The following is a 72089-nucleotide window of genomic DNA, read 5'->3' as shown; positions in this document are numbered from 1 at the left end:
CAAAGGTGCCGCTGTATTTGTCACCTGGTAGGAATATTTGCGGGTGTATCACAAAGTGTGCCTCAAGGATAAAGGCTCCAGAAAAGAAATAAATGTGTAACATGCTATTTTCTGGTCTTCTCACTGTCCTTCAGACATTTCTTGCCTCATCTTTTAAACCTCAAAGTTCTTTAGAAACTGTAGTCAGTTACTACAGCTTCATTATTCATGTAAAATATCATCACTGGGGTTTGGGATTGGTTTCTAGTGTTTGGGGTTTTTTTATTTCGGCTCCTCTCCTTTTGCTGTCTTGCTCTGGGTGCTGAGCACCATGAGCCCAGTGGTCTATTTTCCAGTGACTTTTCTGTGATCCATCACCTTGTCTGAGAGTCTGGTACAAAATTGCTTCTAATTACTTGACATTTATTCTTCAAACCTTAACTAATGCACTAATCATATAGTGATAAATGAGATTTTAAAATTAATCACTGACATTTTTAAAGATTTATACACAACTGTAAAAACAGGTTCCCAGCTAGTAAATATAATGTTGTGTGAAGGAAAAAAACCCCAACTCACCATAAATTAAAGCTGTCCTGTATTAATGGGAAGCAGTAAAAGTGAAGACGTGGTGAGATGTTACCTGATGAATAGGGGTAGTATCTTATCACAGTTACTGTCTTCCTGCTGCAGATCCCCTTGACAGGAGGAAAACAGCATTGTAGAAGTCTTGCTATGAGCAGAATTTAATTTAGCTTTTAATGTGTAATAGCTGGAAGTTTGTGGGGCAGGCAGGGAAGTGGCCAAGGGCTGCCTTACCAAGCAGATTTGGAGCTCACAGTATTTGCAAGGGAACATGTGCTCCTTGGAAAACAGCAAGGCAGATTTCTAACTCTTGTTCAGTAAGATAAATTCAAGTATTTTAGCTAATTTAAAAGTCATCAATAAAAAGTTTGAAGGCTGACCAGCCAGCTTGCTAGTTATAATTAACATTTATATAGATGACAGTGATTTGAATATAACATCAGGCCTATTACCAAACCCAGAACAGGCATTGCACATTGCCAAAATTTTGGATAATCTTTCTCCCTTTGAAGAGAAAACTGTTGTTCATTTTTAATGGCAAAATAATTTAAGACCTATATTACCCAACACTGTACAGGCACAGAGGAAAAGAATCCTGCATCAACTGCAGCACCTATGAACAACCTTTGCAAATCAGACATAATCAGTGTTTTACTAGGATCTATGCTAGTCTGTAGATTTTTGAGGTAATTTTTTTCTTTTATTGTCAGTGTACAGACTAGCAAGATAACAGTTATTAGGAAGAACTCGCATCTTGAATTTTTTGATCATTGCTGAAGAAAGGGAGATATGTATAACATCCACCACAGCTCCTGTTTTAAATCACAAAATCACAACTACCATATCACTCATATTTGGCATTCTATCCTGATCCACAAGAGTTGCACACAACAACTTAGAGCAGCTTGGTACACCATGCATAGTGTACATCAGTGAAATGAAAAATGGACTTAACACACCTGCTTTTGGCTCTCTGGGTCATGAAAAAATGTTTGACAGAAATAGGTGACAATAACAACCTTTAGATTTGGATTTTTTTTTTCTGGTTACAGTAGAAGTGAATGCCTTAAGATCTAAGGGGAAGAGCACATGAGCACCATCTTAATTTTAAAACTAAACTAATGCTTTATTTGAAATCTAAAGAATGCGCTGTGTTTAGACGGATGTTAGGAGAAATTATGCCATTTTTGAATGGAAGTGCATCAAAGGAAAAAAGCTCCCTCTTGCCTATGTTTCCTGAACAGTCCTTCATGAAAGAATTCTTAATGAATTTTACACCATGACTGCACTTAATTGGATTTCTGAGATGTGCACAAATGTGTGAGAATTACATCATAAACAGGTACTGTGCATAGGATAGAGTTGATGCTACCTGTGTAGCAGGTAGCAAAATAATTTGATCTTAAGCTTTGATGCTGACATGCACAGCATTTCTCTTGAAGCAGGTTGCAGGTGATGTTTAGACCTAACAGTATCAAAACTATTTATAATTGCAAAAGGCTTGTTTGGTTTGTTCCCCATTTGCAGCTGCTCTGAATGCACTTTAACACCAGACTTTTTATGAGCTTTCTAACTGCTCATGTGCACACTTACTGGCATATCCCATACGCAGAGACTTCCAATGTGAAATCAGTAACAAAATTATTAAAATACTATGAAATCTCAAATTGCTTGCAATTTTGCTCAGATATAATAACTATATACTTTGCATTACATTTTCTAAGAATCCTGAGTAAGAAACACGATATGGTTTTGATTTCTTGTTTTATTAAGTGAAATGAACAGGCTAATTAAAGAAATTCCAGGAAGTTTCTGCTTTCTGTCTCCTAGGGAAAAGCCTCAAGTGTCAAAGGAGATAATACTGGTGGCTATAAAACATCCAAGTGTGTTTATACTGGCTATAAAATGCAGCTTATTCCTTCTATTTAACTTGCACAACTTTTTGTTTTTATACCATGCTTAGAAATTCATATTAAGCATCAGTTGAAGTAGTGCGTCTGTATATTTCAAAAAAAACCCATTGTAATTGCAAGTTAAAAAACAGAAGGCAAGCCACAGGCAAAAGAGTCTTAGGAATAAACTGTTAAGCCTATAATTTCATCCATAAACACTACAAGCTAAGAACAAACTAGCCATGAAAAAACATAAAACCCTGCAAGATGCTTCTAATCCCATCTTTCAAAATGTCTTTGGCCCTGAATGATGGATGATCTCCTACTTGAAGCCTTAAGCTGTGCCACAGAACTGGCAGTGGCTCTGCATGCAATCAGTTGAGCTTTCTAGAACTCCTAGACCCACTTCTAGATCTCCTGGATGGATTTGAGGAATTTTTAAAGAAATTGAACCTTCTCATAACAATTCAGCAATTCTGAAGTGCTGTATAGAACCAAAACACTCTTGGTGCAGTTATTCGATTTTCTAGTATCAGTCCCTCAAAAATTTTCTACATTCCTAGAGAAGCCAATGTATGTGTTACTGAAGCCAGTCAAAAATAATGTTTTTAATGAGGGTATGAGCTATCCCATGCAACTTGCTTCTCCGACAGAGTTGCACCTTCTAGAATATTTAGTGTTCTTTGAGAAAATGTCCATGATTCAGATCACATGAAATATTTCGAGGTATTTTACCCTTCACATGAACAAGGGTGTGTGGGCCCTGGTAAGGCAAACAATATCAGATTTGAAGTTGAATTTTATGTAATAGTTTAGAAAAACACATAAGAAATTAAGTCTAGAAACTGTGAGAATTCCCTGATGTACAGACAGATGCAACCACATTATCAAGGGCCTTTGTAGAATGAAATTTATTGACTTGAAGATGCATCTAAGTCCAAGCCTCAAAATGTTGAGATTGCAGAAGCATAGGATAACTAATCAGAAGTTAAAAAAAAAAAAAGATCTCTGATACATGTGTTTACTTCCACCAGGAAGACTTTTGAAGGAGAATATAAAACCTCCCAAAGTGAGCAGGCAAGCACATGCACTACTGGCACCTTCCTGCTTTACTGCACAGCTAACCCTGTGAGCAGCCAGGTAATGGCAGCAGGGCACAAAAGACAGGAGAGAATAATGTTGGAAATATCTTTCAAGAACATCATTAGCTCTTCAGCATCACAGAGAGATGACATTAACCAAAGCAACTTCAAAGAGCTGAAGGAGATTAAAGTTTTTCCTCTTAATGATTCTAAAGTGTTATTGAAGGGATCAATAGCTCTTCCTGTTAAACAAGCAGCTCAAATCAAGTATTCCTGAAGAGGAGATAAACCATTCCTAGAAGTAATAGTGGGATTTAATTAGGATTTGACGTTTTTCACTATTCATTAATTTATCTGCAAGTATCACAATAGTTTTAGTGAACTGTAAATTTCCAAGAGTAAATTTCTCCTATAAAAAGAGAGAAATACCTGATGCCTTCTGAGCCCTTAATTGTGCCAAAATATCTTATTTACTATGTCATCCACATAGAGAGAAATCTCTCCTTCCTGTACCTGACGTCACTGTTTTTTACTGGGGGAGGAGGAAAGAAGGAAGACAGAAAAAAACCCGCATTATTTCCCCTTTCTTTAACAATAAAATAATTACATCCCAAGGTGGTGCACGTTTTGCTTATTGTAAACCAAGACACATGGAAAGCCCCTTAGCAAATCAAAACTAAATTAGACTATTACTAAGACTTGGCAACTTTTCAGCTGTGCAAGCAGAAGTTTTATTTTAAACAAAATCAGAGATAACTGATCTTGCAACCTGACTTGCACATCACCACACCAAACTTAGATCTGGAATTCAACCTCATGTATTCAATTGTAAAATCATGCAATTCTCAACAAGGACATAGACAGGAAACTAATTCCTGGTTGAGTCCTTCCCACACTCAGTCTCTAGTGGTTTTTGACACAGAGATATGATACCAATGCTTTCAGTGCAAACACAATGACTTCAGAATTCAGAGTTTATCTGCACCAACGAGTCACTGATAAGGGAAGCACTTTCCAAAGCAGTTTGGGTTTGTTTTTTCCTTTTTTCTTAAAGGCCAATAAGTCAAGAAAATACATTTTGAAAAGGACAACCAAGCAAAGCTTTCTGGCAAACCCTGTGCAATATTGCAGGAGCAGAGGGACCCAGGCCCTCACCATTTCTGTGGGATTGCAGCAATGTTTCAGCTGCCACTTTGCTGCTTGTTGTCAGAAAACAGCTTCTTGGGCCCCCACAGGAAAACTGCTCTCCTTTCTGCTCCCACATGGATGCATTTTCATGACAAATGTGTCTTAAACTCTTCAAGGGTAAGAAAGGCCAAAAAAAATCCAAGTAGTTTATTGTCTGAGTGCTCAAATCAAAAGCAATCATCCAGATTATAATGTTATACAATATTAAAATAATTTCCTTCTTGCAGCATATAACCATTAGCCATACAAAGACAAAAAACCTCACTAAAACACTAGAAGTAATATTGCCTGCATTCTGCCCAGTTCTTTGAAGGAATTAATAACATTGTGTAGGCACTATATTTTATTTCACTTGGTTTTGCATGGAGATAAACAGCTTCAAAAGTTCAGGTGGATCATTACTGAACAGTTGTTTTCCCTATTCTTTCTCCTTTGTTTCAAGGTTTGATCACAGGGCTGCTTGCTCTTAAGATTTCTTTACTGTGTGCACAACAGAATGCCTTCCTTCTGATTGTGGAGGATTCATAACCTCCTTAAAGCATCCTGCTGCTCTGAAAACTTGAGAGTGAAGGGCAGATGCAGCTGCAACAGCTGCAAGACTGCAGTTGTTTCTCAGAGAAAGCCACTATTCTAGCTTTAAGAAATTGTCCCAGATCTAGGGATTTCCTCATCTATTTTTAGCAAGCACAAACAAGACATATTTGTTGGTGCTTTTCAGACTGCATTTGCCAATCTCCCCAAACTCTTCTTGTTCTGCCTACTTAAATGTGCTGCCATGACAATTTACTCCCACTAAAACAGGGCTGCTCTGGTCCTGTTTTTCCTCCCTCCTCTTTCTCTGCAGCTGCACTGGCTGTTGGCCAATGCCAGTGTCTAGGAAAATAACCAGCAGCACTCAGAGGGACAGAGGAGTGCTGCATCACAGCAACAGCAGCGAGCACAGAGCAGCCCAAACTCTCAGACAACCCTTTTACTGACCTGTGCTCTCAGTGCCCTTGTTAATCAGGTGCTTTAGTCTGCAGCAGTTTACTGAAATACCATACAAAACAAAAGTCAAGGTTAAGGATTTCCTTACCCATCCACAAACTCCTTCCCAGCCCACCAAACTGATGTCATGCCATCTTCAGAGACTTCTGCAGTGACGTCAGTGGGACAGATTAGATTTCTGCACCAGCCTGCAGAACACGTCTCAGAGCCCCTCAGTCTGACTACAGCCCAGGCAGCTGCTGCTGCCAGCACTGTGCAAGGGAGTAGGGCAGCATGGACCAGCAGATGCAGGAATTCAAACAAAGCATGGAGAAAGCAGATCCATAAACAACACAACCCCTGTCACAATGAAGTGCAAACCCACGGAAAGATGAAACATTGCAGAGCTCTCTTCTGTTGGCTCCAGGTATAAAGCCAGACTACCTCCGTCAGTGAGCTCATATCACATGCAGGCTCCTGTGCCCCACTTACATTTATAAATATATTTAAATAGAACCATAAGGTTTCATTTTTATTATTTATTCTTCCTGTACAAATAAAATCTGTAATTCAACTCTAAAAGCCAGTTTATGGTAGTTACTTTTTCAGAAGTCTATTCCAGAGGCCAAATTTTAGTTTTGTTAATTTTTTTAGAGTTTATATTCTACTCTGAGCAGTCAAGGAGGCAAACTATATCATGGAGAAGCTTAAACCATTCCTTGGTAGTTCCTTGGTAGTTCCTTGGTAGTTCATAAGAAGAGCAGAAGGGATGGCTTCCCCTGAGCTCCTTGGAGAATGACAAGCCAGAGGGAAAAGCCTCCTACCAGGAGAGACAGATGAGCAGTCAGGGAAGCCGAAGTGGCTTTCAGCTCTTTTCATACAATGAAGGCCAAATGGTATTCTAGTATCAAATAACAGTAAGGTGTGGCTACCAACTAGGTATGAAATTTTATCCAGCCCTTGGCAGGGGAAACCTCCCTGACCTGCCTGAGGCCAGCTGCAGAGGCAGAAGGAGCTCCCAAGCAGCTGGGCAGCGTGGTGTCCCTGCCACTGCTGGCCCAGCTTGGAGAGCTGCACCTTCCCTTGAACTCTTTATCTTCTTCTCTCAAAGCCTTAATGTGCTGTAAAGTGTAGAATACCAGGAAAAAAATATGAAAACTTGGTGTCAACGTAAAAAAAGCATTTGCTCAAAATATCCAGTAGTTACCACTAGATGGCATTTTGTTCTTGAGAAACCAGCGAGACACAGATTTGGCATTGTTATGCTCAGCAGGAGACAGTACAAAATGAAATTACTTACTTCATTCAGTTAATAATCTACTATCTATTGTCTTGTATAAGTAAAACATTACTAACAGAAGAAATTTCGTTTGCAGATTGATAAATCCTATTTATTTAACTATAGCTTGTGACTCTTCAACCCTCCACTCAGGTAGGTAGGGGTTTGAGCTATTGCCAGCATTTACCAAAAATCTCTTCCACACTTTAAATGAAAGACAAATGTAGCCCAAGTCACAGACTTTGAGCATGCCATGGAAATCTGCCAGAAATGCCTTGCTCCAGTAACTGTATACAGTATTTCCTGTGTTATTTTTGGATAAACCCTTAAAACAGATTGCTGTATAAAAAGGAGTTTCCATTCAGGAAGAGAGCTGAAATAATAATTTAACAACATTCAGTTATTATATTTTTCAGTGTTTCATTTTAGTTTCAGCTTGTACAAGCTGTGACGATTTACATTTTTAATCTCCACAGGGTACAGTGTATCACACCAGGGTGAGCAATGAAGCTCTGCTGGGTACAACCTGGGGTGACATATAGGTGGTATTGTTTAATATGACATTGTTTGGCATTTGCAAACCTCTGTGTCAGATTAAACCAAGCAGGAGTGTCTCCTTTACTCTGCAGCAGGGGTAAGGATGTAAGGAGACTGTACATGATGATGCACAGCAAATCTGTGCACTGCTCAAATTTTCTTTGACTAAATTGTGTTTACTGACAGAAGCATTGATGGTCATTAGCAGTGGCTAAATCCAATCCTGCTCTTGTACTTGCTTAAAAAAGACTCATTATAGAAGGAACCTTACTTCACTAAGATAAAATTAATCCTCACCTCTTTCTAAAACAGGCACAAGCTTCTTTGAAGTTGGTAATGTAGAAAAGCTGCTTTAAGTCAATTATTTTATGAATTTGTGTGTTGCAAAACTTCAAACAGCTTTATATAGCCTTAATGATTATATACTTGCACTTGCACTTTTTTTTAGTTTAAATTCAGCTTAGTACTATTCTCCATCAACATAAATTGGACTAGAATATATCAGTAGACATGTGAAACCAAAAGTTTTCAATCTGTCAAATTTTGTAACAATTTAACTCTGACAAAGAGATGACATTTTCTTCAACTGACAAGACCTGTGGGACTTATGCACCCTCCAGAACATGTCTGAGTGTCTGGCACGTTATAAAGTGCATTTCCCTGAAGGAGGGGTGTGTGCCATTATCCAATATGTGAAAACAACAACAAAACCTAAACCAGACATGAAATTACAAGAGCGGGTAAACATTGTGAATTTCTTTGTTGAAATAAAAGAACTGTGCCAGACCTGTGTAACAAGGAAATGTACAGAATTTATATAACTAACTGGTACTTACAATATAAGGGAAGCATTCCAGTCAGTATAATGTGTTTCCATCCCAAGAAACCAGTGCTGTGACAAATACAAGCCTGCAGTCAGCTCAGAAGCAGCATTCTGGTTGTATGGTGACTGGGAACAGAGCTCAAGGCTCTGGGGCCAGCAACCTTCCTACACAGCATTCAAGTGAGTGCTGCATAATTTATAAAAGAGTAAAGTCCTATTAGAATCAGGACTCTAAAAAGTTTGGGTAAATAGTTAGATACAGGATAAAGAAATGTTTTGCATATTCACACATGTATTCAAGTAATAAATTGTAAACTTAATCGCTTAAGAGTCATTAAATATGTGAACAAAATGAGCAAGTGATCAAAATGTCATGCAGGGAAATAGATAGCATCTCCTCGGTATTTACAAAGATTATGCATTTTTTCCAGGAAAAATCATTAGCCCTCTCCAGCAATTCTGCTGAAAGAAAGGACAGAAAGCAAGAAGACTGAAATATTAGCCTTTTGCTTGTTTTCTAACCATAGCCAGGCTGACTATAAAGTCTCTTGGCATTTTACAGACAGCCAGAATGACTATGCTTTACATTATATCACCTTTAAGAGTATCTTTCTCAACACAGCATTATGAATAACAGGATGTTTATACTACTTACCTCAAGTGAGATCAAAACATTTCTACCATCACTGTAAACATTTGGAAGAAACAGATCTTCACAGAACGCATCTTTGTGTCAGAGGAAAGGGCTGCTATAATTGAGCAGTGAAATGCAGCACCGTCTTGGTGCAGACGTCTCCCCTCTCAGTTTCATTTTCTCCATTTATTCAGGGCATTTTATTTTGTTTGCTGCTAAGGCAGAGGGCTCGTGCTCTCCTTCCTCATCTCCTTTTTCCCGATTAGAATCCCAGATGTAGGACAGATATATTTTCCCATTTTCTTTTTAAACATAAGCAAATTAGGAGGTTTTTTTCAAATCACTCAGTTAATAAAATGCAGCAGCCCAGTTGTCTCTCAAAGGCAGTATTTTTGCCTCCTGTAATGGTCTAGAACAAGTGATTCAGCTAAAGGGAGGGAAATACTATTCACTGACCATGCTAGTACTAGCTTGCAGCTAAACAAGGGCAGGAACATTTTGGGCAGTAGGAAAAAACAGACCTTAACTTTCATCTTTCAGGTAGCTAAGCAGAGTCATCAGACCAGCTTTCAGCACATTCCATCCACCTGGGCACAGATGGTGTCAAACGGAGCTGTAATAGCTCATGCTTGTACTGTGATGTACTGGGGTAGTCACAGGCAAGAGTGAGGGGAGGGAAACACGGCTGCCTGCAATCCTGTTTGTCTGAAAGCTCCCTGGCAGTGCCTCGTTCCTGAAGCTCATCTCAGCCCAGTCCTCCCTAAGCCAGAGTATTCTCCCTTAAGCTCCTTATTTGCAAACTGAGCATCACCAGGCCCTGCTGCCCAAGGTGCTTACAAACACTGCCCACTCTCTGCCCTGCTCTGTTTCTGCTGTTGGTATTAAAACCAAAGAAGAGTTCCTAGAAGCACGACTCCTGTTCTTGGCTTCAAGCTGTTCTGTACCTTCTGCGCTTGTTAACATTTCTAGTCAGTCTATGCAGCTTAAACTACTGTCTCTTTACCTGTGGACTAAAAATTATAACTGTCCTTGCATAATGATTTTACAGTACTTTTCTGATTAATGATTCATCCCCCATTAAATTAAGTTACAGGTAGTTTATCTAAGAACCTCCTCTCCTGTGCCTCCTCTTCCCCCCAAAAATGAAGAGGATAAAGTGCTTATAAAAATACACATCATTGTAGAAAATGGTAATAGAAGAGGGATAAAGATTTTGAGCAAGGGTTAAAATATACTAATTACAGAAACTGGATCAGGTTTATGCATCTTGTTCTACTGACAGCCATGTGATTAGATGATAACTCATCTCACAGCTACAAAGTTAAAAACTCTTATCTGGAGAAGGTTGCAGTTTGCAGAGTTATGAAGCCCTCAGCATACAACCTGCACTCATTAGTTGTGCACAGCATCTGTAATGAAATCTTTTGTAACACTCCAAAGTCCTTCCATACCATATATAATGCATCTTAGCTAGGAAGATGTAAATATCAAGATAACATAAGCTTCTTGTATCTATTTTAGCTGAAGACAAGGTACAAAGTGTGCAGAAATTCATTTTCTGACTTCTGGAAATGGAAGTTTGCTATTGAGGGTTAAGACAACTGAGGAGGAAGCAATATGAAAAAAGAAAGAATTCCACATTGAATAGTATAAGCACTTTCTGGGGCTCATCACACAAAGAAAAATATTTTGAACAGGAAGAAAGTAAAGAAAAAGAAAGGTCATGATCCTACATTCCATAAAGGAAGGAAAAAATAAGAGAAAAAAAAAGTCACACTAAACCCTAAACTTAAAAGGAATATTACCACTGAAGAATACGAAACTTTGAAAATTTCATGATAAAATCGTCCAAATCAACTCTACACAGCATTACACAACACAAGCTAGATAAATCCTACCTGTGTTACTTTTGATACAATGGTTAAAAACAGATGTAGACTACTGCAAACCAATCTTACACTGACTGCTCTGCAGCGTAAATGAGCACAGTTCCAATTATGTCTCTACTGAGGGAAGCAACAGGCAGCATATAAATGCAAACAGCCTTCATTAGACACATTGTCATGAGTATATTAATCATGTCAAGAAGCGTTGCTCAAGTTTCCTTCAGTGCAATTTAACATACCTTACTTTATTAGGATGCACTTAATTTCACTATGCTTTCTCCTCATTATCATTTATGATGACCAATTAAAATGTTTGTGTCTGTCTCTAAGCAAATTACTCCTGTAATTCAGGTAGCTGAAACCACTGTTCATCCCACACTTCTGTCATCTCCTTCTCTCAGTGCAGTATCTTCCTTTTAGAGGCCCAGCCACTCTTACCATTGCAAACAGAAAAAAATCCCTTACTTAAAATGAATAATTAAGATATAAGCCTGAGTCTTTTTACAGCACAGACATTAAGAAGTGGGCTGGTTCTCCTCCCCTCACCCAGAGTACCCATGTTATAAAGCTTTTTGTTCCCCTGGAGTCACCAGCACAACTCATAGTCAGAAAAAGAACATAGTGAAGCAAGGGAGGCCTCACACATTTTTCTCATTGGGTTACAAGTTGTGTGCAGCTTCACTTCATTTTGTCCATACATGGAACAAATGCAGACACACAGCAACTTTACTCTTTCATTTCCTTCAAAACCTTCATACTGGGGCTCTGGCACAAGCTTTCAAATGATAACAGAATGTGTCATTCCACATATGTTTCCAACATCCATAAATAAGCCCAAACCATTTTTACTATTCTAAACATCAGGTGTGAGGGCATGATTTTTTCTGAACCCTTGAAAACACAACTGTGAGCCATTTATCTGATTACAGCTGTTATTTCTGGCTTCATGTATATTGAAATAAGATTAAAATAACTGGAAGTTAGGTGGAAATTCTAATTACACACAGTGCTTTTGCTGTGGAACTCAGGGCAACCAGGAATGGCTGAGCAACATCTGGGATCACCAAGCTATATTTATGAACTCATTTATCTGTGGATTACCTTGGGCTCCTGGAACTAATGATACAATGCTTGTTCCTCAGCAGCTGCTGGAGCTCAGCTGCAGAGCAATGGTATTTACCTTATTTTCTCAAGAAACATACGTGTTCTCATTTACATAACATTACTTTGACATTACAGTAATGACTTCCAGAAAAACACTGATAATTGCAAGGATGAAGAAAGAAGGCTGAAGACAGAGCGGCCTTTTAGAACAATTATAATTTCATTAAAATAGGAACATAACTTAAAGATAGATTTTATTCTCTTTGATGATTTACTCATGCAAACTGCACATAAAAGAAAACAGTACAGTTTGTGAAACATGTCAAATGTAAAGACCCAAAATGCTAAGTACAGAAGTAGTGTGACAACGTCTCAAAACGGAATCCATGGTAGTACGGCTAATACCTGTTCTCTATTTGCTGAACACAGATTTTAATGGTTCTTTTTCCAGCCCCACTGTTAAATTCATTAACTGTTTACACATCTCCTATACACTTATGTAGACTTATTTTACAAGCGCAACAGTTTTGTTATAAAAAAACTCCACTTATATGATTTAAAAGCCTTTGTGTTTAGGAGGGCAAATTATAGTATGATCAATGAGGCCGCATCTAGTCCACCAAACCTACAATGAAAAGTGACTGTAGAGCTTTCTTGCAGAATTCACACTTTGTGCCTTTGCAATTCGTTTCTTTCTCGTGAGAGGTCCATTGTATTTAACCATCCTGGAAACGTTCAATAACTGTTACAGCTTTTTATCTTGAAACTGGGAAAGTAAGACTTTTAAACACATGAGGTTATCAACACAACTTTCTTAGTTTTAAAATACAAAATATTTAAATTCCCTAATATTTTCATGCTTAAAGCCCTGCAATGATACATATATGACTTAGATAATTTGTCCAGTTTTCAGTACAGTATGGTTGTATATATATTGCAGAAATTATATTTTCCTGTGAATCAATTACATTTTTAGATTAAAAACTGAACCGAATAGAAATCTGATGGCACTGACACTTAAAAAACGCATGGTATAGTGTGGAGAAGGAAGAGCAAATGAACTACACAACCCATTATAAATGCAATAAATCTTTGTTATATACATAATGGAATCCTGCTTTACTGCCAGTTGCTACTATGCATCTGTTTTTGCTATTATACAAAGTTTTCCGACCTGAAAGCACACATCTACTTTTTTTAAAACAACTTAATCTATTGTAAAATATTGTACTGTATTTTGAACATGAGTACAGAATCAAAATAGATAATGGCACATTTAAAAAACTCAGTATCCTACAGATGATTGGATAATGAGAAAAAGTGTACCTACAATCATCTCATCAGAAACAAACTACATCATGGAATGTTAGTTATCCAAGTTCGCACAGTAAATAACATTTTAAAACTGCAATCACCTATCAGCCAGCATCACATTGAAGGCATCTTTAAACATTCAAGCAAAAGACTGCTGGCATTAACTACTGAACCATTCTCACACACACACCACACACACCACATTATAATTACATTGTTTCCAAGATACGGTAGATACTGATTTTTTTTTTTTCCACAAGAAAGGTATCAAAAATTTTGCTACTAAAAGATGACAGTGCTTACACAAGAATTAAGTACAAGTTAGCTTGCAAATACAAGACAATGACAAAAAAAAGTCGAGTTGTCTGAAGAAGGATTTTAGGCTTTTCTGGCATCCAAAACCATGAGTAAACTCCTTAGTCTGCGACTCAAAAATCCACAAAATACAACCTACTTTGGAATAACAAGTATTCCACACTTGATAACCCTGTATTTTACAATATGCTTACTGCTTTCAGCCTAGCAACAAGGGGTGGTTATAGATATCTATTCTGACTGGAGAATTAAAGCTCTCCTCACACCAGAATCAAGTGTTGGAGTGGGAAAAAAAACCCCACCTGACATCAATTAAAAAAAAAAAAAATCAAATCTATTTAGTAATGATCCTCATCTAGGATTGGTATGTGCATAAGTACTGTATCTCATATACTGTACTGGCCCTATTAAACAAATTAAAGACCCCAACAGTTAAAAGCCAACCAAAATGCTATACATAAAAAACCCAAATGTTTTTCTTCCAATGTTCTTCCTCTCATAATGTGCAAAACAACAAAAAGGCAAAAAGACTAAAAGCAAATTTACTGTTACTGTCTTTCTCTTGCCTAGTGCTTTATGACCTTGCTAACTTTACAAAGTCAATAGGGACTATGCAGAACTTTGGTATAAAAATGTCACATAATATTCCTATCACAGTCTTGGGGATGACCTTTAGTAATTCACCCCAATGTTTGTTAAAATAATACCAAATTAAAAATGAAATAAACCACATTGTACTGTACACACACTTTACACATTAAGCACAAAAAATAACTAGTAAAACTAATACTTAAAAAAAAAGTCTTTCGCAAAGAGACCAGAACTGGTGTTCCGTCTTATTTCCACCTGCCAATTGTTAAAGCCAAATTTAAGTTGGATTTTTAAAAACGAATAATTTTAAGCTACAATTTCTCCTAGATGGAGACTGGTCTGTTGTTGGTTTCCCTTTAAAGTCACAGATGTGTATCTAAGGAACTGATGCAAGCAAGTTTGTAATCAACTTCCCGAGGGCTGGGCCTGGGAGGGAGGCGCCAGGACGATCTGGGACAGCACGGGCTCCGTGCTCTGGTCCGCCATCTGCGTGAGCACCGAGGTGGCCACGGCCTCTGCCTTGGACGTGGAGCTGACGCCGTTGGAAGTGCTGACGGAGCTGTGCTGGATCGCCTCCGTGTGCGGGCTGCTGGGCACCGAGATGTCCTCCGAGCTGTCGTCCTTGTCTGCAGCTGAACAACAACAGCAGCTCATTATTCTGTGCTGGAACGCACCCACCGCCTCCCAGCCACAGCAATCACCCCCCCGTAAATAGCTAACACTCGTGCTGTAATGCACCACAAATTGCAAAACGAGCTTATTTCCGTTTTTTAGAAAGAAAACACTATTTTGTAAGCAGAAAAACCAGACTGCGGTATGGACTAGTCAGGAAACCAAAGCATTTTCACATCTTCAAGGCCTAGTAAATCAGCCAGTGGGTACTATACCTAATTCTAATGATGCATGTTCACATCAGTAAACATTATTCACAGACTACAAAATGCTATTTATTGTGTCTGCTTAGTAATCAAACAAGAATAATTCTACATTCAGTAATAAATACTTGCCATCATGACTAAGATATCTGAAAAAATATTACTTACACCACTATATTTACTGGACAATGCTCACATGAGTATTCAGCCTCCATTCTTTTAACAGAATGAAGTTCCATAATTTTACAAATGCCTCTTAATAGGTTTTAAAATCATTAAAGCTGGCTTAAAAATATTTTTGGAATATTTCAGGTGTTCTCCACATAACCAAAGTGAATTAGCCACAGAATTACATCATTTTTTCCCATGACAGAGGGTAACCAGGTTAAAAAAATTACCACTGTGCAAAAATAAAATTTCCAAAATTATCATGACTTAAAATGTCCCTCTTGCACAGACATTCTAGTCATGCTAAAATCATCCTTTTTTCCAGAGCTGCAGAAGTTAGCCAAGGTATTATGCAAACACTGCCAAACTAAAAGTTTGAATTCAAAACTAAAAAACCAAGAACAGAAAATTATTCTACTGTTTTTCCCTCAAAAATAGAAATACTAATGCTGAATTTTATTGTAACTTTTTAATATCACTTTGTGCTACTTAATGTTTGCAAGTACTTTTCACAGCAGACCAAAACCAGTATCCAGGTAGCATATTAGAAGTCCCTTTTAAACTACTACTGACTACCCTGACACAAACATAGCCAGAAGCAGGCATGAACTTTGTCCCATTGCTTGGGACAAAGCAATGGAATAAAGCTTGATCTTCTCTAGTCTTGTCTTTGCAGTCCCTTCCAGATTTGCTTGAGACTGGCCTACAAGTTCAGAAGTGCCTCAGAGAAACAATGGGAAAGGATGACACTACCATGGGGAGACAAGCAGTGCTGTGGAATCATGTCCTCATTTCCACAAAAAACAGGCTAACAGCAGCAACTAAAAGGAACATTAAGTGTGAAAAACCAATAGTGAAATAGTGAAATAAAGTTTATGTTTTACTGAGGTTTATATGACATGCTAGCTACGGGTAAGAAAATTTACTAACTTAGCAAGTCAAGACCCCAGTATAAAGGTCTTTGAGCAGCCCTATGCATACTAAGAACAAACTCCTCTTCAAAGCTTGAGAATAACTGTTCTATTATTGACTGCTTCTAGAAAAGAATGGTAAGGTCAAAAAGGATGGGTAGGCAAGGAAACTGCTGAATTTTTTTTTTTCTCAGAAATACTGCCTACAGGAGCAAGGTGGCAATCTCTCCCGAACTGCACTAAAAGAGCAAAGAGTAAAATGTAATAGCTTGGAAGTTAGAATACTCTTATCCACAAGGCCAACTGTTTTACAGATCCTGCACTTTTTAAAAAACAGACCGTTCAAACATTAAAGGAAAGAGATACTGGTGACACAGAACTAGATCTGCTGACAAGTACTGCATATCCAAAGGTTTCATAATAACTGCAAACAGCAAGAAAATCAAGGTATTTCCAAAAGACATTTGTGACCCTTAGGAGAGTTTGCCCATTCAAGAACAGAAAGAATAAGAACAAGCGCCAATTTAGTTGGAAGTATTCAACAGGATATAATCTTTACCATACCTCTAGCAAGACCTACAAGATCTCACATAAAACAAGCAAGAAGGAACACATGCAAACTTTGTTAAAAATAGAAACCCTAGTGCCACTTCCTGAAAAATACTCCATTACTGATTATGAGAGCAGCATATTTTTTCCTCAGACAGAATGAAATGGCAGCAAGTGGGATGACATGTATCAAATACAATCTCTCTGCTGTAACACCTGCTCCTCCTCTTCAGAATTGCTGTTATTCTCCTATGAATCTCAATCTTCCTATCAGCTTCTTTTGCTGATTCCCAATGTCTGGGTTGTCCTGAACCTCCTCATTCTCAATAAAAATGGTTAGTTTTAAATGCTACGAGCCAAAGAAGAAGTTGAAGTACATCACTATCTTTCAGCCAGAGAAGAAAGGTCTTACACTGTTCTGTCTTCTTTAACACTTTTCTGAACGCAAAAGAAATGTCTGTAATAATATCACAGTGGTAAAGAACATGAGAAAGGCCTGGTTTTCTGACTTTGATGGGTTCTGGAAGATCCTACAAGCAATGTGAGAAACACTGATGAGTACAGAGGTGACCACCAATGTACAAGAGCAGTGTTCATATCTTAGAGTAGATAAACAAACATGCTGTGCTGAAGACACAAAAGTGTACAATTCAGGTATTTTCAAATGCCAGGAGGCAGAGAGGGGGAGCCTACAGCAGACAGGTGATTATATAAAACATAGAGCTAACACTAATTTATGACAATAAACTGGACTGGAAGCATAAATTCTTGCAATAACTACAAAGCAATATTTAGAAATGAGGTGACACCCTAAAGAATAGCTATATGAATTTTTTTTCAATGTCCTTCCTAATGTAGTCCCAACTTTACAGGAAAATGGCCAAAAACTGAAAAAACCCTCAATTTGAAGAATTAAAACCAAACAAGAAAATCTACTCAACGAATATAGAAGGTATTTAGAAGTCATCCTATCACAGAGATGGCTTGTTTTCTTAAGCCTGAAGACTGGGAATGACGAACAAAGGCTTTTAGAAGAAGACAGAAAAGTCATACTTAAATTCAGACAGATTCTTTTTTTCTCTTTTTTCTTAGTTGACCAAAGAATTGCCAGGCACAGGACTGTGATTTCAAGAGTATGACTGATACATAACAGAATCATACTGTAGCTAACAATTTAAAAAAAAAAATCATTTTAGCTTTTTAATGGCTTCCACTGCTTTGCCTCACATCAAGGAAAATGCACAGTTCAAATTAGAAATCAATTCAAAGAAATGTTTGCTGTATATTAGAAGGCTGAAAATTTACAGAGCTACATCACATGAATTTTCCTGAAGGCTACGTAGCTCCTAGACAGGCTATGTCATGAGGAGCAAGCCACTAAGGATATGGGACACAATGTGTGCTAGACTGGACTATAAGGAAGATTTAAAGAGCACTAAAACAGCCACAGACTTCTGAGGATATACTAAAAAGTACCCTTTTCAAACAGCCAAACATTGCTGCTATTTGCTTCTTACCTACTGTGTTACCACCACAGTAAGCATTGCTTACCAATAGCTTTCAGTAAGGTAAGCAAACCAAGAGGGAGGGATTTCAGTCTTCAGAAGGAAAAACCCACCTAAACCAAAACAGGAGTGCGTACACAAGCACTGACATGATCCTGAATTCCTTTTGCTCCCCTGATAATCACTAACAAGAAAGAAGCCTCATGGTAATTCTCATCAGGCCATGCAGGGACTACAGAGGGACCTAAGCCTAGAAATGCTTTTTTCCAGGGAGTTGTCCTTTGTGAATGTCCCCTGCAGGCAGTCAAGAAGCATTGCCTGTCCAGAACAGCCTGCAGGAACACAGCGGTTTGAGAGGTTCAAATCATTCAAGGTCTGAAACTGGCTGGTCACCTTCTATCTTTCTTTTTAAAACTAGCCACAGAAAGAACACAAACCGCCCCTTTTAACGCCCCCTACACTGCAGCCTTTATCTATCTATCTATCTATCTATCTATCTATCTATCTATCTATCTATCTATCTATCTATCTACCTACCTACCTACCTACCTTTGTACTCTGTTTTGAAAAATGCTCTTGAATGTTAAGATGTCCTTGTGAAAAATACCTAAAAAAACCTCTTTCTCCCTTAAAAAAACCCCCAAACTCTGAATACCACAACACATTTTCTTCTCACTAGTTTTCACCTTTGTCCTACTATAAGCCCAAAAAAACCCCTAACAAAATAAAGGGGGTATTTATGGAAGACTTTTAGAAATTATCTAGTATAGAAGATAACATGAAAAATAAATGAACAGCATCTAGATATCTTGTATACAGAGCACTCTCCCAATCCACAGCTGAAGATGCAGTCAGAACCAACAGCATCCTTGTCTGGAAAATAAAGAAGTTTAAGTTGGCTGACTCCAAGCAAAATATCCATTTTCTGGTTTCTCTGTCCTGATGACACCCTCTTTTGAAGCAGGCACAAGACTTTAAAATAAGGAAAACATGATCCCAAAAACAATTTTAGAGAAAGGGCTACATGCATTGTTGTGCTTTTCACTTGGCCTGAGAAAAAAATGTGTTTGGGAAATACAAAAGATCTTAAAAAATATGTAAAAGTGAAGGCCAAATGATAGATTATTTGTTCCTATTTAAGGGCATAATGCATGAAAAGCCATTAAATTGTGGACTTGGCTGCTAAAATGTGCTCTATGCAGTGCACAACAGTCAGCCCTGCAGGAGCTCTTTAGGCTGGGGTCTTCAATGTCTTCCAGAGACAAGACTGTTAAACCACTCACTACATTTTTGAAGCAATTCTACTTTGATTATTTTATGAATGTAATATGTTTATTTAAATACACTTTATAGTAACACCATATCATGACCACATTGACTGAAACAATTTTTTTCTCTCATAAACTGTACTGTGGATATGTCACTTAGCCAACATACTTTCCTAATAATATTCATGCAGAGATAATGTGACAAAATCCTTTCAGAGGAATGGCATTACAACTATCATTCACGTTAAGCTTTTACTTTCAAGAGACTTTCCAAGAAACTGAGCTATACTTCCAATTTCCTTGCGTAATACTATTTTCCTCTAAAATGTAGGCTTTTGCCACTGATTAGTATTTTAGGTCTGATTCATTTTGTATTCTTTACTGAATCAGAAGGATAGTTCTTTACTGAGGGCTGAAAACAAGCACTACTAGACAGGCCATTCACTAATCCTTCAACAAAGAAATCCTTGGCACGGAATCACGTTGACAGTTTATGACTTACGATGAAATATTTTACATCCCAATTCAGGAACATGAATCCTCAAAACATCAAAATTTAAGAAACCTATGCTTTGTTTTTTGTGTGGGTTTTTTGTTAAAAACCTTGCATGCATAATGCCATCCCCCTAGTAGCTTCTGTATGAAATTATGTTGTTCTGTCAGATAGGAGCCATAATGGCCTCATCCCTGCAGCAATCATTGTTAATATAAATCCCAAACGTATTTCTATACTGTTCCAATTTACTCCAAGATGCTATTTTCTGTCTTGTCAAAATGACTGGAGATCAAAGGACCAAGATTTATAAGCTCAAAACTGACAAAATCAGTATTCTAAATATATATGGCAATACAGAGTTGCTAAATCTCCTGAATCTTTTAAATTAAAAAATATTGCCCATTCTGATGAAATTGCTTACAATGACTACAAGTAAAGATGGTGGCTATTAAGTTTTATCGCAAGCACCTGAGGATCTGTTTGCATGCAGTACAAAATGTTCCTTTATTCTCCTGAATTACTGACACTGGCAAATTAAAATGAAGTGGCTACATATGGCAGAAACAATCTTCACATTTACAAATATCTTGAAATATCACTAAATCATAAAAACGAAAGCTGTGGGTTATATATTATGAATGTTGCCTAATGCATTCCCAGCTCAGTTATTTGTAACAAATTTGTGTACAATGGACAAAATTGGCCATTTATTCTACAGCAGCAGCAGCTGGTTCTGGCACTGTGTATCAGAGCCAAAAAGGAAGCTACAAGTCAGCAAAGCATAATTAACCTTTAAAATGCTGGAAGGATGAAAAGTAAATAGAACAACTTAAAATAAAAATATGGACTAGAAAATATTGGTATTGACAGTGCCAGTATTCTCCTCAATACTAGAATTGTCTTCAAAAATACCCTCTCTATAGAAAAGAAGTCATTTAATGTGGATATCAAAACAAACTAGAAGACATTGTACAGCAGGAGCCATGAACCTGCATCTGATTATTTTAATGGCTTGACTGATCCTGGATGTTATGGTAAATGAGGACAGCTGTTATAGTACCTCTACTGAAATCTCATTACAATGAAGGAAAAACACCCACAAGGACCTTTCACTGTACTAGGCTATGATAAAGTAGAAAAAATGGTTTATCGTGTGCTCTGAATACTTTAATTATATTTTCCAAAGCAGGTGTAGTAACTGATAGTCCTTAAATGTTAATTATCATATTCATTCATTAAACCAACATAAACCTTTCAATGTTATGCAACAATTCAATTTTGACTTAAATATATATTTTTAAATATCACGTAATATTTCCTATCTTCCAATAACTTCAAGCTTATAAAAAAAAAGATCTTTAATGTAATATATGTAATATTAGAACCACAGTTCTCAATTTTAATGCTCATTCAGTTCATTTTGGCAGTATTTCATTGATGCAGCCTCAGGCTATAGGTAATGGAACATTACTCACTATGATAGCCAGATTTCTTCTGCATGGCAGTTACAGGGCAATCTTTATGAGCCAGAAGAAGCTGTTTCAGCTGTGCCACTTCATTTCTCAGCAGGGTGACTTCATTCTAAAGGAGAAGAAAGTTATGTACTTTACCAGGCTCAAACTACACACGTTTTGAAGGTAAGCATTAAGTTTTATAGGATTTTCAGTTGTTCATTTAGGGGTAGCTGAAACACAAGCAGTTTCAATTTGGTATATACTGCAAATATACATATATATTTATTTTATCTTAGAAAATGCAAATATTAGCTGAAACTTGGCTAGCTTTGTTACATTTACTGGGATATGCTTGGGTTTTCCTAAAAAATATAATATATGTTTTTCAGTTTGCAGATGCAGTGTCTACATATAGTCTCATTCACATGATCCAGCTACTGTGAGACTCTTCTGGAAGATTTTGTGATGAATTTTAATCAAAGTAAACCTACATTTAGCTCCACACATTTTAACAAATGTCATGGCCAACATTAAAAAAAGGGAAAAATAGAAAAGAAAATCCAAAAAGCCAATGCAGAATAATTTTCTAGTGACTCTATTTATACTTGGACTTCAAAAAAAGAAAATCTCATGTAGTGGAAAATAATTTAGCAAATATTGGTTGATCTCCAGACTGATTTTTATTTTGGCAGCCATACATAAACATGGTCTCTGAAGGAATCATTGATAATAATGACAAAATCCGGAGATGTCGCTAAAGCACAGTGCAATCTAAGAGACAGCACCTGCACAATCCAGTGCCTGGATTCATTTCCAGACTCTGCCTTTCCATTGCTGGGTGACCTTGAGCAAGGTCATTTCACTGCTTTGTGCTCCAACTTGGCCATTTGTAAATGGAGAGCTGCAATACTTACCCTCTCTGGAAAGCAGCTTGGTGCCTAGAGACGAGGAGTGCTATGTAACTGCATTGCATGTGACAATCCAAATTAAGAATGGTGTGGCATTTTGATAGACCCATTTTTACTTTATAGAGTAGAAAAATATTTATGAATCAAATTATCTGTAATGCTTTGTGATCCCCGTATCTGGACACAATATGTGTTTTTCATGGGTTATTTTATTTTGAATATAAATCTTTTCTATTAACACTTGAAGTTATTTCAAATACAAGAACCTTTGCATATTATTGTGATATACCACACATGTGACATAATTATTCAGTAAATGTTTATGTTTCTGCATTTAGAAGCAAGTTAAAGAAAAAAACAAACAGCAGAGGGAAACTAGATGGCATCTGAAATTATCTGCAAAATAAACTACAAGAAAGTCAACCTATTTACTTGCAAGCAAGAAATAAGGCAATGCAGCCAGAGATGAGATGAATTACAAGTTAAAGGATTCCAAAAGAAAACAATTCTTCCAGAACAGAACTTATTAGGTTTAATTACACTAAGTAACTAAAATATCAGATTGTTCAAAGAAAAGCTCCTCTTTTGTGTTCCCTCTCTCTCCATTTAGAAGCCTTTATACCTGCAAAATCCTCTTGAGGTCTCCTTTTCTATTCAGTCCTTTCATGTGTAGAATACCCTTTAGAAACTTTTTATTAAAAGCAAAAACTGGAAGATGCCAAAAATCTGACTTCACAGACATTTGTAATGAAAGAAAAATGTGACTGCAAACAAAAAGGTTTGCAATGATAGAAACCCAACCAAAAGCCCCACAAATTCTCTACCAGGCGGCACTACATGTCCTGAAACCTCAGGCTGTTAAGAAAGCACAGGACTACTGCCTCCAGCTCTGTCTGCCCTTAGCTCACCATGTTATTTATTGAGGAGCCAAAAATCTTGATATGCAGGCAGCTGCACAGAAGTGACAGAGGTTGGGTAGCAAAAACCACACTGATGTAGTTTTGAGACACTTGATGACCTACAGAAGCAACAGTGTCCAAAACTATGAAATACAGTTCTACCAGTTCAAAGGCACTCTGGCAATCAGGAAAAGGTTTGCAGATATTTTCTCTAATGCCTCCCACATTTTAAGGAAGAATTTTATATACAAACAGCACATATAAGCATGAAGTTGCTGTTCATCTGTGGAAGTAAAATTATATGTTTATGAAAAGTTTTTATAATGCAGTTTATAGCTCAATGTCAGCTGTATCAAAAATATTAAGACCACTGCCATCATAAATACAAAAAGCAATACATTACCTTACATTATCCTATTAAAGCAAACTTGAAAAACATGGATCAGCATTCCTATATAAGAGACTGAGGTAATTTCTAGAACAATGGTAGCTCTATATTCCATAACAACACCACTCGTGCCAACAGTACCACATACAATGCACACACCACTCATGACACTAGAGCAGAGTTCTGTCTGCTGGACACAGGGATGGGGAATGTCACAGAAAGGAATCTGGTTGCCATTTACATATCACCAGTAAGAACCACTTCTAACTGGTAAAGGGGGCTGTTTAGGACCCATTCTTATACATATTTGCTTGAGACAACAGTAAGTCCTTCCATCTCATTCAAAACATGTGAATATGTGGTGGTCATTACATATGTGGTTAACCTGTGGAAAACAGGCTACCAAGAAACACATGAAATAAACACTTTTAACAGGTGGTACGAACAAAGATTACTTCAGATTTTCACACTGGAAAGGTTCTCATCATCAGTGAGACAGAACCAAGCGCAGGCACCAACAACCCTTTAAAGAAGTACATAATATAGCCCACATGCTGTTGAGAAGAATTTGTATGTTCCTGCATTTCAAAATGTGCTAGCATTAGAAAGAAGGTTGCTGGAGGAAAGTATATTGACTTGTACCTGCACTCCATCCTTCAAAAGATGCCTTCCCTTCTGCATTCTTACGAAGGGAGGACACATTCTTTTTTATCTGTCTATTCTTCCCTGTATCCAAAATGCAGATGTAATAGTGGGACCATGGGACCACATTAGCCCTTACTCAGCATGGTGTGGGACAACACTTGTGATATGTTATTACTCAAAGTATCATCAGAGGCAGGAAAATGTGACTTCTGGGGATAGGGGACTGCCTGTGGCTGAGTTAAACAGCATTCTTCCTGCTTCCTTTTTGGGCAACTTCCTCTATGGGAAAGGATCTTTACTTATGGGCATACTTTCAAAATTTAGCCTTCCTAAACAGCTTCTGCAGCATCAGTACAAATCATCACTCAATTGCTGCTCACTGAAAACCCACTGGGACCTCATGAGGAAGACAGGCCATTCTTCTAAAGCTTCACCTTTTAAGATTATTAAAGCAACAGGGACCAAATACAGAACATGTAATGCACTTTGGCATCTGATCCTGCAATGCGGCTCAGTGGCCACTGTGAGCATTGTCAATACCTTCTTATACTCTGCAGGACTGTGCAAGGCACAGAGGCCACACAAGGTGAGGAATAAAATTTAAGACCAATAAACAAGTTAACAATAAATAGAAAACACAGTTCTCAAGAATCAAAACAGTAAATAACCTTCAAAATATTAGAAGCATGAAAAAAACTTACACAGCAGAACCTATAACAAAGGCAGCCTAACTAACCTATATATGTTACTGGTGATGTAATAGATGGAAATTTTCCTTTAAGCAAATATTTGAAAAATACTGCTTCAAATACTGCTTCAAAATGAAGTTACCTTCAAACATTTATAAGAAGAACTTGACAGAAGCTAATATACAGAAAAAAATAAATACATCAACCAAGTAAACCTCATCAAAGTTCATATGTACTGTCACCAGCTTGCAGTCCTACAGCCCTTCCCACTGCCATGGGAGTCTCTGACACAGGCATTGCAGAAGGCCAGTAAGAGCACTGAATGGAGTCAGAATTGTTACATGCAGCAATGCAGTGCAGGTGTTCCACTATGAACCTGCTTTTGGAAATGTGACTCTTGGTAAATTCAGCTGGGCAGGCCACTTATACATTAAACTAAAAATGAACTACTAAACCCGCATTAAGGCAAAACTCCAAACTTATTAAATTTTCTATTAAATATAAAGTAAATAATCATGGGTCATTACTGCCCACTCTGCTGATTAGCTGCATCTAATTATTATGGAAATATATGATTGATTAATGTTTTCACATAAAGCACAGTGTAATTATTTCTCTGATATCCAATTTTCTTTTCAAGTTTTGCTGTTCTTTACCATTAACAGTTTTGCTTTTGGTAGACTGTAAGAAAATCTTTCTTGAATTCAATGTTAGTGAATTAACACTTGCAAACATTTTGTTTCTTGGACTTATGTGATTTTTTTGTTGTAAAACTTGGCATATATATGTGAAAGAGAGTTCACATGATACCAAACATTACTTTCGCTAAAAAACTGAATTATGGCTGATTTTTTTCATTCTCCTTCACTCCTTTCTTTGATTATTTAAGCTACAGTGCTATGTATTATTATGTAATTAATGGACTTAATTGAGGGCACTAAATGAGTATGTCTAAAGACTGAACAGGTGTGAGAAGAATACATATTTGCAAGAAATTTAACTAATGCTTGTGCAGAGTGTCATGATTCTTGGAACACAGGAAACCATTTCACGGTGTGTGCTCAGGTAGGAATCTTTTACATTTCAGGGTCTGGGAGGCTGAATATTTTTAAAGACATGAACATGAAGATGACTGATACACTGTAACTTTGATTACATGATAAAAAATAACCTCAACATGTCCTACTTTCCTGTTGATCAAATTGTGATGTTTTCTATACCAAACAGCAGGAGAGGTGAGTTTTCATAGGAAGATGATGATCTGTGAATTTGACTCAGTGAACAGCTCTGATGAAGAAAAACAAGTGACACTTGAACATATCAAAATAAGTCTCACCACATTTTCTAAATGAATGCTTCACAGTTTTTCCTTTCAGCAACTTTCAAAACAAAGCTTTTAGACTTTTTATTCTGAAAACAATAATTTCTGCCAGTTTTTAATGTGCTGCTGGGAAACATTAGGAAAGTACGCTTTAATATTTAATAGCAGTTTAAACAAAAGGGTCATGGATTGTTTTACTGGGGAAAAGTACACTCACATGGTGACTTTCTGAGATCAGATGAGGTGGAAAAATGACCTGCAACATACACTGGCCCTACCCTCTTATATCACACTTCATCTCTATAGGATTTAGGTGCTGCTGGTTAAAATTTACAATGCCACTGCTGTACCCATTCTGTGGGCAAAAGAGGGCCTCAGTATCCACTGATATCAACCTGGCACCTTTCACAAGCATTATATTCACTTTAAAGGAAAAAAGTGAAGTTGAAAAGAACCAAAGGAAATAAGCCCAAAACTTACTCAAATAACCCAGGCCATGACACAAATAAAGAGCAAGATGTGTTCAAGGTAAGACTATTACTTTGCTCATAAGTGTTTATTCCAACACATCTTGTCATCTTAAGTTTAGTATCATAGCCTGAAAGTTACTTCAAATGGAACAAAGGACAGAAGGGTATGATCCCTAAATTTACATATCTTGAAATATGAGTATGTTTTCATCCTCTAATTTTACTGCTATATGCAACTAGTTGTGAATTTCAAGCCCAAGCTGACCCACCAGTTATAAAACCATTTATATTTCCGATTTCATGCAAAGTTTTGAGGTCCACTGATGAAGGATCACTGTGTAAGAACAAAAAAACAACTTCCTAATTTTTCCTTGAAATAAAAGGTATACCATACCTGTAACTGGCCATTTAGTGAGCTCAGGTCCTCAGCTTTCTTCTCCAATGACTGCACCCAGACTTTCCGTTTCTGCCGGCACCTGGAGGCAGCAGCGCGGTTTCTCTCCAAGAACTTTCTCCTTTTCTCATCAGGGTCCTCATTGGCAGCTCTTCTTCGCCGACCGCCTGTATTTGGTGTCTGTGGCGTAGGCTGAGCTGGTGATGCCTGAAAACAGCCATGACTTAACCTACAGCTCTGGTGTAAGCAGCCAGCACATCCTGAGAAAAGCATTCAGGGCATTTCTAAATACATTCAGGTGAAAGCTGTGCCCATTTAACTCTACAGGGGTGTTTTTAAATCTTTTACCCATACTTCCTCTCCTGATCATCTTACATTAACGTATTGCATCCAAAACAGCTTTCAAGCTAGATTTAGTAGGAAATGAATTTTCTATTTTTGACTCTTCCCAAACACCTAGTCACAACTGAAAAATGACACAATTGCTTATGCCCATTACACAGAAGCTGTTTGACAAATTCTGGCAGCGCTGAGACTCTCTGATCCCTGGATCTCCAGATAGCAAATTCCTGCTCATTCATGTGTTCCCCAGCATTGAGTAACAATTTCCCTTAATCTACCCACATTACATGACAGTATCAAAATACTTCAATACTTTAAATTATACATTAGACTAATTTCACAGTTGTATACAGACCCTAGACAATGATTTAATGTAACAATATAATGGGTCTTAAAATCCTTTAAAGAGATAAGCTAGAACATAACTGTCCACATGACATTCAAAGGTGCATCTCCACATTCAGTCCTGCGCAGCAAGAAAGTTCTATTTTTAAATTAAAAACTCCAAACATGTATCAGCTGGCATATACATTTAGCATTAATTCTAAATAGCTAAGAATAAAAAAACCTTGGGAACTCAAATCAGTGTTTTAAGAATGAAACACTCACTATTTTTGATTAATACTAATTGTAAAATAACTCTAAGACAATCAAACAGCAATTTTCATCTTGAAAATTCTGCTATGTGATATTTTGAAAAATATTCTTTAGAAAACCTCAAGGCAGTATGGGGAAAGAGCAGCTTTAAGAAAGAGATCTTTTTACAGTGGGTCATTTTTTCCCCTGTTCTGTTCCAAACATATTTGTTTTGATACATTATTTGATTTCACTGGCCAGGGTAAGAATCTGAGGCTTTCATTGCAGATAAGTCCTGTCAGTTCTGGGCCAGCTTTTATAAACTTAATATTATGCTATGAATTCTGAAAATATCTCTTTGAGATTTTTATAAGCATTTTGAAAACACATTACAAGAGGTTTTTAGAAACAGAACAGCTGCAATCCTCCAGGATTCACCAGGAAGTGTATCTTTCCTCCAGCAGCAGGCCCACTTCCAGTCTGACTTAGAGGTTTTGTCTTTTACTCCCCTGCTCTGATCCATCATCCCAAAACACAACTTAAACCAGAGACCCCCCTTCCAGAGCCTGAGATGATGAAGTACCCTTAATGACACAAATGAAACTCTTCCTGTGGCAGCCCAGAAAAGATCCTTCAAGCAAATTAACACAAGCATGATACCTGATGCAATAAAAAAATTTCTAAGCACACTTATGATTCAAAAAAAAAAAAAAAAACATAAAACAGATGCAACAGAAACACAAAATAAAAACACTTATTTTTTCAAATAGATATATATATTGACCAGCTGTAAAAATTTCAGCTATCACAGACTCTCTTAACAATGAACTTCAGAAATCAGGACTTAGTTCTAAATTTGAGCAGATAGATACTACCTGTTTTGAAATCATCATCTTGGATAATAGGTTTGAGAAGCATTTAAAAGTATGTAAGACCTGAAAACATTTTACTGCTATAGAGCTATTGATTAAAAGAGGAGTCTGTAATCTCTATTTTACAGACCAAGAGTATAGAAAAAATATATGTATTGTCAAAATGAAAGGAGGAGGTAGGAGGCACGTGCCCCCTCCTGTCATACCGGTGTTTCAGTTGTTGAAGTTGCAGGCTGTTGGAGTGACTGTGGTCGTGGTTCCTCTGACTGAGTCCTAACCAACCCACTTGCATGTCCCTTGGCAGTATCTCCATTTGTTACCTGAGGGTGCTGCTGGGTCAAGGCTGCTTTCAATCTCTGAAAGCAGAAAATAAAGAAGAAAAAGAAAAGAAATATTCTATCATGCTAGCTTGAATGATTAATCATTTATATAAGCAGTTACTTCCACTTTGGAAACAGGAACTCCAACTCATAAACAGGTGTTTCTTTTTACAGGCTTTCAAAAGTGACCTATGTATATACCTAAAAACAGGGGGGTAAATTTCTGCAGTCATTATAAGAGCAATGAGGTTTACTTAAGATTCCAGGAAGGGAAGGATGGTAAACTGTATGGAGAAGTAAGCAGAAAGCCTCATCTGTAGTGAACTGTGCTCACAAACAGATGAGTGGAAGGCCATAAACAGAAGGTGGTAGTACCAGAAGAGTAACGATGACACATTGTTAGAAAGAAAACAGGGAACAACCAGAACACAAGCATCTTTCCACTTGAAAAATTCTGGTGTTCTCTATCTCTATTCATTTTTAAGTAGCTTGTTATGCCTCCACTAATTCATGGTCTTTACAAATACTCACCTCTGCAATCCTTCCTATGGGTAATTAGATAAAAGCCAAGATCTTTGCTGAAACAAACATCTAAACACTAAGAAGCTTCAGGTTACATGTAAAGATTATTTATGTAGAAATATGCAAGATAACTACTACAGCATGCTACTTTGCAGTAAAAAACTGCTAAAAGGTTTCATGTTCTTCCTTTACTGCAGACAGCCACTATGAAGAACAGTAATGTGCAAGTTCAGCTGTATGTAATATACCCAAGAGTTATTGACAACCTGATGGATGATTTCAGAGCACTTTACTGACTGCCTGTTGAAAAACACTTCATTCAACTTTTGGTGAAATCTATTAAAACTGCAATATAATATATTCCATTTTAAACTATTTCGTAATCTTAAGTGATAAAGTGTCCAATTTCAGCAGATACAACTGCTTGTAATTCCAGATTCTTTCTTAAATTTCCATGAGTATTGTATAATTTATGATTAATTTTTTTTGTTTTACTGAAGAATTTACCTTACTAGAGAAATGGTGTTAAAAAATGTTTTTCTACTGAGTATCAGATTTTTTAAGAATCCAATACAAGTTTAAGAGAAGATTAATGACTTAAACACATAAGTTTGTGGAAATTCTGATATCTTGTAACATCATATTTTGAAATATGAACAAAGTGTCACCCACATACTAACATTACTAGGATATCTTAAGAATACTAGAGAGAGGGAGCATTTGGCTAGCTCAGGATAAACAGAAAACTTTGCACCTATTTATGTAGATATTCTCTATAAACTGTAGTATCCAATGTCTCCCAACAATTAAGTCAGTGAAGTAAAGTAACAGCTCTCTGCTACCTTCCATGGTGACAGGCTTTCCTGGATCCTATGCTACAATTAAAACAACAGATTGCAGATTACCTCTGTCAAAACTGCAAAATATTTTCATGTCTGAAATATGGCAAGTTACCATCTTGGTAACTTGAATTTGGAAGCACATACCAAGCACCAGCAGGTATCCTAACTGAGGGCTACAAAGAGAACCAAGAAACTCCAACCCTCCTCTACTGGCCTGCTATTAAGGAATCTTTAGCCAGTGACTTCTGTAGTAGGTCTATTCTGTAGAGATTGCTCTGGACTGAATTAGCAGCACATTACATCAGTTAGGAACCATTCAAGTGCACATGAAAATTAGGAGTTAATCCCAACAGCTAAATGAGCTGTTGTTCCTCACCTCATTTACTGCATCAACTTCCTAAATTCCCCAGAATAAAGAAGACACTTCAGAAAATTACACAAACCAAATTTACTGCAGTTTCCAGCACTCAAATTTAACAACAAAAATTTAGGATAGCTGCAAGCATTAGATCAGGATAATAAAAAAATTAAGATAATATGTCCATAACTTTTAGTATATTTACAGCACTCTGAAAGCCCTTAGATAGTTAACACTTTAATTCAACTCAAGAATTGACTTGTACCTTCCTAATTCTCCTTGGAAAAACAAGCTAACAAAAACATTTCAGTCCCTGTCTCCAGCAGGTCTAAGAATTTTCTAAATGTCTAACTAAAATTACTAAAACCAAACTCTATGATCTAACTGCAAAGTGCATGGCTGATTCCTCTCTCTCTTTAAGTAATCCTGGTGTCTAAATTGTAAAATCTACACAACCACTACCAGGACTACTAGGGAAACATATCACATCCAAGTCAGTTTTAAAAATAATGGTTTTCTAAAGAAACTAGCAAGTATTTAATACCAATACGACAATAACTTTTCTGTATGTTACTAAGATAAGATTTTTTACAGTGTATTTTCATTTATGACTTGAATAACTTTAGAAGTATCTCTTTTATCATAACTTGCTGTTAGGCAAGATGTGACAAATTTTCATCAGTCCTAATCAAGAGAGCAGTGAAAGTACAAATCAGTTAAAGGGTACACTCTCTTCTACTTCAAGCTGTCATACTAGGAGAGATTTCAGTTACCATCTCAAAAATGACACGTATTGGGTTTGCATGGTAACTGATGAGTTTGCACTGGGATGTGCAAACAAAGTTGGACTTTACTTACTGTAATGCCAACATTTAAACATTATATCCTGTAAATTCATAAATAAACAAACTCCTTTTGAGGATTAGATTGTTAAATGTAATGTACTATGAAAACAGGAATGGGAAATAATTAGATTTGATTTCAAATTACAAAGTTTGAAAGTTGAAATTAAAGTAGCTAGGAATCAATAATCCACAAATGCAGACACATTGGGAAAATCTGAAGAATATTTACAGATTTTCACAAGGAGATTTCCAGCTTGTGTGTTTAATAGTTTCATATTTTAAAAGGTAATGCTGGAGTAAAATACTATATGGGTGTTGTGCTTCTTATGACAGTTAACCCAAATTCAACGAGAATCTCATTTTTAACAATCAAGAATACAGATACATATATTAGAATAAATGTATATAAGCATTTTTACATGGAAAAACTTGATGACAACCGAGGGGTTTTGCTATTATTTGGTTATAGGTGAACTAACCAGATAGGTTAATAGCTTTTAAAATCTTTATTAGCAAGGTTTTATCATTCATGTATATCCTTGAAAACAAATCCTCACCACATCTGTCAAAATTTGGTAGGACTGGATCATTCCATCAAGAGCTCACAGAAACAAGATAATATACTCCAGAAACAATTTGTGAAAAACTCAGATCCATATTTCATATCTGCCACAAAAGCTCATCAGAGTAATAACCCTCCTTCTCCTGGGTGTTATCCTACCATCTGCTCCTCTATTACTTATCTTTATTTTGCAACTAATTAACAGCATAATCTTCTAAATTCAGCAAGTTAATTATCATTATTGTGGTCTTTGCAGCATCATCAGTCCTTATGAAGTCTTGTCTCTCCACCCCCAGAGAACATATGAAAATGAAGTAGGTTGTGAGAGGGTCTGTTTCTTTAGAGTAGGCTCATTAGGTGTTTGCTGATTAGCTCGGCATGCAGAGAGACAGGTCAGAAGAATTCTGCTGAACACAAGGTCCCATGCCGGGCTCCAGCAAGTTAATGTGGGTTTCTGAACATTTGCCAAGCTGCCCTCTGTCACTTCTCAGTAGAAAGCTCCTGCAAAAAGTCTACTGGTTGCCTACTGAGTGCAAGGTATTTTTTATATTGTGACAAAAAGTTTTGCATGGGAAGGAGGAGACAAAGGGAAACATTCCATATTAAAGCCATTTTGAAATTCTTCAGAAACTTCTGCAATCCACGCTGAACAGACTGAATGCTAAGTTTGCAACCACAAGCTGCACACTCAAAAAGGATGTTTTACAGCTGCAACTTGAGGCTCATGTTCCATACACAGAAAACATACAATTACAGATCTTCTCATAAGAATGTCAGAAGCAATTCTACAGTTATTTAAAATCATGCATCCTTATCTTAGTGAGGAAGTTTTTTGGGAGTTTTAAGTTTTTTGGCTTTTTTTAAAGACAGTTATTGCATCTACTTCTAAGCCTAAAAATATCACAAAATTGACATACATATGATTTTACTTAAGTAAGTGAAAGTTAGTTTCCTTAGCACACTGACAAACATGAAATCATGTCAGAAAAACTGACAATTTATATTCAGTGTGCCACAGAAATCTGAAACTCATTTTTACTCCTACTGAATGTCATTCTTAGTATAAGATGTAAGAATATTTTCAAAATAGTAGCAGTAAAAGACAAGGCTGTGTCTGAATAAAATCTCTAGTCATTTTGTACTTCAGTTCTACAAGCAGGAGAGAAAAAGGATCCAAGAATGTTCAAAACGATAGTAACAGTGCCTTTCACAGCTGTGAATGGACCAGCTCTGTTCACTACAATAAATTCAATACTTAGGCAACAAAATTAAAATGCAATCTGATTTCATGCAATTCTTTCACAGCACTGGAACACATTAAGCACTGTATATGTTGCTGTAGTGAAAGAGACCCTAATACTGTACTTAATGCACTCCTTCACTTAAGGTCAACTGTTTCAGCTGAGAGCCTCTTGCAAGAATGTCACCAGTCATAAGGATTTGGCTCACTGCACATACAATTTTTAATTTTTTGTCTGTCATCACTTTTATGCATTCCTTTTTTTAATTACTAATTTTTTCTTCCCAGTTATTAGTCCTTGTAGTTGGTATACATTTTTCTATCTGCTATTTCACTTAGTGAACCTGTTCCCACATACCACTGCTCCTCTATGGAATTCATACAATCATTTAATGTCAGGCAACTTGACCAGTAAGCAGAGAAAAGAGCATTTCAGCAAAGAATGAACAGAGTTCGAGAGGTGACATCTCAGTAACTTGTTTCGCATCAATAACCAAAACTGCCACGCTGAAGGAGTTTGACACTTCAGACTGAAAACTTTATGAACATAGAAATAAATACACAGTTTTGATTATTATGCATTAAACTTGGACATCCCTAATAAAAAAATCCTTTCAAATGCTGTAAGAGAGACCATTTGCAAAAATAAAAGTCTCCAAAAGTTGTCCATTGTGGGAAAAACTTCTCAGCAAGTGCCTCAGTTCCTTTAGCCTTGAAGGGTTGTACGACTTCTAGGACAGCTAAAGAAAAATTTTAACTATGCTGTAGGAAGGCATCCAATGTCCACTACCAAAGACATCTCCTGCCAGTTATTTTAAGTTTTAGATTTTGGAAATTAAAATATCAATTTTGTTTGTTTACTAAAGTTCATTCATGAAATTATAAAGAAGAAATACACTTCTTCTTTGTACAATTTGGCAACTCGTAATGGAACAACAGGTATTCATCAAAATAAAAATCTGTTCTTCTCATGTTAATTCAATTACAAAACTGAAGTTATCTAAATTCATATTTAAATTTCAGATCATTAGGAAAGAAGCACTGCATTCTCTAATTTGACTTTTATCAATCTCACGTTCACTCAAAAAAAGTCTATACAACAGTAGCCTTTAGTAAGCAAGTAAGAGTGAAATGAATGAGGAATGTAATCAGAGCACAAAGTTATTTTCTTACTATAAACTTCTAAAATGTGTTAGCTCCTTGACATATGCAGAAATAGCCTCTGCAAAGAAAGGCACAGAGCACAAAAGAAAGTGGTTTGTGGCAGGTATTTCATCCGAAACAGAGCTGTACCTTCTACACAGGACAGCTCCAGATCTGGTAACAATGCAACAATGTGGTGCTATTTCACATTAAATTTACTACAACCAGTTTTTTCAGGAATTTTACTCAACTTCTGAAGTTATTAGATCTGTGTCAACTTAGAAAACCTTGAAATAGCATTGTGGTGTGATAGCAGAAAATGCAGAACACCATAATAGCAAGTATGATCCTTCAATACAGGAGAGGTTCAAACAACTACTGCCAACACTGCATATGATAAAACCCTTTGGAGATATAAATAAACCATGTTAACTTTCCAAACTCTGCATCCTATACAGTACAATGCTTACTTAAATACCCAAGGAAGCTAGGGAAGTTAGTTAGGAATCTATTCCTGCATGTTTTTTTGTATTTGCTACATATTCTACTCTTACATTTTATAACGCAATACAAAAATTCCATGAGATTACAAGGTCCGTCTATAAAGAACAACAAAAAGTTTCCTGAAATAATAAGTAAGAAGTAAAGCAGCAGTCAAAACAATTCCAAATACCTACACTCCTGGGAATGCTGTGAAAGGAACATCACAGCTTCAACCCTTCATCTGGCTTTTTGTTCAAAATACACTGCTGACAGACTTCATAGGTTCATAAAATTGTTTAGGCTATAAAAGACCTTTAAGATTAAGTCTGACCATTAAGCCAGAACTGCCAAGTCCACCACTAAACCACGGCCCTAAGTGTCACATCTCCATGTCATTTAAACACCTCCAGGGATGGTGACTTCACCACTTCCCTGGGGTCCCTGTTTAATACTTGACAACCCTTTCGGAGAATAAATTTTTCCTAAAAGTCCAATCTATACCTTCCTTGGTGCAACTTGAGGCAGTTTTCTCTCATTCTGTCAGTTGCTGTTTAGAAGAGGCCGAGTCCCACCTGGCTACACCCTCCTTTCAGGTAGCTGTACAGAGCATGGAGATTCCCCTTGAGCTTCCTTTTCTCCTGGCTAAACAGCTCCAGCCCCCTCAGTCACTCTTCAAAGGGCTTTCTCTCTCGACCCTTCACCTGCTCCCCTGCTCTTCTCTGGACATGCTCCAGCACCTCAATGTCTGCCTTGCAGTGACGGGCCCAGAAGTGAACACAGAACTCAAGGTGTGTCTGCACCACTGCTGAGTACAGGGGAACAGTCCCTGCCCTGGTGCTGCTTGTCACACTATTGCTGATTCTGGTACAAGCCAGGATGCCACTGGCTTTCTTGGCCACCTGGTCACTGCTGGTTCATGTTAAGTTGACTGCTGACCAGCACACCCAGGTCCTGTCCCAGCAAGCAGATTTCCAGCCACTCTGTCCACAGCCCGTGGCACTGCCTGGGGTTGCTGTGATCCAAGAGCAGGACTTAGCACTTTGCCATGCAGAACCTCATACAAATGGCCTCAGCCCACTGATTCAGCCTGTCCAGATCCCTCTGCAGAGCTTTCCTACCTTTCTGCACACCAACACTTTTGCCCAGCTTGGTGCCATCTGCAAACTGACTGAGGGAGCACCCATTCCCCTGTCCTGACCAGTGATAATGATACTACACAGAACTGGCCCCAACACTGAGCCCTGGGGAACACTGCTTGTAACTGGCCACCAACTGGATTTAACTCCATTGACCACCACTTTTTGGACTCAGCCATCCAGCCAGTTCTTTTACCCAGCAGACTGTATCTGTCTAAGCCACGAGCAGTTTCCCCAGGAGAATGCTGCGGCAAACAGTGTCAAAGCCTTTAGTAAAGTCCATGTAGACAACACTGACAGCCTGTCACAGATCCATGCTGGCTGGATCTGATCCTGCCTGTTCCGTGTGTGCTATGATGATCAAGATCATCTGCTCCATGACCTTCCTCAGTGCAGAGGTCAAGCTGAGAGGCCTGCAGTTCCCTGGATCCTCCTTCCAGCCGCTCCTGAACATAAGCATCACATTTACCAACCTCCAGTCACAGCTAGCCAGGGCTGCTGGTAAACGATGTAAAGCGGCTTTACTGAGCTTCTTCCCTAGCTCCCTCCATACCCTAGGGATCCCATTCAGTCCCATAACCTTCTGTGTGTCTTAGGGCTCTAGCAGGTTGGATTAGAGAGGCTTTGCTCTCCTCCACATGGCTGTCTTCCAGCTCAAGGCGCTGGGTACCCAGAGAGGAACTAGTCTTACTACTAAAGACTGAAGCAAAAAAAAAACAAACATGAAGTACTTCTGCTTTTTCCTCATTTTTGCCTCTATGCTTCCCCCCATATCCAATAAAAGATGGAGATTTTCCTTGGGGTCCTTGTGTTGCTGATGTACTTAGAGAAATATATTTAGTTATCTTTTACAGAGTAACCAGATTAAGTTTTAGCTGGGCTTTGGCCCTGCATAACTTCACAACATCCACCTAGTCCTGAGCTGCAGGTCCCTCATCCCACAGGTCACACACTTTCCTTTTTCTCCTGTGCTCCAGCCAAGGCTCTCTGTTCAGCCAGGCCAATCCTCACTGCTGGCTCATCTTTCAGCACATGGCAACAGCTGCTCCTGCACTTTTAAGATTTACTTCTTAAAACATGTCCTGGACTCCTCTGCCCTTCAGAACTGCCTCCCAACAAGAAGGAGAAATGTGGTTGTAATAGGCAAAAGGACACAGGGCATGTTCCCAGAGTTCAGCTAACTTAACCATACCAATCAATCCACAAATTGCAGTATACCATTAATACATGAAGCATACACTGTTGACTTATTAAATTGCAGTGTATTAGCTTATTTTTCAACATTAAATGTGAACTATTAAGGAAATGAAAAGTGAGCTGTAAAACTAAATATTGTCTTCTCTTGGCTTAACCAGGAACACAAGTGAAAAATAAACCTGCTCTGCAAGCTTCACAGAATTTAGTATGCAGCAAGCAAAATTATTTTTAAGAGAGACATGAAAAAAAGGGTTTGACATCACAAAGATTTGAATTAAAAAATTAAATTGAACTTTGCAGTTAATAAACCATCACGTATCTGCCAACAATGCATCCCATGGCACAGTGAATTACTCTTACTCTTGGAGGCTTTTCTACATAAACATTAAGTTTCTCATTAAATTGCTTTTACTTTCAGGGGGATAAGAAATTAGGTTTTTTATTTTTGTGAATAGGCACTATATAAAAGTAAATGAGCATAAGAAATATACATAATTCTGATATTCTTGAATTCTGCTCATGCTTGATGTCAAGAAACAAGGAAAGGAAATACTGCAAATATCCTTTTTACAGTCTCACTTAAAAAAAAGATAAGCAATCATGAAGTGCATATATTAGCTAAATTGTAACGAGAAGGCTAATGAGACTGTTAAATTTTAAGTCTAATGATCTTTGTTTTCCTTTGCATTTGAGTGATTGCTTCTTCCAATGTGAGATCAAAGTCTTCACCACACACATGTATTTCCTCTCTGCCTTTAAATCACTCTAAGAGAAAATCACTCAGCAGTACACTAAAAACCTAATTTCTTGCCCATCTAAAAAATTATTTGGAACCAATTCCTCCTGGATTTCAAACAGAATTCAGAGTGGAGTCTTCTGATTCTAAAACATGTTCAATTTCAGAGAAAACAGTTCTTGCTTTCACTTGTTTTACATTCTTCTCTCCTGGATTTAAGGTAAATTAATTTTGTAAGAGCTGGTTACATTTAAGTATTTTCTGAGGTATTAAAAGATTCCTTTTCCCATTCCCAGGGAGACAAGGATGCACAAAAACAGACCTCCTTCCCTTATGTCCTCCTCTACACTATTTCAGAAGTCATTGTGCTCAGCAGAGCAGGAAATGAAGGAAGATCTGAGAGCATCAGGCAGAGTCAGTGCACCTCTCCACAGCACTTTCAGTATTTGGTGAACGTGGTCTAGGTGTGCTCACTCTATGGGAATCCCTTTACTCCAGAAAAACCAGACTCACTGTTTCTCATACTGTGGCTTGAGAAGGGAAAACGGGTAAGGAAAGAAAGCCCACAGGTTTAGATCAAGAGAAATGAGATATCTAAGAATGTTAAGGGCATCCTCCCACTTACCAATATCAATGCAGAAAAATATATTTTATCTAGCAGGTGTTCCTGATTCTCTTTTAGTACAAAGCAAGAGCTGAAGAAAGAGGAACACTATTTCACAGGATAGATACTGTTCATGGAGGCATTGTGTAAATATATAAATGGGTTAGTTATTGTTTAATAATAGATCTTCTATTGCTTTAGAACAGTTGGAACAAACAAGACAAAAAAAAAGAAGCGACTGCCTAATGCTGTATAAAATATTTCAATAAATTGATAAATTCAAACTACCATCTTAAATGGTTACTAATATTCAGTAAAAAGAACTACCCCCCAATCAAGCAAAAACCAAACCCATCTTTTGCTTGTTTTAGACATTTTCCAAATAATTCTCAACTCCCCCCAGAAACACCCAACACAACAGAAACAACCTCCACACAGAATAATTTGTTAACTACATGAGTACTACATATTTAATTGCAAAACTCTTGTGAAATGGATTATATTCAGTTGGGAGTCTGAAAACATTTAAAAACCCTTATTTTTCTTAGTTTAAGAAATATCCTTCTTTTAGGCAGAAACATTCTGCTTCTCTGAAAGAAATGTTCACATGCTACTAATCTTGTCTTTCTCCCAGCTAGCATTTCTGATCCTCTGATACAAGAAGTAAGAAGGAGTTTAGTTAGAAAGCTTATTTAAAAGAATGACTAAAAATACAATAAAAATGGCCATTAAGAACAGAACTAACATAGGCTGGAATTGGAAAGAACTGTAAAATAAATGCAGCTGTTATTTTTCTGGTTTTATTAAATTTGTATTTGCAGAATTTAGACTAATAAAAGAAAACTAAAGCTGTTTTAAAAAGCAATAGAATGTAATTAATTTCTCAAGTTATTCTTCTTGAGGAATAATGGAGTTTTTCACTTACCAATTTAGCCTCAGACTGCACTGGCTGTGGGGAGGAAGGCCCTGGGATTCCTGGGATACTAGGCACCATGGTGACAGGTCTAACAAGCTGACCAGATAAAGTATAAAAATGAAGAAAACCTGAGTATGTTATCATAATAGAGAGCATTTGACAGCACTACCCTCTGAAGCCAAAACAGCTATCAAGGTGCTTAAAACTAAGTTCTATGCTGCACTTATGCAAATCTGCTCCACTTTCAAATTAATATAGCATCATGCTTACTTACTGGAACTGCAGCAGGGACATGCACATTAGAATTTGTGATAGATGCAGGAATAGCAACAGGCATGGTTTGTCCATTAGGAAGATGTAACAGCAGAGGAAAAGGACCTGGAACTGGACTGAAAAAGGAATGAACTATATAAAAGAAAACTTATCCAGAGAAGAGAACAAGTTCACACATTATTTTAAATTGGTTTGTTTCTTTATAGGTGTAATGTATAATTTATTTGGAGATCAAAAATATGAACTTAGTGATGTGGAGAACATGGCATTATATCTCACATGTAGTGAAAGTCCAATGTTTCATGTGTAGTAAAGCACCACATTACACCAAAGCATCTCAAATTCATATATTAACTGCAGAAACAGTAACTGAAAGTAAATCAGATTTTCAAATTCTGCAAGAAAACGTTTTACTAAGATTTATGTAACTTACACTATTGGTCTGTTAGATGATGGAGCCTGGGTGATAACAGTACTAGAAGTTGGTGATGGTATTGCCTGCTGAATAATAACACTCGAGTCAGAACTCGTAAGCAGTACATTGGGAACCTGGAGCGATGCTGGACGAACTATTGTTGATGTAGGCTGTGCAGTCTGCTGCAGCGACACTTCCTGAGGAAAAACAAGGCCTCATCAGTTTGTAAAATACAATTACAGACCACTAATTCCAACTGTTAAATGAATGCAGTTTGATGGAACAAATCAGAATTTCTGTAACATTATGCAAATAGAATCAGTTATACAATTAAAAACATTCAAAAAACTCCCTCTGGATGAATCATTTAAACCACCAAAGTAAAATTGGTTTAACAACAGTGATTTTACTTTTACGACAAACCTGGCCCAATTTATTCTAAGGCTACTATTATTTCTTATTGCTTCTAATTCAGTTTTGATCAGATTTTAATTTTTTTCCCCAAGAAACCCATGGTACTACCAGCACCATCATGTTTACCCACACTCCGCATAAGGAAAATGTTTTATGATGTCCTTATGTACATTTCAGTTTCAGTCCATTGCTCTGGATTTAAACAAGAGAAACATGACATTTATGGTTCAGTAAAAACAATAACAACAAAAAAATTTTTGACCCTTTTTCTGTAGCTCTCTAACTAGAGTGATTAAGAGTACTTGGAATGTTATATTCAGAGCTCTGCAAAATACATGCATGTCCTGTATATTTAATCATAGCAAATAAACTTTCTTAAGTGCAAATAAAGAGTAGACAGAAATCCCTATAGCTCTTAGCTTAGCAACCAGGTAAAGCACATTATCAACTGAATGCTGTACTTGATTTGCTGTTTCTGAAAACCCAGAAAGGCCTTACTGTAACCTATGCCTTCCTTCTCAGGAAACTCAATATTGCCAGACTTCAATTTACCTTCAGACAGACTTTTTGGCAAGTTATTTTTTTGACAATGCTTACTGCAATCAATGATACATAAAATCATATTTTTAAGACCAGCAAACTTTAGTTGCTCTGCTGGTAAACAGTAATTCAAAGAGAAATCTCTATACCTGTGTCACACAGACTGCATTGATTATTATTTTCTTTGAATGAAGCTTGAGTTTTGAAAATTTATCCACAAAGCTTTAAGTAGTAAACTCTGAGTTGTCTAAGCAGATTGCTTGTCTTTGTATATATTAATGCACAAATGTGTGGGAACCTCTGAGCAATTCTTAGAACTGTAAGCTTGCTGGCAAACTGTGGGCTTTACAAAAGAAAAGACTTTAGATGATGAAATTTTCTGCCTCCAAAAGCTCAGAGGCTAGATTTGTCATCAGGGTTCACTAGTTCATTCATGCTTTCTCCCAAGGGACCTAAAAGACTATTCACAGTCAATGAAAGTTTTTGGAGAATAACAGTGAGCAGCGCTGAGGAAAGTGAAATTGTTTTAGTATCAATCTGGGGTATAATATTTGACAGTTCTTAGCACTACAGATGAGCATTCAGTAATAAGAAGACAACTAGTACAGAATTCTGGAAACAGAAAAAAAGCCCAATCACATTGTTAGTACAGGATTAAACACTTCTTTGCAAGTAAGGAACTTGGTATAATATCTTACAGATCTTATTCAGGAGTCACAAGGAGAATATAAATGAGAATTGAACTGCTTGACTGTGGGAAATTCAGAGCTCAGAACCAGCTGAATCTGTATGCTAGCACGAACAAGCTGCACAATCCAAGCAATATCATGGTGGTTCTCACATGTGAACAAAGACTACAAGACCATATGTACACTTGATAAAGAATGGACCCTTGGAAGGACTTTCACAGAATCACAGATTGTTTGGAGCTGTAAGTGACCTTTAGAAACCACTCCACTCCATCCCGTCTGCCATGGCTAGGAACATTTTTCATGAGATGAGGTGCCTCAGAGTCCCAGTCAGCCTGACTCCGAGCACTTTCTGAACCCAGCCTAGAAGCTGCTGGTGTCTCAGTAGCACCTCCTACCTCTAGGCAAGCAGCTGGGATTGCCTCCCAACTGCTGCAGAAAGCAGGTAACTACATACAAGTGAGACAGTAAGGGAGGGCATTCTGTCAACACTTCTTTGCTGTTCATACAGAAGGTTAATTAACGCACGTTCTAATAAATACTAATTGTAAAACTTGACCTTTCCCTAGCTTGAACACCTATCAGGAAAGGGACAATCTGAAATTTTTAGACACAATGTTCTGTGGAAATCAGATTTCAGCAATAGTCAAAAGATTAATGTCCAAAATTCTGAAATAAATCTGTAGAATTCTGAAAATGGAAACCTCACATACATTTGTTTCTGTGTTATTAAAATGGCAGTTATGCTTTGTTTACAAGATCAGAAACTATCTTCAGCCATTAAAAAATTTTCACCCTCCTCTTTACACTAACTTGCTCTTTGCTACATTGAAAAATGCATGCAGGAGCCTGTTACTGCAACAACGTGGCAAAAACATAAGCTGCAGATTTGAGAAGTATTGCTTTAGAGTAAACTCTTATAAGCATATAAAAACAAAACCATATATCCAATAGTCTGATGAGAGATTCTAATTGATCACTAATGCATTGCACTAATGAAGTATAAATTTTGTCTGGAATAATATACATTGTAAATATATTCCCCCAAAGAACAAGAAAAACAGTGCTGAATTTGCAGTCATAAGATTAAATGAAAGTGACCTTAACTTTACCTACCTTTCCTTACAGGACAGAAGTCTAAGCCCACCCAAAGGTACTAGACTTACTAAAAGGACTTCTCCAACTCTTGTAATTCCTATTCTTGAAACTAAAACCCACTGAATGGGAAATTACAGAACAGGATAGTTACTTTAAATGTTCTCAGATGTGCATATTTGCAAGTATCCCCTGATCAAAATCAAATTTCATGCAATAACTTTCCAATGCTATCAAAAATACATAGAATTCTTTATAAAGAAATGTAGATAGCCAGAACTAATACTGTATTTGATTATTACTTATTATTATTGTAAGAAAGCAACTAGTTTTAAAGTAATTAAATTATGCAGTTAGCTACCTGGCAACAACTAAGCAACTTTTAAAACTCTGTTGAGGGTTTCCCTTTTAAAGTCCTGTCAACAAACAACTACAATGTTTGAAAGCTCTTATTACTTCAAGGCTTAAAGACTTTATACACTTCTAATGATATCTTGGCCTATTCAAAGCAAAGTACCAACTCTTACTGAGCCTAACAGAACTCATGGAACTCTTACAAAGCTAGGAAAATAATTAAGCATACTTTTTTTGAGAGTCTCCAAGGAATTATTTTGACATCTACAAGGACAATTAGAACTGCCTTGCACAAACATAAATAGGCTGTAATCATTTAAGACTACTAAAATATACGCAGCCAACGAAATGGTTACAGTTAAAACCATCTATGTCCTGAAAAGATCCCTTCTCTCCTTCAATACACCTGCACAAGAACACAAAAATCTAACTAAACAGCACTCTGCTCACATTTCTCACTGTCTGCAGGTCACATAGAGCTGTACACTCCAAGCAGCACCCCCGGCCTTGCTCAGCTTGTCGCTACAATCAGACACGAGAATGGCATTGAGCAGCAGCACTGGCACAGTGACACCCCCAAACTGCACCATCACTGACACAAGTTTATAAATACTGCTAAGCATTGAGATAGAATTTTCACTTGTAATGATGCTAATGAGATACTGAGCCATGATTGTATGAAGATAGTAATATTATCTTATGCCAAAGTTAGATTACTTGGAATAGGTATTTGCAGCAAAAAAATAAACTAACCTCTGAAATAAAGACTTAAGATTTGAACTGTTATTCACTTAATCCAAGCAGCTCTTTACATTTAGTCCTTTAAATGCTTTTACTATTTTTGAGACTGCATGATTGCCTTGATTAACCACGATTACTCATCCTTGCTAACTATGAAACTCAGGAAAACTTAGTAAGGACAAATCTGAATTAAAACTCTTTACAACTTCTGTCACACACTTAAGGTTGTCCTCCCAGAAGTTCCTCTGGCAGTATAAGAGTTGAAACAGAGAGGTTCAGAATGGATCCAAAGAAAAACATTCTGCCCACAGGAACAGCCTGGTACTGGAGCAGGTGGCACTGAGGCTGGGCAGCCTCTCTCTCACAGAGGGTTCAAGACCAGACTGTGCAAAGTGCTGAGTAACTTGGTGTGATCTTAGAAGTAACCCCAGCTTTGAGCAGCATGTTGGACAGGAAATCCAGCAGTCCCTTCCAGCCTGAATTACCTGGGACCTGAAAAAGTCTTGCTGATTCCTGGGAGTGAGGCACCTAAGCCCCTCATACACACACTGCCCACTGAAGATGCACATAAGGACTGACTAGAGCTATCTCTATGCTTTATTATGGTCTGCTCCTAATGTCTGTATTTATTGAAGACTAGAAATAATTAACTCCCTAATTCTGCTTCATTTTCTGTACTTCAAGAGAGCTCCACAAGATAAAAACACTGCAAATCACATACTGAAGTCATCACTACTGATGATGATGCATAAACAACAATAAAGAGCACTTTTAGTCTTTTCTAAGATAGCATAAATCTTAAATTTTATTTCTTTTCTGGCTTTACTAGATTGCCAGCTTTACTGGGAGCAATTATTCCAGTGAACAAAGCTAACTGAAGAATTGAATAAGTTACCTATATTTCCACTGGAATGTAGCAAATGAAATCTCTCTTCCTTTCAACTACAGCGTGGCTATCCCCATATACAATAAATTTACAGATTATCAGAAAGTTGAAAAATAAATTCCAAGAAGAGAAAAATAAAGGTTCTGACCTTTTCATCATTGGTAGTAGACTCTGGATGAGGTAAAGGACTATCTTGATGAGTTGTCTCTACAACTGAAGGTTCTTCAATTTTATTTCTTATAATTGGTGTTGCAAGAGGGGACAAATCTAGAGGCATCTATGAACAACAATGTAAAACAAAATTAGTCAATGTTTTAAAAACAAAACTGAGTGAGAAAATATAAATAACTGAAGAGAAATATCAGCCCATTACAAGACAGAGGTGCTGATGTTTGAAAGGTCTTGATGCAGATGCATTATCAGTCAAGGCTATTTTACCAGCACCTAAATGAACACCAATCTTCAGTAACACAAATGTCTTTCAACACTTATGTTAGACTAAATATTTTCTTCTTGAGAATTAAAAACATTCCTAAAGTTTTTGCATTTCCAATTGCAGCTAATAATTATTGAAAAAACAAATTTTATATTACTACACAGGTAAAATTCAGCAGGACATCTAAAATGCCTTAAAGAAATTGAGCTACAAAGTACTTAAAACAATACTATAGATTTGAAAGCCTATATTCCTGTCTAGTCTGCTATCCAAATACTTTTGGAAGAAATTTCCCCCATAGAAGTTTTTCCAAATGCTTTTATTTTCAATTAAATTCCTAGCTTTCCTGTGCAATATATTACTAATAGACAGGGCAGACTGTAAGAAGAGGAATCCCTTCTCATATCACAAGTGACTATGAAATATTACAGAAAAAACTCAACTATCAATGCCCTAGATTTTCCACACTTTATTAAATCATCCAGAGATATGGCAGGACTGTGTTTTTCCTTGTAACACAGAGGGCAGCTTGGAAAATTAGTATCAATTCAAGAAATAGACAAAATGTTTAATATAATTTACAATAGATAGAACCTTCTCCAAGACAGTAGTGAGTTATACAGAAAATAGTCTTGGTAAGTCAAAAATCAATTTTACTATATGTCATGGTCTAGAAACAGTCAGCATACAGCAACTAAAAAAAGTAAACTTATAAATCCATTATTTGATACAGCTGTTACAAAGTAAAATTGAGGCTTGGTCAGTAATGGATAATAATCCATCCTACTCACAAGTACCTCTCAAAATCTTTACTGAAACAAAATGAAGCCACTGATTCTGCAAAACCTATAAAAATGGATATAAAACCATATTTTTAATCACTGCCTATAGAAGTCAACCAGGTAATCAACTAAAGACAAAATTAGTCAAAGGGGACATTGAACAAAATTTTTTACTTGCAGAAGAATTTAAATGTTTAAGTTCCTAATCAGTTATGACTGGAAAGCATTGAAATACATAATGACAGTAACACTTAAATTATGGCAAGTTCCTCACCAAAACATGAAGTTGCTAAACAGATACAGCTCAAGTTTTTATAATATTTCAATCTGTACACTAAAAAATAAGTAGATCTTTATGTTGTAATCAACAGTTTCTGGGTAAAAGTGATTTCAACACATAATGAATATAACCATACCCAAATTACCGACACTTTGTAAAATTTAGTCAGTACTTAATTCTCATTATCATGATGACTGATTCTTACAGTAACATCAGTATTCAAAACCAATCAAAATGATCTGTGTTCACATACTATTGTTTTCATGGGTGTTTTTCCTTCTGCTAAAAACTTTGTGTAGACACCTTTTTTGTTTATTCAGGACCTCAGGAAATTTCAATCAAAACTAGTGGTTAACTTCAACAGATATAGATTAGATACTCACATGATTAGGACAATGTGTCCCATTATCAATGCTAAATATGAAAAATTATTCAGGTAAACTAAACTTCAGAAGAGTAATCACAGATTTGTATTCTTTACATACAACACATATAAGCAGCTAACATGATTATTGGCAATACATAAATCCAAAGTTTGCTTTTTCAATGGAATTTCTGATATTAAAAAAGTGGAAGCTCTGAGGAAAAAAAATGTTTTGAACATACTTTTTTAATGTCATCTTCAGAAGCCTTTTTAAACTCATTTTCAAAAGGACTTGCTAATTCATTGAATAAGCCCACTTCTTCACAGTTCTTCAAGAATCGAGTTGGTGTTGGTGTCTGATCTGAAAAGAAGTGTATAAAACCCCCACAATTTTATTTTCACATACCATTTATGAATCTACTTGTCCTAAATAATTTTCAGAATATAAACAAACAGAAAGAGGCGAGGAGGTGGCCGGGATCCCTCGGGCTGCTTTCTGCCCGGCAGGGAGGCAGCTGGCAGGCAAACTCCACCTGCTGGAGACAAGCACCCCGAGCCTGCAAAGCACCCTGCCAGCTCTAGCGGGGAACCACAGCATTTCCTTTGGGGCCACGAACCACAGGGAGCCATTCTCGAGTGCACAGCACAACACTTCAATGAGCAAGCAGACTCTATTTGCAAACAGAGGTAAGGACTACATGAAGGCTTTTAATCAGAAAACAAATGAGAGAAGTGCACAGCTCAAAGCCAGGTCGCTTCCTTTACTGATCTAACAACAGCAGTGGTTTCTTCCAAGAGCACAAACTTCTAAAGGAAAGTGTGACTGTGCACAAGATTGCATTGACTCCTAAGATGCCTCTGGATCAAGCTAGAATCATAAGACTTCTGGCATCTGGGTGACTATCCCATGAAGAAGTTCCAAAAACTTTATAGAAAATTCCTGTTAGTACATAAATTTGCCTTATTTCACTGTTATTATCAGGTCAAAATTAACTATACTTGCCATGAAGTTACTTGCATTTAAAATACTGTAAAGTGGCGTGATTGCGTGGACTTATTATGCCTGGTGTCTGCAACAGTTATTACACTGGAATGTGGCTGCACAGAGACACTCCCATGATTTCATTTTTAAACATCTGATTATTGGGAAGGTCCCTTTGCTTGTGGTGTAATTGACAAGGAGTACATCCAGAAATTTAAAATTTTTAACTGCTAGTTTAGGAGCAATATTTTTTTAATCTGCTCATTGTAACACATTAGCAATGTACAAGGGAAAAAAAACTAGAAAATGTCTGAAAGTCTTTCTGAAGTTCATTTAGGCTGCTCCACCACTGAAATAAACCCAGACTGACTGTACCTTCAGCATACTTAGCACATGCTAAGTTTGCATGCGCTATCATTCAAAAATTCTCAAATGTATAATGCAGTCAATCATCCATTGGTGATTACTTCTGATCCTGCACAAAAGCTGTAATTACTAAGGGTATAACATGAATTCAGAGGTGGGAATAAAGTATTTTGAATTTAGGCCAAAATGAAAACAAAAGATTTGATCTTTCTTTTACTATCCCATTGGAAGAATAATCACTGATTCATTCTTCTAATATCACCATGACATGTAAAAGATGCTACATATTTTAAAATTTAAGAGACAAGTAATATCAATGAAAAATTAGAACTGAAATACAGTTTAATTTAGTTACAGGTCCTCTAAGGAGTAGTCTTTACTAGCATGTTTTTAATAAATGCTTATATAATTAAATCAATTATATAAGTATTGATAATTTTGAAATATTTGGATTATATATCAGATACAAATAAAAGTAACTTACGGAGAATACTGGCTTCAAATTCTGACATGCATTATGTAAGAAAACACTGCCTAAGCACACACTGCAGATAAGTTTAGTGCAGAAAATGGATCACATTCTCTAAACATGAATCTATGCATTATGCACAGAAAATGCATAAAGCACATGCCCATTCCAGCAGAAAAGTGACCAAACCTAATACAAGTGTATGCTTACCAGCCACAATGACACTGTCATTCCGAGCCGGCCCAAATTTCAGTGTCATCTCATGTTTGTGTTTATGGACAGCCAAATGATCCTCATTGGTAAAACGCTGCAGCAGGAAGTTTCAAGAAACAGTTGTAATTGGGAGTGTGAACACAACAAATGCCATTCCACAGAAAGCAACTTTTACAACATGTTAAACTACCATTACTATGTTAAAATAAAAACCTCTATCTTGTTCCTTGGCCAAGTACTGAGCAGAAATATTATAAAACTCAAATTATGTTCGTAATAACTAAATATACCAGGGAAATTGCAGTATAAGTACTTGCATTAATCAAAAGTCCAAGATAACATTTCAGAGTGCTGCAGCCTCCATCAACCATCAGCAAACAGCCATTTGCTGTATTAATGGATCTTGACAACGTCTAGTAATTGATCACCACTACTTGATTACTGCATTGTGTGTATTACATTAATGAGAATTGATCTGTAATCACAAACTTCACTGCATTTAATAGTGTAAAGATAAAATAAAATTAAATACTATAGCTCCTGCCCCTGACAATTTACTACATAAAACAAGAGGCAGGTAGAATAGGTAACACTAGAACAAGGCCAGACAAAAACACTGTGAATTATCTAAACCTTACCAGCATTTTAAAAACCTCTCACGTTTGCTCATTTCATGTATACTTTCCCCAATATTTGGGGTATATGCTATAAAAAAGCAGTAAGCAGACAAACTAAGTTCTGTAAAAGAGATTCTTACTTTCACTATTTGTTTATTTTCACTAATTTGCTATGCATCTGTAATTGTGGGTGAAATTAGTGTTTCAATTGACATAATCTAAGAAAACATTTCCCAAGATGCAGCTTTCCTAAAAAGAACACATTTTACACAAAACATTGAAATTCTTAATTTTCTTTGTGAACATTTGAGCTCCAATTCATGTTTCTGGTTATGCCTCACTAATTTAAGTCATTCCACATATAAGAGATCCATGTCAAGAATCACCTCTCAGGAACTAATACTTCAACTGAATTCACCTCAGAGTACAATAATTCAGAATGTTTCCATGAGAAAGGACATGTGCATACGGAACTGTGAGGGAAATTAAAAATGCATGATCACTGCAAGACAGGGTGAAACAAGCAAGGGACTATTTTCTCCCCTATAACTTTATTGCCCTAAGCTCCAAATGCCCAGCTCTCTGTAACTCTTGCACCCTATCTCTGCATACAGCATAGACGAGAAATTTATGCATTCTATCACACCAAGAGACTTAAGTCTGTCTTTCTGTCCTCACTAAGTGGGGGAGCAGCCCTTCCAGAGGGAAGATGATGTCCAGAGCCTGCCTTCCTCTCTCCTCTACAGTACAAAGCTGACATCTGCGACATGAACTTCTCTCTTCACCTTCCCTGGAATCACTGGCTGGTGTAGACCCACATGCTATAAATTCTTACTTTTCAGCAAAACAAATACTTAGTAGCAATTATCATAAGCCCCTTTTCTTCAATCTGTAAAAATACATTTCATTGTTTTACTTTTATTTGAACAATGCTAATAACTTCAGTTCAGACCATTACCTGGCCACATCCAGGGGCAGTACATAAAAAGGGTTTGTCATCACTCATATTCCACAGGTCGTTGTGCTACCTGTATTAAAATTAGAATGTAACAAATTTTACAAATAATGCAACAAATTATCACTATATCAACAAGCTATTTTAATATTCTTTGAGCGAGAATTTCTGCCTTGTGGCTATAGTAATATTCTAAATACCCATGATTCAGAGCATGGATTTCAAGCTCTGTCAGGAAGCTACTCAAAATCTACCACAGCAGTTACACCTCAAGCAGAAATCCACATGTTCACATGTAACATGACTAACTGCAAAAAGTATCTGACAACACAGTAAGAACAACTTGTCACTGAAATAAAATACATTGTAATAATGATCCAATTCTCAGCTAAAAAGAGATCAGAGCAGCAGACAACACCATGCAGTCAAGGTTCTGGTGCCAACGGATGAAGAAGTAGCGTTCATTCCTCAGCCTTTTCACAATCCTTATTTAAAGCTCATCATTAGAGATAAGTTGGCACATAGCCCTTAATGTAAACTGTTATGAATTTAATTACAAAAACATGTACTTTAGTAATGTTTCAGCTACTTAATTACTGACAGGCTAAAAATACTTAATAAAGAAGTAAGGTATTAATGATATTTGGTGCTATTTTGCATACTCACCCCACACACTAATACACATACCTGCCAGATTTCACATATAAAACTGTTTCATATGGCAAACTATCATATCCTCCTTTTCATGGCAATAAACTGTAACTAAAAGAAGATATTAATTACTATGCATGCTAAAAATATAATAATGAATGATTTTGTAAATATAAATGAGAAAATGTCCACTATTCACCCATGAAACAACAATTTTTCAAATAAATAGTTTACTTCAATACATCCTTTAATTAGTTGTGGCATCTGTGGCTTTGCCTTGGAGGAAATACATTCATCTTTAAATGAGTATTTGTATGGAGAACTAACAATGATAGTTCTGAACACTATTTAGATTGATGAAGGAAACAAAGGTGAATAAAGATGTTTTTATGATTAAAGATCACAGGCAGAATAAACCCATATCATGCCCAGCATACTGGTCATGTAGAGTTGCAAGGATTCTCAAACTGTCTAACCATCCTAAGAATGTAAACTTCTGGTACACATCTGGGCACTAGACACAAGACATATCAAGTAAGCATAAGCAAATAATTTCAGACTGATTACCTCAGAGATCTGTAGGAATACAGTATCTGATCCTTCTGGATGTACCTGTACAGTAAAAAAACCACTGTGTACAGACCTTTTTGGACAGTCTTTCAAAGAGGAGGAGATCTTGGTAATTTTCACCCAACAGCAAAGAAAGAAAAACCTGGCATGCAGGATACTCTAAACTGTCACTTCTAAATATATATGTTGCAAGGAATGGGGATACTGAGCTGAGATCAGAAGTCAAGAGAGATGTATGGCTGCCAGAAACTTCAGTCTTTGGCACTGACAGCTCAGGGAAACATTTACATGCCAAAGAAAGGATGCCAAAGCAAATCAGAGATGAAGACTGTTCCACTGTCTGCGAAGAGTTCATAACCTGTCTCAAGTTTCTGAAGGAATGAAGTATTTTTTTAACTGTTCAAACTGTGAACTTGGTACTTTCACTAATAATGAATATTAACAAAATTATAGGCAAGTCTGAATACACATGACTAAGGCTTCAGGGTAAGAAATAAGGTCCTTATCCATGACACCTTAAGAGTATATCCTTTCAACATGTGGAACTTCAACACAGTTAACAGCTATCCCACTATTCTTCAGCAATGCAACAATCTCGTTTCTTCAAATGCAGGCTCAAACTAATAGAGTTAGTCTTGTTTAGATCTCAAGAGGAATTAGTTTTTGTGAACCTGTCATCATAGGGCACTGTATATGTATTTAATGGCTACATATGCCACCATATGCCAATACAGACATATGGATAAGTATTATGACCAGACAAGTAATACCCATATCAGAAATGTCTAATGGTGGAAGAAACAATTATGATTTGGTTTCTCTAAATCCAAAGCACGAAGGTTTTGATTAACTGAAATACACGTAGGACATTTTTCCACTCTATTACTATGTCTTCTTGTCAGTCTCTGAGAGATGCAGTTTCAGCCATAAAATCAGCTCCCTCCATGCTGTCAGTATTTTTTGTAGGTGAGAAGATGTAAATCTTTTAGGTCCATTTATTTTCTCTTTTCAAGGAATATTACCAAATCTCGTATTTGCATGTGAAATTCCTATCTGGTTCTATGTCTTAGTTTGTGAAGCCTGTGAATTTTGAATGCTTGATATACAAGTAGAAAATCAATCCTTGTGAAAAAGAAAAGCAGCGCTGTCCTTCTGGCAAACTTACTGGAAAAAAGTTGGAGATAAATTCATTTCCTCATCTTTGTAACATTATTTGACTGCAGGCCAAATGGAATTTTGTGAGGTAATCCCTTGTAAAGAGATTCCAGATAACATCTGAGGAAAAAAAATTATGTTGAAGCACTGAAATTCTTGCACCTAAAAGAAGTTCACTTGCATTCTGAGCAAGACCCTGGACATTTTAAATCTAAACAGAAACTGGATCTGACAGGATGGGAAAACAAAGGGCTCGCATTTGTTAGTGCAGCCAAATTGGTAAGAATGTATTTACCTATTACAAAGGCTTGCAAGGCTTGCACTTAGAACAAAATAACTCCATGCAACAGTGGAGGCTGAGGGGCAACTGCCCGTCAGGCAGCTTTGGGGCAGAACCTGTAACTCACGGTGCACAACAAACCCAACACAATTCAGCATCACGTCACTTGTAGCACTGAAAGACAAGAGGCCACTGGGATGAATTAACAAAGGCACAGCAATGAGATGAAGGGAAGCGATTACTGTCCTTTATCTGGCACTCTACAGCTGAAGTGCCATACCCAGACAGCTGATGATCTGGAGAGAAAACATCTGGGGCCCCCTCAGAACAGTCAGGAGGCTGGACTATTACATAACAAGAGGAAGCAAAGTTTGTTCAGAATGAAGGAGGATCTGCTTGCTGTCATAAAGTATCTAATTATTGATATAGAAAAGTCAGATCCAGACTTTAGGCAGAGTATAATAAAAGGACTGAGATGCAACATTCATGAGACACATCAAGAAAGTTAGGAGCAAGTGTACAGGAAATGGAAAACACAGCGTTAAAAAAAAATCCCACAACACTGGAACAGGTGTCAAGCAGGGCTGTGGAATCTCAGCCTTGCAGAAATTCAGAATTTGACTGGATAAAATTCTGTGCAATCCAAATTAACTCTGAAATTTAAAACACACCATCAAGACATCATAGCAAGGAACAGAGGTGAAAAATTGCAATGGACAATCATCCAAACTTGGGTAATGTTCTCACACCTTTAGAAGACCCTGCAAGGTCAAAAAACTGTTACTGCTACAAAATACACACAAACCCCATCCTTTGCATCCTCTTCCTTCTGGATTGCATGTTGCCTGACATAACAAAACTAACACAGAGAAGGCAAATTTTCAGGAAAAAATGTTGGTAATTGCCACTCTAATTTCAAAGGAGTCTCTCTCTGTTGTAGACTGACTGCTCAAAGTGAGAATATCACAGTAAGAAAGAATAATTCAGAAAATGCCTCTCCCCTGAAAACCAAAACAGCAACGTAGATGCCTTTTTGACAAAAAATGTTACTCACCCAGCCAAATGAGAAATGTAATACATGAAGTGATAACCCTGTCCCTAGAGGGGAATTAGAGTCACCCTGGACTGTTACCTAGGCAACAGCTAACACCTTGTCCCAGAGAAAAAAAGAGAGTTCCTGCAGGAATCCAATACGAATGTGAAACTCCAGCCTTAACTCATCTCTTCAGATAAAAATGAACATTCAGTGAAATGATTCTTACTACAGTCCACTGAACCACAACTTGCTTCTGTAAGCTTCAAACTCCACATTCCTTTCAGTAGCATAAAGAAATCCGTATGTAGAATTCCAGTCACACTGTAACAGCATCAGAGCTAAACACAAAAAAAACTTGAAATAATCTTTACAGTAAGTCATATAATCAACTATAATCAACTTCAGTACTAAAACCACACTAATAACCTCACTTTTTTGGTGTTTGCTCTGAACTTTTAACAGAGAAGTAAAATACACTCACATCATGCCTACTTAAAATGTAGCAAGCCTCTTTCATGATGTTTGGAATGTAAACAGTACAGTAAACTATATAAATAAGTATATATCCATCTTTAAAATATATCTAATAAGGAGAAATAAAATGAGTTTCCAAATAATTCACTAATATTTAAGGCAATATGCTTATTTTTAAAATAAAAATGTCTCCATAAAATGTCACATTAATATGTATCTAAATGTGCTACAAAAATAGCTTCAACAATTATCTGCATATTTCCATAAGATTTTAATTAAACACCTTGGGTACATTTGATGGAAACTATTACTACATAGTCTGAGGCTTGCTTCCAAAACCTTTCAGAAGACAATCTTACAAAGAATAGAAGCCTACACTAACTTAAGCCATGTTTTGTTGGCTTGTTTAAGTGGTAAAGATTCTTTTGATTTCTCTTAATTGCCTACATACAGGAGTATGGAAAATGCAACTGACACTTTGTTTCAAAATTTTTCTACTGAACACTTAAGCAGCTGTTTAAAATGTATATGTATCAATAGTCTTCGCAAAAACTTTTTCAAATTTGCTGAGAAAAGTAATTCTTCACACGTACCTACTAAAGACTCAGCAGACTTGCAGCTAAAGCCTCTACTTTACCTGTAGAAAGCAAGGTGTGTGTGAAAAGGTGTCCATGCACAGAGCTGCTCACAGTCTGTGCACTCCTACCCTGGGATTCATTATTTTCAGCACTGTAGCAATACAGAGGCTGCCCTCCTGTAACATCAGGGCTGATACAAACAGCACAGAGGAAAAGTGCCAGAACTGAGCACAGAAAAGACAGCTATGAATACACATAACCCCACAAACAAACAAAAACTGTGAAACTTTTGAAGGACAGCATTCTTCTTCTGGCCAACATGCAAGAAGAGATGCATATTTTCACAAGTGTGTCACCCTCCTAAACTGGACAGTCCGCAGAGGACAATCTGTCAGTCTGCACCTACAGCAGCAGCTGATTTATCTCCTGCTGCCTCCCTGAGAAGCACACCCAAGCCCTACAGCTACACTGCCACTTGCACGTGGCTCCAGCCCACAAAACATCTGTGCACTGTGGTTTGAAAAAGGTGACAGATGGACAGAAACTGTACCAGGCCATTGAGACAAGGCAGAATTACAGCAGTGCATCAGCTACAGAGTGCTTGTGTTACAGCACCACTGATGCCTTTTCCTACGGATGTTTGCACTTCCTCAAGAGCTGCCATGTCTACTCAACATTTCCTTTTATTCATCACACTGCATCTGGGACTGTGCCCCCTTTTACTGCAAGATACAAAGCCTTACTGTATACAGAATTATTAACTCTTACTAAACTCATCTGTTGAAGTCATCATAGTGTGTAACTACTTTAGGTAGGGTAAGACTTTACTTTAAAGCTTCATTTTATAATAGCAAACTGAAGCATAAAAGAACCAGGTCAAAATTTTAAACTTTCATCAACTCTTAAGAGTTTTACTTAAGAGTATGTACTTATTCAAGGTAAAGTGAATGGAATATATTTGCCACAGTAAAGAATAACATTCTCCCAATGGTTACCTGGAGAGCTGAATTTAGTGTTTTGCTTAGCTCCTTCCAAGATGTCCACAGATGGGGAGGAGGTAGATATTTTTACTGTCTAAATTTAAACACCTCACAATTAAGAGATGGCTTTTTCATGCAACCAAGCAAATAATAACAAAAATCAAAATGAACATGGTGTCTTTATACTTTCAGCACTTACATACAGCATTCATTTAATAAATTTTAATCACTTCCCACACTTTGAAAGAGTCTATCTTTATTTCCACAATTTTCTGCACACGTACATTTGCAAGTTGTGATTTCAGTAAAAATCAGAAGTTAGTAGGCAGAATACACTACTTAAGGAGGAACATAAATTTGAAAAAAAAGTCATTTGTATTTTAAAAGGAAGTACTCTACTTACCTAGAGGGACTGGAGCTATATTTTCTGTTTCCTATAAAGCAAAACAAGAAGAGGTGAAGCAAAACCAGTGTAATTAATACTTGACCATTTCATGACACTTCCAGAAGTGATCTGCCTGTATTTTGTGCAATACTGTCAAATATGACAGTCCTAAAAAATAAAACTGAAAAATGAAGGAAATGGAGGAGATACAACCTGAAAATTTAAAACATTCCTACTCATAATGAAAGTGGGATTGGCAGAAACTAACCTTGTAGGTTCTGCAAGAAAACTATAAACCCTAGTCCAGAGCATTTAAAGTTCATAACTACCAATGGCTGGCAAACAGAAAAACAGGAGCTTCTTCCTCATATTACACTGCTAGCACAAGGTTCAATTTTTTTCTTTTTAAAAGTCAAATGTTAGGCACTTTTTGCTGATATTATTAGTTAACTGCTAATATCTGATGTCTAAAGTTAATTCCATACCTTCCACCATTTGTCTAAATTCTATAAAGGACAACACATCTGGACAAGAAGAAAAGATGATTGACTTAGAGACAAAAGGGATGACTGACTTAATTTCCAATAAGAACACGACAGCCAGTAGGACAGATAGTCACAAATACAGGAACAAAGCAATTTAACTCCTTCAGCTGCAGGAGTGGCTTCCTCCACAAGAAGATCCATTTCTGGCAAACAGAGAGCACTAATGGCATAAAGAAAGGTCCTCAGGCTTAACATCTCCTGCTGGCTGAACATGGTGGCTTCTAATTCAACTCTCTGGCTTAAGCATTCTTCAGAGACACCCCTGATCTTTCTTTAACTTACTAAAAATTCAAGCTTGTAGATAAGCAAAAATACAGCACTTGTAGATAAGCAAAATGTCAATGAACCTCATAAAAGAAATATAGAGGGGTTCATATTCCTCCCATCTTCTCACAATTTGCTTACAGAGATATTGGGCCTTGCTTTCCCCAGTTCATTTATCTAAGTTTGAACATCTTCAACCTAACAAACATTAGAGATCCAACCTCACTTTTCTACACTTGTTTTAACAAAACTTAAAAACCAAGCTTACCAAAAAGTTACTTGCTTTTCACATTTTCTTCGATTGCATCCCTAAAGTCTAAAATTAAATTAATTAATTGAGAATTTAACTCTAAAAATCTTTAAATATATCAAATATCTCACTACAGGATTCCTCTTGCTCATTAACACAGAATGATCTTTTTCTTTTCTGTAAGCATTTACATAAATGACCACTGGATTTACCTAGGAAGGAAACATAATATATTGCTTGGAATGCCTTGCTTAAGCAAAGCTCTTATCTGAAGTGAATCTAATGGAAAAGTTCTCAGGCTGAACTGAAGATGACACTGAACAAAGCTGAAAACAGTACATCATAAATGTGAAAAAAACCCATTGATTGCATAATTATTAAATATTGACTAATATTTTTGTAACTAACTACATCCAAAGCCTCCTTAGAGTGCATATTATATGTTAAACAAATACAGTTCAGTTATGCAGAACAATGGTAACCTGAAATCTATTCAATATTAAAATAAGAGTTAAAAATATTGAATCACATTTGATCCTTTGAAAATAGAAAATGCATAATTTTTATACAGGCATTCAAGTCTATGTCAAGAATCCATTAAGAATGCTGATACTATAAATAACTTCAAGATAGGAAACCTTCGCGGAGGTAAAAATGTACATTTGTAAGTTTAAGTTAATTAAGAGTAGAAGAAAAAAAAGCTGATGACAGAAAAGGAATTTTTAGCACTAGGCCCATTCAAAATTTAATGAAACAAGAATGAAAATAATACCACAGTTCATGCTGTTCAACATGGTCACAAAAGGAAAGCAGCATGAAAAGCAAGATTATTAATAAAAGTATGTATGATGAAATTTAAGATCTGAAAGGATCTTATATTAGATGCTGCATAGCCTAGAAGTTTCTGGAAAAAGACCTACCAAACATATTCTTGTCTCTAGAATTCAAATCAGGGTAGAAATATCAACTACATTGTAAAGATGATCAAAAGCTCAACTACTTGATTAAGCATTAGCATACAATGTCAGTACTGAAACATAAAATGCCAATGGATTTTTAAAAGAGCTGCTTCACTCCATGTACACATTAAGGTCTCATTATTTGACAATTCTTTTGAGGCATTATATAACAACCAGTCCCTGACAAAATTATTGTTTAGTTTTTTAACAAGACAGCTTGACAATTTTGATTCTGGATTGCATAATTATAAACACTTCAGAGTTAATTCAAGTGAATGCCAAACTGGAGTACACTTTGTCCCTCTGAAATGAAGTTCATTAACAGGCAGCAACCTGTTTCACTGGATGGCTAAAGAAATTCCACCTGGAACACCTGAGAAGAGCAGAACCACAAGGACTGCTCTGATCCTATCAGCTCGCGCTGAATTTAACATCTAACCAGACCCAGCCGTCTAATCACCCAAACTTCAGAACATGTGTTGTTATTACCTCTTACCCAGCTTTATGCTCAGCAAGAAGTGTGGATGTGACATTCACTGCCATGAGTAGAATACGTCAAACAGAAAACAAAACCACTGTTTTAAAAGGTGGCAAATAAAACACGTTTCAGCCATGTTTGTGGTCGCTGTTTGGAAAGAAGGGGATGATTCAGAATGCTCAGATTATTCAAATTCCTCATTTCAGCACAAGAAAACAGGTGACAGTATCACTACTGGAAGATAAACACCCCTGGGAGAAAGCAACAGGACAAAAAGCAAGTGAGGCACACGGAGTGCAAGAATGGGGCACATAAACACACTAATGGATCTCCCTCCAAAAACAGGGATGCAAAACCGCTGGAGAATGAGTAAGACTGCAGAAGCAACATGGCAGCACACATTTCCCCTAACTCCAAACATGACGTTACATCTTGACATAAAACATTTGTGCCTTAAACACCGTGCAGCTATCGCTAATCGAGGGTCTGTGACATGTTTTTTCACGTGAAAGCCGCAGAGACTTTTTATTTGACAACTCGAGAGGCATTACGCACAATAACAGGCAAAGTCAACGAGGCAGCAGCTCCAGGAGGTTCAGCTCCATGGCCAGACACCAGGCAGGCCGGCACCTGGCGCCGAGGAGCTGTTCTTACCCCCCGCCCGGCATCCCCCACACCCGCACCCTTCCCGGCACCGGCACGGAGCAAGTTCTCCTCCAGAGCCGAGGATGGATGGAGCCGGGGCCTCCCCGGAGCGGAGGGAGGCGGAAAGGCGAGGCCCGGCTGCCCGCTCCTCCCGCTCTCCACGCCGCGGGCCGGGCCCGGGGCGGCTGCCGGCGATGCCCCCGCGGGGCACCGCTCCCGGACGCGCCGCAGCCCCCGTCACCCACCCACCGACCCGCCTCGCCGCCCCGCGCCCCGGGCCGCCCGCCAGGCCCTACCTCCGGGCGGGTGCCGGTGTCCGCGGCGCCGGCCGGGCCGCCCCGCCCCGCTCTAGGGGCGGCGGGAGCCGCAGGCCGCGCTGGGGGAGGGGGCTGCCGCGGAGAGGAGCGGCGGCGCCATGTTACTGCCTCCCGGGCATCCCCCGCCCACCGCCGCGCCGCGCCGCGCCGCTCCCGCCCCGCCGCCCCCGCCCGGCCGGCGCCGCCGCAGCGCGGAGGGAGGAGGAGCCGCCGCGCCGGGCCGAGCCGGGCCGGGCCGTGTTTACAAACTCACCCGCAACGCCGCCGGACCGCACATTAAAGGCCGGGTCCCCCGCGGGCTTCCGTCACCTCTCGCGAGAGCCGCGCTGACACCTCCGCGGGGCGGGGCGGGGCGGTCACGCGGCGCGGGGGCGGGGCCGGCCCCGGTCCCCACAGCGACCCCGGCCGGGCCCGGACATGGCGGGAGTCGGGCACGGCCAGGCCGGGCACTGCCATTGCAGGGCCAAGCGATGGCCGGACTGCGCCGCGGCACGGCGGGCACCGCTCCCGTGGTGGGGCGGGACTGCTGCGGCCGTGGCCGAGGGGAGCTCAGCATGAGGTGCCCGTCCTCTGCTGCGGGTGTGCAGGACGGCCGGCAGCTGAGGACTGCAGGCAGCACGTAGTGAATAAAGCACTGCAAGGCCTCTCTCAGCGGCAAGGCTTCATGCGCCTGTCACATCCAACTTTTGGAACAATCAGGGCTCCAAAGCCCTGGACTGCCGGGATTCCCCATCTCAACACACCCGCTCTCATGTGCCTGAAGCCATGGGTGTGCTAAACACTCACCTTGGTTAATATATCAAAAATGCCGCAGCACTGTAGAATAATGGCAAACGCCTGTATTTTACACAGGAGGAACTAAAAGAATTTTGGATTCGTTAAAAAAAGTAGCATAACCCTATATGGCAACACAGTTTAGCTAGTGTGTACTCTGAATCACACATGAAGCCTTAATTCTGTGCATGTGCATCATTTGATCTTGTTCTGAGACTGATCTAAGAGTGCAAGGCCGTAACAAAAAAGTACTTCTAAAAAAGTATCAGTTCCAGTAAAATACATTTTGGCTGAGTTTCTCTGAACTTGCACAAGACAGTAGGGTATGTTTCTTGTGTATGGTTTTGGTGGGCACTGTACAGCACTTCTGCAAAGTTCTTTAAGATACGGCAGGATAGAAAGCACTGCATTAAAGTACACTGTTTAGTTAAAGGTGGAATTATTCTTTAAAGTAGCACGTTGCAAGAACTCAATTGTACATGCAGAAGAGAGGAATAGAGATCTTTCTTCAGAGAGCAACTGAGACCTGTATTGGAAACAACTATTTTTTGATGGCTTAGCTTCACCATTACATAGCAGCAGCAGTCCTAAGCCTGGACTAAGACACTGAACTACAGGTGCCTTTCTTCAGTGTGAAATTGATGCAAAAATCAAAGAAAAGGAAAGCAAGAAAAGGGAAAAAAACAGCAGCAGGATGTTCAATTTTACCTGCAGCATGGGATGAATCACTTTTACCTGCAGCTGTAACTTAAGAGCCTAATTGGTAACTTTAACATTTTCTTCATTTTCCATTAGAATAACATGGATATTTCAGAGGTTTAGCTGGCTTTAGCTGGCTTCATCTTCAACAGTGAAACAAGAACAGTCAGTCTTTCAATCCGGAGAACCTACAAGACAAGTTCATGAGCTGACCATCTCTGAGTTCAGCATGGTCCATGTCAGAAGAAACTGAAAAAGGTTTTGGGGAAGTAAAGCTTACAGTAACAGAAGATTTCTTGATGGAAGCTCTTACAGGAAGATCAAGAAATCTTTGTTTTGCTGCCCTATTAAGGCAAAGAGACTGGGTTGGGGTTTTTTGTAAGAAAAAAAGTCTTTTACACATTTATAATTGTTACTTTTGTGAGCATTTTGGGCAAACTGAGGGTACTCCCTGTCAGACACTCCAATTGACCAACTGAGCTCTGTTGGGAAGGGATTCCATGTGCCCTGTAATAGCTCACCTGTCAGTATTTGCCCATCCCTGACTAACTCTAAGCCCCTTATTGTCCATAAGGAGGATAATCCTCTGTGTGAAGGTTTGTTGCCTTGTTTTGAAAGTCCTCAGTTAATCTTTATCTGCAGAACCCAGATCTGATTCTGTCCCCACTGGTGTAGTTAAACAGCCACTCTGCCTGAGTTTGGCCTATGCTCACCAGTCTGAGTTAAAAGGCAAAAAGCTTGGGGAGATGCTACTACTAAAACAACCTTCACATCCACATTTAGAATCACCAAGATGTCCACTGCCTTTTAGGCAGATCCCAAGAAAAAGGGTTCATGTTGAAAGGGTGGTAAAATATGGGACGTAAATCCAAAACTCATCATTCGAACCTGATTCAAACAACTCACGGTGACTCAGGTGGCTTTCTTAGTGCAGTTACAGAGCAGTAATTCAGCCAGGTCTTCTATCTCCACCAAACACCATTACAACTCAGCAGAAACATTTTATATGCAAAAAAATTCCTCAGCTGAGTTAGCAGAGCTGGAGCTGGACTTGACCAAGTCAAATCTGAAGATGCCTGTTTGGCCAAATCCCAGTGATAGCTGAAGCTTGAATAAGCAAAGTCCACTGGACTGTCCATGATTTGTGGAAATAGACTGCCACCTCAGATGCCTGTAGAGATCACTGCTGTACTGAAAGAAGAGAAAAAAGTTCACCACCTACCATGACAGCAATACAGAGGTGAAATTTAGAGTCCAGAATACCTTTCAGCCAGGACAAATGCACTGTGAGCTTTGCAAATCAGTGGCTTCCAAGAATGGGTAATAGCAGGTCCCTAAAATCAGCACTGCATGAGCATAGACCACATGGAAGATACCTGCCATGTGCTTCACCTCCTACCCCCTCACTCCCCAAAACCCCCACTTCCTGATCTACTCATGTAAGACACTATTAATATTGTTCTAAAGCTACTAATTTGCTTCCTATTCTACACTTCTGGAATTTACATATATAAAAGAACATTCTCTGTATTGCAGATTACTGTTTTCTACTAAGAACATGTGGGGCAAGTTATGTCTTGTGCTAGGTTCTAGAATTTTGCTACACAAATTCTACAATCATTTAGGTTGTGAAACACCTTTAAGGAAAGGTGTTTTAGACCTTTAAGATCATTAAGTCCAACTGTTAACACTGCAAAGTCCACGATAAACTAAAGTGGTCTAAAGTCCACTAAACCGTATTTCTTTGAATACCCAACTTGGTACTTTTTAATTCAGATTAAAACAAAATCTTACCCACACCTTACCCTTATTTTAGTTATTAATAATTTCTGCATTTCCTCCAATAAAAATTCCTATATTAATTATTTACTTAACAGCAAGATGACAAAGCATTTAACAAGCTTGGCTTGCATTCTTACAAAGTTCAGCTTTATTTTTTGTTATATATCAGATTATTTAGTATTCTGGATAAGGTTTGAGATGCTATCAAGCCCCCCACCAGGTAGGTGTAGTAGCACACAGTGCTTTCCTCCAAGTATGGATGACACCATAAATCCATTTAGACTGCTACAAGAGAAGCAGAGGTAGATACTGCAGCTATTTTTTTTAACTAAAATGCTTTAATCCTAATGCTCTTCAAAGAATGTGTGAGATAATGCAAGGCTGACTACAAAACTGGAAAGCTGGAAGCTCTTTGAATTAGTTGATGCCAGAAATGCAGTAACTAAATGAAATATAATGTCCATGTATCACAACTAAATTCCTTGGTCTGCACTAAAGCAGTTGTGTATTTCGCTCAATGGGGACACTGGTCAGATCCAAGTGCAAAGCCTACCATGGTAATCAAAATATCGGGTGTGTGTGAAAACTGATACGAAGTGTCCTATCACCTTCATGGATTTCTGTTTGGCTCCTTCTATCAAGAGGTGCCAGAACGTGTGTCAGCTAGCTTAAGCAAAAACAAAAACACAAGTGAAGGAACAAGGCCAGCAGTACAGACTTAATCTCTGCATCCTTTGATCTTTTAAGTATATGCCACGTTAATTTTAATAAATGAAATGTTTGACTGGAAGAGTGCTATGCATATGTCATTATCAGGAGCAATCCGTGGAGACTGAATTACAAAATGTCATCTTCCAGATACCCTAGTGAGAAAGACAATAAATGAAGGCAACAAGTTGACAGTTAAAGTTGTTATCTTTAATGAAATGACTTTGGAAATAGCATTAATTTCCATGACACCAACATTTTGGGAGTCCCGTAAAATGCAGTTACATTCCAATGCCAATATTACAGGCAGATCTCCATTCACATGGCAAATAGGATCAAGAAAGCAACCATCAGACAGAAGAGACCCATAGCTTCAGACAGGGCGAATCCCAGGATAGCATATGAGAACAGCTGCTGCTTCAGAGAAGGATTTCTAAAAGAAAGAGAAGGCGTAAGTCTTTTTTATCCTTACAATTAAGATGTTTTTCATGCAGTTTAACCTCATAGTTCCTTGCAACAGATACTGAAATGGGAAAATCCAATAAATCCAAGCAATTTTTTGCAAGGATCTCACTGAAGACAAATTAGCTGGCAATTAAGACTAGACTCAGGTCTAATTTAGAAATTTATTTCACATCTGTGACATGAGAACCACACTACCAAGGAATTTCATGTGTATTATGTTTTAACCAATTCTCAAGGCAAATACAGGAACTGAAACCACTTAAGAGTAGGAAAAAAACAACAAAAAAAGTTGAAGCAGTTTGTTGCAAAAATGCAATGAGTATGCCTTCAAGAAGTGAGAGGAGAAAATCTCCAATATAAATCTATGAAGCAATGTTCTACCACTGCTTATTGACATGTTCATGCCAAATTCAAAACTTGATTTAAGAATTTTGTACTGAAAACACTTGTTTCTTGAAGTGGAAAGTGAGCTTCCTTGTCTTCGAAAAGGCTTAAAAATCTTTACCAAGAAGTTAAGACTTAACTGGTTGAAAAAGTAGTGAAGAACATGAGACTTCCTTTATGCCTGTATCAGTTCTGCTCTTCCATGATGTCATGTGAACTACTTCTATTACTGGAATGTTGTAAAATTACCTGAAAGTTCATCCCTACTACAAAATCCTCACCCTTGCCCCCTTCAGATTTCTAGAAGGAACTCATTTGCTAAAACAACTGCATATTCTGAGATGCAAAGCTAAATGTGTTCAAAAACATCCATTCCTAAACGATTCTGAAGATGAAGACTATTTAGGACTTTTCCTCTTACATGGGGAAAAATACAGGCTGGATTTTTATTTCAGTTCTGGAACTGAATGCTTAAACACTGGACTTCAGGGACCAAAAGACCAACCAAGTCTAATGATGCAATTTCTTTCATGGCTCTCCTCCAGGAAGAGTGTACAAAGTTCTGAATTTAACAACAGAGCCATCCTGATGAATATGGTACAGTTTCATAAGATTCTCTTCAGCCATGTGTATCAGTAACAGTAATAATTAACAGAATTTATTACACTGCCATTATATTTTCTACAGTTCAGCTGTCTCAAGATACATCTGCATACAATTAAATACTTTTTAAAGAGAGAGAGATTGATTACCTGGCATAACCAATGATTAGACTACCGAAGACTGTTCCAATTCCAGCACCAGAACCAGCCACACCTACTGTGGCTGCACCAGCACCAATGAATTTGGCAGCAGTGTCAATGTCCCTGCTGATAGCACTAGTCTGGAATTCCCTAAGTGCTAGTTGGGAGACAGTATTTTGGGCCCCGATAACTGTTGACTTGCCCTAAGAAAACAAAACATAAGAAAACATTATATTCAGACAAAAGACCGTGTGATAGCGTTATTATGCAGTTTTAAAAGTTGTATTAGATCCATTGCCTACTTATTATTCAGAGTGATGAGACTGTTAAGTCATAAATTTCAGAATGTTACCTGTTCCACCTGAAAGTATCAACTTTAAACGTCAAAGACTTCTCAGGGGAAAGAGCAAGACAGCAACAAGTATTATTAGGTGTTTGACTTAAAGCAAGTTTCACACTATAGGTATTGAGTTAGTACAAGTGAACTCTAGGTTGAGGACATTTAGGCTCACCAGGTAATTTAGGAAGATACAGAATTTTGTTTATAAGGTACCTCTCCATTCTTGACCTCTGGCCTAGACAACACAGATGCCGAAATTGGTCTGTACAAGACTCTTGATCCAGCACGGATCTGTAAGAGGAGGAAAAGAACTATAAAAAAATGAAACATTTGATCACAGCTGTTCCATACAATACTCTGTAAGACAGTAAGACTATTAGCTACTAAGCCATTTGTCTTCCTTGAAAGACAGCAATCTCGGAACAGCTGCATACACAATAAACGATACGGAAGCAAGCACTGCCATGCAATCTGACAGCGCCGTTTTCAGAAGATATATAGTAAATAGCCACACCATTCAGTGAACATATACATGCATTATGATGACAGAAAATGGATCAAAACAGCGACAAAAAATCCCGACCGACCATGAAGCAGTGAAACACATTTCAAAATGAACAAATAAAAGCCATCAAAATGATTTTCCAAGTTGTTAAATGCACAGATGTAACCTAGACTTTTAAATTTAGCGAGGCACAAATGAATGAATCGTTTTTCACAAGCGGCCTGCATGTGTCCTTGGGCTCCCAGCAGTCTAAGGTCATATCAGCTCTTGCACAAAGCTGTTCCTGCAGGGAAAACCTGGGCCTGGACCGTGCACAATGAGACCTTCTGCAGGCCAGAGAGGGCATTTTCACGCAGGACAATCTTTTATCTCCGCAAGGACAAAGAACTGCGGCCTTGCCCAGGACAAGCAACAGGCTGGAGTTTGACCTACAGCGAGGCTCGGAGCGCAGCAGGCCCGGGAGGTGCTGGCGGCGCTGACCTCCCCCTCCCTGGGCCCCCGCTCGCCCTGGCAGCGGGCCCCGGCCGCGCCAAGGAGGCAGGAAGGAGAACGCGGCCCTGCCGCAGTCTGCCCGACCCCCGCCCCCACTCCTTCGCTCTCGGGCGGGCAGCGCTGGGCACGGGCCCATCCCAGGCCGCTGCCGCGGGGCTCGGAGACCCGCCCGACCCGCGATCGCCCCGCCGCCGGCACCGACCCCGCCGCCGACACGGACGGGGCCGGTGACGAAGCGCAGGCGCCCCCCGCGCACCCCCACTCACCAGGGAGGGCGAGGTGGCGAGCTTGGCGCAGGCGAACATCTTAGCTGGCGGCGTCCCGGGGCTCAGGATCCGGCGTCTCTGCAGAGAGAGGGAGAGGGTGAGGGTGCGGCGGGCGGGGGCGGCGATGGGCGCGGATGGCGGGAGTGGCGGGGCTCTCACCGCTGCGGTGCCGCGCTCGGGCCGACGGGCGGGAGGGCTGGGCCGGCTGTGCGCAGGCGCGGCGGGGCCGGGCGGCGGAAGGGGCGGAGCGCGGCCAAGGTCACTTTGTGCCGGCGCCATTGGCGGCGGCGGGGGGCGTGGGGTGTGCGCGCTGCTTCCTCGCGCAGCCGCAGTGCGCCTGCCGCGCGCGGCGGGGTGGTTCGGCCGTGAGGGCGGTACCGTCAGCCTGTCACCGTGTCACCGTGAGGGTGCCACCGCGAGAGTGGTACCGTGAGAGTGTCACCGTGTCACCGTCAAGGTGGCACCGTGTCACCGTAAGGGCGGCGCTGCCGAGGGCGGTGTCTATATCGGTGTCCCTGGCGCAGTGTTGGCGTCTCGCGCCGTCCCCGGCGCTCGGGTCACGGCAGGGAAAGGGGGCGCGTCCCAGGACACCCGTTGTGTGCAAGAAGCCCCTACTGTTCCATTAGTCATTTCTGCACCATGAGCAGATTCACACCCAAATAACGAAAGAATCCTTTGTAATCAAGATTAACCGAAATAGGATTATCTTCACTGAGCTGAGCATGTGTTCCTGAGATTCCCACTTTAATCACTTACATGTACTTTGATGTTTTTCATTTGATAATGAGATTGTTATTTCAATAGTAATTTGCAATTGTAAGTGGTATTAGTGCCAACTAGTAAAAATGTTGAAAAATCGACGTTGTGGCTAGAACACTGGGAAACATTTATCTAAGTTGTACAATTTTCATTGGATACAATCTGCGCCATAAAGTAAATTCTAAAATTGTGTGCTGCGAGCGTTCTCCAACGGACCAAGTAAGGGGCTGTGTGTGTATTTGGGGATGGGAACAGTCTCAGGATGGGTGCTGGTCTCCTGCAGACTTACAGGCCAATTGATGTTGCTGTCACTGGTTAATCCACCGGTGCCACAAAGCTGAGACATGCTCCATATCAGCAACCTGAACACCCCCCTACAAACATGATCAAGGTGCTTTCAGCAGCTGCCTACTAGTGTTACTGTTACTTTTATAAACTACAACACACTGTCTTCTGATCCATAGGTACAGGGGAGAGATATCAGTTGTAAGTCCAAAGGTGAGAGGCAACGGAACAATTTGAATTTCCTGGCCTTCTGCTCCCTGCCTCAATCCAGCAGCAAGCTTGGTTTGGTTCCAGTGTGCATCCAGAATCTAAGTAACAGTAAAAAGTCAGTCTGTAAAAAGGCCAGCAAAAGAGGTTATAAGCCAGTGGTTTTGGTTTTTTAGTTTTTTTCCTTGTCACAGCTTACACACATTTTTTTGGGAACTGAGGTGCATGGGCAGATCTGACGTGTCTGCCACATGGTTCTTCCATAGACAAACACTAAGAAATAAATATCAGTGGCAAAACCCTTTAATGGTTAGGCAGAACTTTTCATTCAATAATTCAGTCATTCATTCATTCAAAAAAATCCAATCCATATGCTATTGTGGGAATAAGTGTTTCCATCGCCATGATTAACACCATAAAGCAAAGGCAAATGCTGCAGTGTTGGAATGACTCAGAGGTGACACGCTGCTGCACAGTGACATTTCTGAAGACGGGTACTTCACCTTAGGAAGTGCAGCAGCCAGCAGGGTTCTGCAACAAAGGAATTCACTTCCTCACAGAAGGAAGCACAGCAGTTAGAGACGTGCTTTCTCACTGGGAAACTGGAGGTCTGGACCTCCAGGCATGAAACAAATCTTCCCTCAGCTCTCATGAATGGAGAAGAAAGTGAAAATGACACTCCTGTGCACACACAGCACAAAGTCACACGGACTCAAAACCGCATTAAACAAAAGCACTCTTCTTTCACAAAAGAAATGCTCTCTTCTGTCACAATTCCCACCCCAGAATGTTTTCTAAAGATGCATTCACAAGCCATTTGTTGTGAGCCATGTCAAAACCACTATTAAACACTGGTTTATTGTTGCTTTTAAGGCATAACATCTGATATTGTATTGTGAATGTGACTCAGCTGTTCCTTTCAGGAGGATTTTGAAGAGTTGTTACTGATTTCTGGGGGCCAGGCTGAGTTTAATTCAAGAAGATCTTCATAAAGAAACACTTGTTAATCTCACACAGTTTCCTATCCTATGGCTGACCTGCTGTTAGGTCCCCAAGGAAGGGCATCAGTGCACTAAAGACAGTGTAATTTCTAGTTGCTCACTACATTTTTGAAAATCTTTTTAGGCAGGTTCTCAGTTTTCCAATTGTCTCTCCCTGTCAGGACCAGTTATGCACATGGACAGTAGCCAAGGATGCCTTGGCTAGAGGAGATATTCTCCCCACTTTGCCCTGGGCAGGGAAGACAGAGTGCAGATGATTGAGCAGTACCTGGTGCCTGAAGAGCCAGTCCTCTCCCACAGCTCCTGTGGCCTTACAGTTCCCTGCTGCCGAGCTAGGTTTGTGTCAGAGCAGTAAGAACAGCAAGTGATCACTAGCTGTGGTTCCACCAGTATGGCCTTCTCCTTTCCCAGAAAGGAAAGAGAAATTTTCCAAGATTTCTAAAAAACCTCTCTTGGAACCATAAGGCTTCTCGCAGTCTTTTTGTCCTTATTTTAAGAAAAGAAACATCTGTTTCACCCTCATTGCCAAGCAGCTCATTTGGTTCACTGATGGATCCATGCACCAGTCCTAGAGTGACATGAACTTTCACTTTATAACCCTGAAATGAATTGGCATCTACACATATCAGGCTCTGAATACTACCATACACGAGTATCAGCAGAATGGATGTTGCATATAAATGGCATTTTTCTGGTGACTTCTTAGAGTGCTATCAAGCCTTATATTTGTCCAGAAAGCAGGTAATAAGGCAGCTGGGAACAGTACCCATAAACTGGAATGCTTGCCTGATAGATATGGGCTGGTTTTCCTCCAGGTACAGGCAAATAATGGTAGTTGCATACTGGTTCAGTTGAGCAAGTACAGTCCTGTGCAATGCTAAATAAATGAGCATGTCCTGAGTGCTTTGCACTAGAGGGTCTGCCGAATTCAACATTTATTATTAATAACTTATAAAACATGAATGTCTATATCTGAACGTTCTATATTTGCTGAAGGAGAAATCTTGGCTAGTTAAGAGAAATCCCATTGTCCAAAGCCTAAATAAAATGTTCTGCTGCTAGATCGAAACCTATTCCTTCAGGTTAAATTTTATCTCCCAGCAGAGGATTATTAACTCAAAACATGTCACACACTCACACTAGTCTTTTTTTAAAATCTGTTTTGAAGAGGAGATGTATCTGAAAAAGCAATATATTTCAATAACTCTTAATTATTGGAACACCCCCAAAGGATGAAATTGGATCAAAGGCCTCCTGAGATTATCCTAATGTTGTGAAATATTTTAAAACTTAAGGTGTATTACCTCAGGGTTGGCTCTCTTGAACATCCAGATTTATGATGTACTTTGCAGGGCATTGATTGATATTGATTTACAAAGTCAGGGGTTTTCAGTGTTTTTCACAGCCTGGGCCATGTTTCAGTTCCACTCACAGCTTGAATCTTCCTCTTCAGGACTCATGGAACTGGAGCAATGCCTTGTGGAAAGAAAAGATTCATAGAGCAGAATTAATACACTCCAGAGTATTGAAACCATTTTTGCTCTGGGAAGAAGGAACAGAGCCGTTATTAGATGGCTCTGCTGAAAGCAGAAATTCTCTTGGTGGCACTCTCTTAATACCTGTTTACCTTACCGATTATTAGTAGTTGGCCAATTTTGATATAAGTAATGTTTTAATTGCAGAGTTGGCTGGATCATAAGAGGTTCTTCATGGGAATACAGATGATAAAGTTTTTTTCTCTAAATTCTAAACTTCTTTACAAGAAAAAGGGAGAAACTGTCTTCAGTAATCTTTGTCCCCAAGAGTACTTATCCAAGCATTTTTTCCCCTAAAATTTGGTTTTTTATAGTCTCAATGGCTTTTTTCAGTGAAGAGCAGGAGGCAATTAACAAAGTAGAGCTAATTTAGGCTGTAGAGCATTCTGCTCAACATTCCATTGATTATTTTAACACCTGAGTCCCAGAAATGGATGACATTAGCCACCAACATTGTTCCATGTTCATACTTGGCAAGATTTGGAATGTGTGCTAATACTGTTGAGAACATTCATGCAATTTGAATGGGAAATCATTATAATCCTTATCATCTAATTTTTGGGTCTTTAAGATCTGCTTTAAAATATCACAATGATTATATAAGTAGGGTATGCTACACCACAGCTATATATGTCCAAATGGGATGTTGTCAAGAGGAAAAACATTCTGCTTCAGCAGAAATTCAGCATGGAAAAGAGGAAAACTCATCTTCATTCTGGCTGTTGGATTCTGGTAGCAAGTGACATCCAGGCTCCAAGACACCTTGCCAGAAAAGACTGGCAGAGCTATTTTCCCTCTGGATAACAAGCCCTATTGTCTAGCATTCAGGTTCTACTGGTTACTTTTACAATGCTGTACAACAGTGTAAACATTAAAAATACGCCCAGCCTTTTGTAA

At 38.4% G+C, this 72089-nt stretch overlaps 2 protein-coding genes across 7 annotated transcripts; both read right to left on the bottom strand.

Moving 5' to 3' along the window:
- Positions 1-12152: 12152 nt before the first annotated feature.
- Positions 12153-60574, bottom strand: ATF2 (activating transcription factor 2). Of its 6 annotated transcripts, none has more exons than XM_058027565.1 (15): positions 60501-60552; positions 56808-56838; positions 51899-51943; positions 51368-51442; positions 50684-50753; positions 49106-49202; positions 47321-47439; positions 45365-45493; positions 40516-40694; positions 40084-40198; positions 39819-39905; positions 29112-29261; positions 27116-27322; positions 21423-21528; positions 12153-14807 (listed from the first exon to the last, which is right to left on the bottom strand). In XM_058027565.1, exons 5-15 carry the CDS (start codon positions 50729-50731, stop codon positions 14581-14583), a joined length of 1464 nt encoding a protein of 487 aa, XP_057883548.1. In that variant the 5' UTR covers positions 50732-50753; positions 51368-51442; positions 51899-51943; positions 56808-56838; positions 60501-60552; the 3' UTR covers positions 12153-14580. The 6 variants fall into 6 exon arrangements, with proteins under 6 accessions (XP_057883548.1, XP_057883549.1, XP_057883546.1 ...); XM_058027566.1 differs by lacking the exon at positions 60501-60552 and adding an exon at positions 60227-60265; XM_058027563.1 differs by lacking the exon at positions 51899-51943 and having other exon boundaries at positions 60501-60574.
- Positions 60575-64398: 3824 nt separating this feature from the next.
- On the bottom strand, positions 64399-67630 carry ATP5MC3 (ATP synthase membrane subunit c locus 3). Its single transcript, XM_058028284.1, has 5 exons — positions 67565-67630; positions 67406-67483; positions 66356-66433; positions 65812-66005; positions 64399-64643 (listed from the first exon to the last, which is right to left on the bottom strand). The coding sequence occupies exons 2-5, from the start codon at positions 67442-67444 to the stop codon at positions 64529-64531; spliced, it is 426 nt and encodes a 141-aa protein (XP_057884267.1). The 5' UTR covers positions 67445-67483; positions 67565-67630; the 3' UTR covers positions 64399-64528.
- Between the last annotated feature and the right edge of the window lie 4459 nt (positions 67631-72089).

The sequence above is a fragment of the Melospiza georgiana genome, chromosome 7 (assembly GCF_028018845.1).
Source record: "Melospiza georgiana isolate bMelGeo1 chromosome 7, bMelGeo1.pri, whole genome shotgun sequence".
In the NCBI taxonomy this organism is placed as follows: domain Eukaryota; kingdom Metazoa; phylum Chordata; class Aves; order Passeriformes; family Passerellidae; genus Melospiza; species Melospiza georgiana.
Note: the sequence above shows the minus strand (reverse complement) of the source record. Positions and strands in the feature narration are given on the sequence as shown.

Coding starts and splice junctions, on each gene's coding strand:
- ATP5MC3 (XM_058028284.1), bottom strand. CDS start 67,444: ATGTTCGCCTGCGCCAAGCTCGCCACCTCGCCCTCCCTG. Junction 66,434..67,405: donor TCGCCACCTCGCCCTCCCTG/GTGAGTGGGGGT, acceptor CTCCTCTTACAG/ATCCGTGCTGGATCAAGAGT. Junction 64,644..65,811: donor CTAATCATTGGTTATGCCAG/GTAATCAATCTC, acceptor TCTTTCTTTTAG/AAATCCTTCTCTGAAGCAGC.
- ATF2 (XM_058027563.1), bottom strand. CDS start 50,731: ATGAGTGATGACAAACCCTTTTTATGTACTGCCCCTGGATGTGGCCAG. Junction 40,199..40,515: donor TCATCTAACAGACCAATAGT/GTAAGTTACATA, acceptor TTCCTTTTTCAG/TCCAGTTCCAGGTCCTTTTC. Junction 21,529..27,115: donor CACTAAATGGCCAGTTACAG/GTATGGTATACC, acceptor CTTCTCCTTTAG/AATGAAGTCACCCTGCTGAG.